The 72,089-nt window shown below is 41.5% G+C and overlaps 1 protein-coding gene across 6 annotated transcripts; it reads right to left on the minus strand.

Annotated features, from left to right (window-relative positions):
- Window positions 1-470: 470 nt before the first annotated feature.
- On the minus strand, window positions 471-59,799 carry Rai2 (retinoic acid induced 2). Of its 6 annotated transcripts, none has more exons than XM_076919105.1 (3): window positions 59,573-59,799; window positions 32,366-32,464; window positions 471-2,443 (listed from the first exon to the last, which is right to left on the minus strand). In XM_076919105.1, exon 3 carries the CDS (start codon window positions 2,417-2,419, stop codon window positions 818-820), a length of 1,602 nt encoding a protein of 533 aa, XP_076775220.1. In that variant the 5' UTR covers window positions 2,420-2,443; window positions 32,366-32,464; window positions 59,573-59,799; the 3' UTR covers window positions 471-817. The 6 variants fall into 6 exon arrangements, with proteins under 6 accessions (XP_076775220.1, XP_076775218.1, XP_034342139.1 ...); XM_076919103.1 differs by having other exon boundaries at window positions 59,553-59,799; XM_034486248.2 differs by lacking the exon at window positions 59,573-59,799 and adding an exon at window positions 59,004-59,374.
- Between the last annotated feature and the right edge of the window lie 12,290 nt (window positions 59,800-72,089).

The raw sequence follows: 72,089 nt of genomic DNA on the forward strand, positions 1-72,089 counted from the left end.
ACCACCCTTTAGCCTCAGCCTCCAGACTACAGGATCACTATGTCAAGCAAAAGCACTTTTTTGTTTCTTTTACCAGCATCTGTTTTTTTTAGCACTGAGAAGTCCAAGAAGAAAACGCAACACACTCAAGAACTGAGCAAACCAAGAGAGGCCTTGAGTACTTGCGACTCATCTCTCTGCCCCCTCCCTGGTCCTTTGCCGCATTAGAATAAAAGCAGCAGCAGCAGCAGCAGCAGCAGCAGCAGCAATGGCAAAAACCCAACCAAGGCCCAGAGGGAAAAGTGATTTGTTAGAGACCATACATACTCTGAATCCTCCTTCTCTGAGGCACAAGGCAGTATTTCCCAACATGCCTGAAGAGCTTAGGTCTCTAAATAGTAATAAATTAGAGCTCTTTACAAGCAAAAGTGTAGGCCAACCACGCCAGTTTAAAAATGTAAATTTTACAAATGACAGAATACTGCAACCAATTAGTGCAAACAAACATTTATTGTGAAATATTCATCCTACCCTTTATTAGGTATTACATCATCAAAGCACTTTGTGGCAATGAAAATAGCTCTTACCCCTCTGATTCACCCAATATTCCATTAAAGCTGCAAAAAAATGTGCAATCTGCTTGAAAAATAGGTCGCTCTTATTTACTCATTTGTGAAAAGTCAAAAATTAAAAAAGAAAATGATACTAATTGGCCTTTCTGCTTTCACCTATGCCCCAAAATAATTAACAAAGATAATTTGATTTAGATGCTTTAAAAAAAAAAAAACAATGCACCTTTCCCCACATCATAATCATAAAAATGTTTTAAAGCCCTTATTTACTTTCTTGGGAAAAAGGTGGCCAGCCGTTGCTTTTTAATTGGGAGCATGTGGATTTCCTGGGAGTTCACTTTCTTTAACTTTATGCTCCGGTTTTTGATGGGTTTCCTAAGGGGCTCGGCGTTTCCCAGGGACTCTTCTCCTTGGCTGTTGATGTCATAACCCTGAAGCACAGAGTCTTCTCTTTTGAAGGAGAAATTTTTTGTGGATACCCCTGAGAGGCCTTTAATCTTGCCACAGAAGATGGCAGGCACGGCGTCTTCAACTGACACAATGACCTTGGCTGCCTGAGACTCACTTACGATCTCAATGTTATTTTCAGCCATCAACTCACTGCCAGGATGGCTGGGCTGGCTGACCATCTCAGTGCCATTGTTGCTGCTGCTGCTGCTGCTGCTGTGGCTATCCATAATGGCTGAGGCCTCACGAGACTTGGCAGGGGCAAAGGGCATTTCCATGCCACTGGGAAGTTTCTCCAGCATGGTGTGGCCCTGGATGTCTGCTGACCCACGGCTGCTATACAATGTCTCTGGAGGAGCTTCCACTTTTCGGTGGGCTGCCAAAGACAGATCTAGGGCTGCATCCTCTTGGAAGGCTGGGGGGCTAGCTTCCCCAGCCTTGAGCCAGGGTACTGACTTCATGGACAGATCCAGGGCCTCATTCTCACTCCCCATCTTGATAACTGTGTGGCGGCTGAGCTGGAAATACTCCTTTGGCTGGAGGATGTTTAAGGGCTTCAGTTCATCCTTTTCCAGAGTGGTCTGGGTGCCTTTAAAGGAGTGCAGGCCGAAGGAAGATGGTGGCTTGGGGAAACTGGGGCTGAACTTGGATTCAGAACTCTGAGGCACTGGGACAGGGATGGGGATGGGCACTGGAACTGGCAAGGGGACAATCACAGGATAGGGCACCAAGAGGGTAGCTGGCGGGACTAGGGGGGACAGTGGAGAGTTAAAGGGCTGAGGAGGCACTGGAGCATAGCCAGGAGGAGGCTGGCAAGGTGGAGGGCCCAGAGAGCCTTGGGTGGGGAATAAATTCTGGAGCACAGCTTCAAAAGGCAATGTGGGCTCCTGTGGCTGACTTGGGAGCCTCAGGTCCAGGAGCTGAGGCTGGGCCTCAGAGTCCTCCGTCCCCTGGAAGAGGTTGTTGTGCATAGAATTGGAGGAGCATGGGGCCTCCTGTGGCAGGACTAGAGGGGAGTTGAGGTGCTGGAAAACATGCTGTTCCAACACCACCGGTAGCTGAACTGGCCCTTGTGTCGTCATAACGTAGGTAGCATTGCCGTTGGGGTTGAGCTCTGGTGCAGAGCTTCCCTCCAGCTGCATGTGAATGGGCATCACCACTGGGCTTTCCCCAAGGCACAGGGGCTGCAGCACGGTGGCTGCTACCTTCAGAGCCATGCCACTCTGGGACTCAGCTGGGGGGTTCAGAATTGATGGGGCCGGCACGGTCACCAAGGCCTTCTTTACCAGGTCAGTGGAGTTGATGTTCCAGGCCTCGGTAGTTATCAGCTGGGCCATGCCGTTCTCCAGTCTGTTATTAGCCAAAGTAGGAGGGGAGTCAGTCATGTCCATGGAAAGATTCTGGGACTGCAGGTCATCCATCACTTGGCTCCGGTGCCACGTGGCCTGCAACACAGAACACACGATATGAATCTTTCTTAAGAGACTATTTATAACTGCCTTACGAGATCTCTCCAGTCTCAAAATAGTTTCCATAACTTAGTTAACTGGGCAGCACAACCCAGCTCTCTATGTATACATACGCATTATAGATATTTCCTAATATACACGAACACACCCATATGATCAGCTGTGCTTATAAAGACCCAATTTAACAAGCGATTAAGCTATAAACACACATGATGTAATCTCTAAATAACCAAGTGATCTTAAACAGGCTATTTTGAAGCCTAATACTCAGCTTATATCTTCAGCCTTCAACAAAAACAAAGTTTCATTCCACATTGCTCTGTCGGACCGTTAAGAAATGCAGAGATTTAAACCAGTTCAAATTTGAAAACGCAATAAATGTACTTTCCCTTAAGGAAAAATAAAAACCTTGTCACATTGGAATAGTCTATGACTATGGAAAGGGACATTAAAAACTCTTTGTAGATGTAATTATGGAATTCTAAAAGGTTAGGAAATTTCAGAAAATAACTCAAAAACTCTGTAGCGATAATTCTCCTAAGAGGTTTGGAGATTCGAAGAGCAGTGTGTTTACCCAAGGCTCATTATAATTGCTGCACCAGCTTCTGCTAGCCAATCAAATTCCCTTTCCTCTAATAATAGGAAACTCTACTCCTCAGAGCAAAGGGAAGATGGAATAGTTTGCATGAATGATCTTTGAGCCCATCATCCTCACCTGTCTATCTTTCTGACCTGTGGCCTCTACCAACATGTAGTTACCAAGAGAAAGAAGCGCTAATGAATCTAGAACTAGGGGAAATAAAATATCTGTTGGAAACAAAAATTCCCAAAGGTGAAAGATGTCTCAATGTCTTAGATACCTCCTGAACACTGACAGCCACTTTGTAAGGGGCCAAATGAGCCTAGAGAGGATGCTTCCTGGAGGAAGCAGGGCTGCAGCTGCGGTACGGCTCTCCATGGAAACCCTTCCATATTTAGCCTCGTTGCCATGGAGAAAGCAGGCACCATGTCTAACTCAGGGATCTGTGAAGCTCTGGAGTGTGGTTGGGCTTGATAATAATTCAATAATCCTACATTTCACTAGAAAAGCCTGAGGCAAAACAGATTCTTGACCTCACCTGTCTTGCCTATGTAGACTTTAGTCATGTGGTCATCATGTCTTTATTCTCTCACCACCAAACTATCATCACAACCTCTCAAACAAAAGAGAGAGCTGACCCAGCACATCATAGTGTTAGAAATACAATCTTTCTACAGGAATTCAGCTTTAACAAGTGAACAATTCCATGACATTTTCAAGCCATCAAAATGTGTCAAGTGCACAAAATAAGGAATTGCTTTGAGGAAGGGGGTGGTGAGGAAAGTGGCAGATGCTTCGCAAACAGGTCTGCAGAGTATAACTGATGTGTCATGCTTTCAAAAGCATGACACATTGCAGTAATTCCAAGGGAGGACTCTAGAGCCTGTGTCCCTGTGGGCGACATGCCCTCTGGAAACTACAAGTTGACCTAGTATGTTGGCAAGTAATCTCTGTAGGACAGTTGGGAGGCAGCCTGCTTCTAGAAAGGCTGAGGGCACTTACCCTAGCCGAAGGCTTTATTCCTTCCTGAGAAGACTGGCCCTTAATTCATCCCCAGAAAACCTTATACATTCAAACTCACAGTCATTCTCACATGTATATATTCATTCACTCATGTGACCAATTTATCTTGTAAATGCTTACTATATTCCAAGGACTAGCGTTTAAGCCATGAGAAGGAGGCAAGGCTCCTATTTTCAGGGAGATTATTGTGTAGTGAAGTTGTATGTCCTCCATCAGACAAGACTGTAGCATCAGCAAGGGGAAAAACACAGCAGAAGAGGTAACAACAACAGAAGGAGAAATATTCGGGGCACAGGCACACAGTCTATGGAGGCTCCATGAATCTAAGAGTTTTTTTCCCACAAGGGTCCAACTTGTCCCTCACAGTGGCTGGAACTCCCATGAAAGAATGAGGAAAAGATGTAGAGAAGCCTTAGGTGGGACTGATAAGTACAAAGACAGCAACTATTAGAGAAGTCACCCATGGTCACCCACCTAAGACCAAACCTGATGACTAAGAAGAGGCAACTTAGCAGAAATCAAGTCATATCTCGGTACTATCTTTGATTGTTATGTACTTCCTCATGGAGACTACGTATGTTTACACCTTCAGAAGTGTAAACACACCTCCATGTGTTCTTCCCTTTTTCACTTTCCCTTCATCCACTCCCAAAGGAAAACAGATACCTTTCTAGATACCCCTTCACCTGTTACTTGCACACATCTTCAGCTCAATTGATAGCCCTCACTGTTTCCTGGAACCCTCCCTTGTTCCTACTACCTGGCCTTGATCTAGGCCTGCTAATTCTTCCAGAACCCTCCTGATCAAGGCATGAAGAGGGAATTTTGCCAGAGTAGGGTATTATCCCAACAGGCTTGCTATCTTCTCCAGCATCATCCTGATCAGGACGTGACAAGGGGAACTTTTGAGGACTGGGAGCCTCCATACAAGTTTCTGCTCCTCACACAGACAGCAAGATCTGGAGCAACTGCATATTTGCTTTGTTCCACCTAATATGTGACTGACTGTTCAGTCCTTGGAATGACCTTTTCAGAGGACTACAATTATGCCCATATTGTCAACAGGGAAATTAATTCCACCGTGAATACAGATAAATAGCTTAAGGGTACATTGGTACTAGAATTAGAATTCCAGGCCAGTCTAAGGTATCCTCCCTGTATTTGGATTTCTGGCAAGAATAATCTCTATAGCCTCTGCTTCAACATGGAGTACACAGTGTACCCGAGAAGGACTGCAGAAATTCAAAGTAGAGGCCAGATATTTCCCAACAAATTCATGAATGTCATCAGGCTAGTTTCTCCACTGGGGTGGTGCTTAGCTCCTCACTGGAGTTTCCCTTGCTCCTACTACCTGGCCTTGATCTAGGCCTGCTAACTCTGCCAGAACCCTTCTGATCAAGGTGTGAAGAAGGGATTTTGCCAGAGTAGGGTATTATCCCAACAGGCCTATCTTCTTGGGGAGTGAGCCTGAAGTGGCTTTGGTGCTGTTACTAGAGGATTGATAGCAGGGCATCTCTTAGCCTACTACCCAGTCCTACTACCTGTCCTCAGGTCATGAAAGTAACAGACTTGCTGGTCCATTTCTGGGGCTCGAATTTTTCTGGAAACAGATATGACAAGGTAAACAGCATGCAGGCTTTGCCACATTGCATGTAGAGGAAAGAAATATGCAGTATTTCAGGAGAAGAAAAGAAAGAAGGCTGCTGTCCACAGTCTTTCTTCCATTTCCAAAGATTGCCTGGTAACAACTCCATCTGCTTCTCTGGAGAGCCATTGGCCTGCCTAGACAGGCTGTTTCTTCCACTTCATCTCTATCAGGTATAATAAATACTGTTCTCAAGGATATCCAGGTTAAGGAAATACAAAGACCTTCCATCACATACCTTTCCACATTCTAGAAAGGCTCTTTATCTCTTCCACTTGTGCCTCCTCCCCCTATTCAACCTGCAGCTGACACATTCCTACAGCTCTGGGTCAGCAGGGACAAGGTGTGGGTGAGAAAGTGTGATGCCTCGGGCATTGCTGCTGCATGAGATGGTATTAGGAGCCCTGGCTACCCACAGAGAATAAAAATAGCAGCTCACAAACTGAAGGTTCAAAGGACAAGTACTTGTCCCTGAGGATGAGCCCAGAGGTAGTTAATGACACTGAAGAAGGTAGAGATCCATCCTCCCTACTCAGCCAAGCTGATGATTAGTGGGGCTCAGGGTGAGGTAGGGCTTCTTCAAATCAAAGACCTTCACAGTAGCCACCAACTTAAAATCAAGCAGAGCAGTCAAAGATTCCCTCCGAGGTAGCAGGGAATGTTTTCTTGTGTCTGGGTTTTGTAAAACTTCATTTTCAAATGGGTTTAAATGAAGTCACCAACCATTTTGCCTATGTCCATTATCACTGTGGGAGGTAGAAGAAGAGAAATAAAGAAGACACACACATGGGGCAGGGGAGTGGGGAGAGAGAGAAAGGGGTGGGGAGAGAAAAATACTAAGATGGTAAATGATGGTTGTGTGGCCTGGTAGAACATGGACAATCTGGACCTACCTATTGCTAAAGGCCTTCATTCTTGCCATCTTCAGCAAGCCTGACATTTGTGGAATTAGAGAACTGGGGCATTAAACCTATTAACCATTTTTCTAACCCAGTGAGTCTTATCCTTTCTAATGCTGTGACTCTTTAATACAGTTTCTCAATGTTGTGGTGACCCCCAACCATAACATTATTTTTATTACTACTTCATAACTGTAATTTTGCTAGTTGTGAATCATAATATAAACATTTTACATTCAAGATATCTCATATGTTACCTCTGTGAAAGGGTCATTTGACCTCAGGGGTGTTGTGACCCACAGGTTGAGAATCTCTACTTTAGCATATTCTAAACACTTCTGACAAGTGAGGAGACTGGGACCTAGAGTGGCCAATGCTCACCAAGACCAGTGCTCACCAAGACAGAGGTATAGGAATTTTGGGGGAGAGTACAGGGTAAGGCCATTAGTGTCATAGGATAGCATAATGGCGGTTACTGCCTCCACTGTGAGGGACTCCCATGAGACAGTGTATTTGTGAAAGTAGTTTGTGGAATAAAGATATGTGGTCACCCTGTATTTGCCTGTCATAACGAGAAAAAGAAACTGAAAATGAACACTTCCTTTATAAAGAACTACATATATGATGAAGGCAACCTCAGGCACATCTCCCAGGTGACCTGCATCACATGTGCACCCTGGTGGGTAGTCATACAAGTCATCCTTCTTCTCTAGCTGTCTCTTCCACAACTTTGCACAAGAATATACTTTAGGCTGACGTGCTTTTATACAAATGATACTTCTATAAGGAGGCTTCATTTATGGTCTAATTTAGAAAACAAACTACTTAATTACTGCTGCTCAGATAATTTAGATCTCCAGATGTTAAAATCTGTCTTTTTCCTTATTGTGGTTATTTAGCACTAACACACACACACACACACACACACACACACACACACACACACACACTCACTCACTCACATACAGAAGCTTGCAAATATCTCACTACTTTTACCCCTAATATCCTCAGCCACATCCCAACTCAAACCATTGAGAGAACCCCTGAAGATCCTGCCCCAATTCAAACTAAAGGAATCTCAGCAGGTGCTATGAATTCCAGTGACAAAGTCCCTGACTCTGGCCAAGCCTGATTTCTGAACCAAGAATTTACAGGGTGTACTAGCAGCCCTTTCAGAAGCCCAGCTCATCATCTAGCTAAGGGTTTGATTGTATTTTGTAAATTGAAAGCATCTTGACCACAGAAGCTAATCTGTGATTTCCATGGGTTGCATGGTGTGAGTAATTAAAGCACATCTAAGCAAAGACTATAGGAGTGACTACTTTAATGTGGAGGGCAAGTAGGGAGGGATTTATTTCATAGCAACTTTAGCCAAAACTAGTTCTTGCTTGAAGGTCCTGCAGAGCCCTTGAGATTACTGGACTGAGGTCACTCAGAAAGTACACTAAGCTTCAGGGAAAACAACTTTAATGATCAGAGCTAGTTTGTAGCGTATTCTGGACTCACGGGCTTTAGCAAGTTTTACAAGTCCCATCTTTGTGCCTCTGTCCCTGTTCTGGAGAAGCCAAAGTCTATCATTGCTCTCTTCATCATAAAGGGGCTGCAAATGTGATTCATTCTCCTGTCGCCAAAATAAGTCTCCTCGAGATCTTTTTCTCTAATCAACACAAGTTACTTCCCTAAAGCAATCATTCTTTAAATGATTGCCATGTGTCACTTAGTGGCAATAACATATGCTGAGATGATGTTGGTCAGTTTTGTCACTCGTAAACACAACAGAATGATTGTACAATAGAATATGGTTATGATATTACTTGATGATACAGTCTCATGGAATAACCATTGTATCGCAGTCCATCAATGATTGGAGCATAGTTACATGACATACAGCAACTGGCTGTTCATCCTGGAAGTTTCCTAAGAAATATTTTCCAAGTGGTAAAATAGCAACAGTCCTAGTTTTAAAGGAGCAAGTACCAGCTATCAATTATATCTGGTAGGCAGGACTGTCTACATCTTTGTTGAAAGTGAAATCTTTGGAACAACTACAACAGTGTCACTCACAAGCTTCTTTGAAATGCAGACTCTTAAGCCACAACCCATGAGCTCTGAAAATCATAATCTGCAAGTGAACAAGAGCCTTGGCAGGGAAGGGCTGGGGGAGGGGCAGGGGCTGGAGAGAGAGTTTAGTGGTTAAGAGCACTGACTGCTCTTTCTGAGGATCTGGATACAATTCCTAGCACCCACAGCTCACTGTCTGTAACTTCAGCTCCAGGGGATGTGACACACTCACACAGACATACATGCAGGCAGAACACTAATGCACATGAAATGAAGTTAAAATGAAGATCCTTGAACGATCTGTGTGTATATTAAGGTTTGAAAAGCACTGTCTTGTTATCGATTCTCAAACTGATCTGTGCATTGAAATTGCCTGGGATCTTTCAAAAAAAATGCAATGCCTGCTCCATTCCCAAGACAGATTCAACTGGTTTTGGGTTGCAGCTTGGGTCTGGAGTACATAAAGTTCACCAAGTGATTCTAATATGCAGTCAGATTTGTAACCCTTAACCTAAAGCTAGAACACAGGACAACTAGTGAGCTGCCTTTTGTAGTGGCTGATTTCCCTTTTTATGTCACAGAAAACACTGAGGCCATTATCATCCCAAGCTCTCTCAATTTTCACCTGGCCTTTGCATTGTGTCCCTGTGTATCCCAGTCCCATAAAGAGGTGAGACATTTCTCCCTCTTGGAAGACTAGTTTGCTAAAGACTTCTGATAAAATTTGTTTCCCTTCCAATCACTCCTTATTCTTAGTCTACTTTCCACTTTTGACTAAGACTTACAAGAAACCACCAACAAATGACCTAATTCTGTATAAAAATCACTAGCCATTAACTATGAGCCAGAAGAGAAGAGCATATTGTGTCCTTTAATATTGTACACACATATAGTTTCATCATTCAGGACCCAGGGTGCACTATCTAAGAAGCAACTCCAACCGGGTTCAAAATGGATTTTCTCTCTTCACAGGGTGTAGTAATTGTCAATTATTTGCCTCAGTGATTGAATTTTCTGAGCTTTAAACATCAGCACAAGGCCCTTTTACTTTAACAAAGCTGTGAGTATAATTACTACTTAAATGTATTCCCAAATTGGTTACAAAATGAAAAAAATAACAGATTATTCACCAACCTCACATTTGGTTGTATTTTACCTGCAGAGACTTATACAGTCTTCCAAAAGTAATGTGGCAATCCGAATTAACTTTGGATGCGAGTCACCCAATCTATTACTTAAGTTGTTAAAACTGTGGTACTCATCCAAATTTCAACTGAGATCAACCTTGGTAACAATAGGCACTGGCTATGGAAAGTCCCGTAGCCTTTCCAGAAACATAGTAAAATCATTAAATCTTCTCCTATACTGGTTTAAAAAATATAGAGGGGGTCAGATCCAGTGCCATTAACTGACCATTGATGTCAGCAGTTTGAAGATCATCTTGAAGGAGAGAAATGTATGCCCTGGGATGCTACGTAAGTTATATATGTTTAGCTTAAAATCTCATCCTTTGCATTATTTTCTTATTGTGTGCATGTAATACAAAAACATGCACACATGTGCATACAGACATGGTGAGTGTGTGTGTGTGTGTGTGTGTGTGTGTGTGTGTGTGTGTTTATTTTTACTACTCAGCACGAGCGATAAATCTTTCAGGCAGGGCCCAATTATATTTCTAGAGCTCTTCTAAGTTTAGACTGGTCACTAGCCCAATCCACCCTTCCTGTGTTACAGAGCTGAAAGCTAACACTCAGAAGCCAAGTGGCTTGTTCAGGATTGTACAACACAGTGTATGCTAACTCTTAAAACTGTGCTTTCTCCCCCCGCCCCCAAACATGTTATCTGATCCACTGCCTTCATTTTAAATGCTAAAGGACACAAAGGAACATGTGGGCCAAGCAGAATTGAAGGAAAGGAACCCCCAGGTATCAGGCCTGATTTTTCTGGTCTGTTATTGGATTCTAGAAGAGTTCAATAGGATTCTGAGAGCCTGGCTGGGGAGGTCATTCTGCCTCTTTTTTCTTTCTGGTAAATAATGTCATGTGCCTGTACATTTATTTTCTCATTTGCTGCCCCAACTGTCTTTAGCCTGCTTCCTGAGGATCAGTGGTGCTCCTTGAAACTATGCAGGTCTTAGCATAAGGAAGAATTAGAAAACCAGACTTGTGTTCATTCATTTATCCATTCTTTCAAAAATTATCTGGAGACCTACTGTGGGCTAGGCCTGCATTTTCTATTATTTTCTCTAAAGGATCATTGCCTTCTTTATTGGTGGAGTTCTTGAGATAGGAACCAAATCCACTGTCTCCCTGGGTTATGTGCCTTCTTCAGGGTTCTTTCAAGGCTGATATTTCTCACAGAGATAAAGGAATACATTTCTAAAAGATGAACACCAGTCTCTGGACAGCTGTGGGAAGTGTGTCATAAGATAGAGAACAGTGGTTATTTTCTATAGGAGGCTGCCCCTGACACTGAGAGGAAAGACATGTCCTCTCATCACAATGAACTTCAGTAGATAGTAAGAAGAATGCCTCGGCATCACAGGAGACAATGAGGAGGAACTGTTGGGGTGGCTTAGCAGGTTTAAGTGGACAGTGGACTGCATAAATTACCAATTGCTGATCCCTGCATTCAGCTGAGTCCCTGCAACTTTCCACCAGATACCCAACTTCTAAACAACCTCAGGTGCCTGAGCTTTAAGGGTAGGTTGCACAGAAGCACAAGTCATGTTTAAGGCTTTAGGCCATGTCTATCTATCGTCTTGAAGAGCAATGGTCTGAGGAAAATTTTCTGGCAACAAAGAAACCTCTTAAATCTGGAATGAAGAGGGGGAAAAACCTGCCTCCTGGAAGAAAAAATATTTCTAATTAGATTGAGATACAAAGGTTAAATTTTTATTCGGGGGAAAAAAGATTGTTTATAATCCTATGTCATTAGAAGGACATTTTCCAGAAGCCACTATGCCAGAAATAGACCCTCTGAGGGGTCACTAGAAGAAAGGGGGTACAGAATTCTAAGGTACTTGGGTTTAGAGTTTTCTCTTTTCTAAGGCCCATGAGCCCTTCTTCAACCACTGGTGAGAAGATAGTGTCAGCTCATTCTGGGCACTGTTCCCTCATGAGAATGAGGAAGAGGAAAAACATTGAATCCCAGGTTCGAACTTTACCTTTTACTAACTGCCAGTTGTATATGACTTTGGGTATATTAGCTCAAAGCCTCAGTTAACCTCTATGCACGATGAAAAGTAAAGAGCCCTCTCGTGGGATGGCTGTAATGAAGAGTGAGCTCATTTAAGTGAAGAGCTTACTACAAGGCCTGGCACATGGAAGGCTCAACCAACACCACAATAGTGGCCTTCATTGACCCCATCACTGTTTGCTCTCATTGTCATCTTCATCTTCATTACAATCATTACTGCAGTTGTCACTGTCTTCTTACTTGTCATTCTCATTGCTATTGCTATCAGCATCACCATTGCCATCATCTTTGTTGTCACCATGTCATGGCATCATTGTCTTATCAGACCTCTTAGCCACATTTTCTTCAAGCACCTGGAATAGCATTATCAAAGCTTTGCTAACATGTGGAGGGGTTTGCTCATCTGTAACCCTGTTTGGTCAAATCTTACCTTGAAAATTAGCTGCTAGGGACTGGGAAGGCATGTATCATAAAATGAGTATTACACCCAATGGTGAAGTTTCAGGCAAACTCCTTAACTCACTTAATCCCAACATCACTAGAACATCAAACATTTCCAGTAAAAAGAGAAGAGCATAGTGTCACAATATTATAAATCAAAGATGATAGGAAAAGGTATAAATATAAAAATCTGTTTCTCACCTGACAGGAAGAGTAGAGGAGAAAGAATAAGAGCAAAGCTTTATGCATCATGCACATGTGGATTCATGAGAACTTTCATGGATTCTGAAATGTCTACCATTTATGCAGAACATTACTTAGGATTCTTCAGTTTTCCTTCCTTGCACAAAGTCCTAAGGAGTTTTCTCCCCCCACTTATTAATGATAATAGGGGCATCTTCTCACTCACAAAAAAAACCAAAGGACTCCCAGAGAAGAGGGAGATAAAGATAAGGATAAATGGGAAACAGACAGTAAAGTGGAGAATCTGTGCTAACTAGGCCAAAGTAAAAGAAAGGAACATTCCAAAGTTTTTAGACCCAAATAAGAAAGAGTTTGCCCAGATAGAAGTGTTAAGACACTGAAACTGAGGAGTGCTTTAAGGGGGAAAAAAGGAATGAAAGTTCTTTAGTGGGCCACAGGGAGTGGTGTCAAGGAGCAAGGCTGCAGCAGCTTGGCTGCTTCCAGGGCTGGTCCACAACACTCCCCCCCCCCCCCCATCTCCCTGACTTTGGCACATCAAGTCCCATCAAGGTTAGGCACATCCTTTTTCACTAAGGCCAGACAAGGCAGCCCTGTTGGGGAACAGATCAAGACATGTGCTCAACTATGTTCATAGCAGCTGTATCCAGAATAGCCTGAAACTGGAAACAACCCAGATGTCCTTCAGATGAAGAATGAATACAGAAAATGTGGTTCATTTACACAATGGAATATTATTCAGCTATTAAAAACCAAGACATCATGAATTTTGCAGGCAAATAGATGGAACTAGAAAATAACATCTTAAGTGAGGCAACCTAGACCCAAAAGGGCATGACAAGAACCTAGCATAACTGTCCTCTTAGAGGCTCTACCAAGCAGCTGACTGAAACAGATGCAGACACCCACAGTCAAACATTGGATGGAAGTTGGGAACTCTCCTGATTTTAAAACAACCACTGAGGACTTGCTGTGCTCACAGTCCTAGAAAAAACTACATATATACGCCTTCTTATCATATCTGGTCTTATTTATATTTATCCATACCTCTGGCATCTCCTGTTCCACATTGGGCAGTAAGAATTGAGTTTCTCCCATCAAAATTTGATTTTCTATATAGAAGCTGATAAACTAATCCTCACTGCAGTGTTTGGCTATCTTGATTAGGTGTATGATTAATAAAGCTAAAGTATTTTGTTTTCCTTACTAGCATAATAAATATAACCTGGGAATAATAAAGCCACGGACAAAGAACTGAAACTCTGAGGAACTTCAAGACACTAATCATCAGGAACAACCTTCTGTCTATCTTGACATCTTTCTCTAGAGACGAGATCTTACAACTACTGACCAAGTTAGATGGCAGTATTAAAAGGTACCTGATTTCAACATGACCTCCACCTTTAGGCACTCAGAGCTAAGGTAAGATATAAAGGTGACCCAGTTATCCATCTCTTTATAGATTCAATAAGCAAACACTTATTTTTCATCTAAGAGGAAATTGCTAATATTTTGCTTTCCAGTACTGAGATGATTTTCTCAGTATCCAGGCATGCCTTTTCCTCATAGGATTGTGTAACTGGACTGTTTGCCTCCTGAAATTTTTATTTCTGCCTTACCATGCAAGAAGTACAGGACTGTATCCCACATGTAACCTACAAGGCTACAGGCACAATGGAAACTCATTTGCCAATGGTGATGAATGGAAGATGTTGTGTTTGAGTGAGCCCAGCTAGTTAGTTATCTTGAGTTCTCCTGTAGAATGACCTTAAGACAAAGATTTGGTTGAAGCTGGTGTATAAAAGAGAAGGCTCACAAGGAGGGCAGAGAAGACTAGCTATCAAAAGCAAAAATTTCAAGAGATGGTTAATTTAGCTGATGTGCTCTTTTACTGAAATATATCTGGAGCCCTGTAGAAAGTACTTTTCTATTTTGATAGGTTTTTGATATTATTTGTGTCAGCTGGAATGCAAGATGTTCCTGGGATAAATCACAGAGCAAATCTCTTCTCTAGTAATCCTGTGTTCCAATGCAGGAGGGACCAAACACAAATAAATAAACACTACTTCACTTCGTAGTGCACCTGATGATGATGATGATGATGATGTGCTCATCTTTTAAACAGTCAACTTCTTTCTGGAACTTTGTTTTCTCAGAAGCATCCTTTTGCCTGAGAGCAACTTTCTTAAGAACAAAATGCTTGGCAGAATCTTGGGGAGGTTGAGTTGTTTCAAGTCATCAAAGTTTCATTATATTTATCTTAAAGCCAGTATCATGGTTGAAGCTAACAACACAGAGTTGAAGTGGGGAAGGAAAAAGATCAGCTCTACAACATCCGGCTAGTTAATGGAGAGTATAGGTGTTGGTTCCTATTTTATTTAGGGGAGGAATTCTTTTTGAATGTATGTGATCTCTCTCTCTCTCTCTCTCTCTCTCTCTCTCTCTCTCTCTCACACACACACACACACACACACACACACAGACACACACACACACACACAGACACACACACACACACACACACACACACACACACACAGAGACGGTGGTCAATTAGGAATGAAACAAGCCTTCAAGATTTATGTTGATCCCTCTTCTTTCCCATCTGCTTCATCCACAGTGTTTTCACACAAGATATGAGGGACCACACAAGAGGTACAAGGCGTGCTGAATCTTTCCACGTTGTCAGCATTTCAGCAGAAGGAATAGGAGGATGGGGGGGGGGGTTCTACAGGAACATGATTGGAAGTAAGGCACAAGAGGACAGGTTTGTCCAGGAGATCCAGCTGGCTAGGCATCTGGAACCTAGGACTTCTGAGAACTTGGGAAAGAAACAAGGATGCCTGAAACATTAGACAAGTCCAGCTCTTCCAGGGGCTTTCAGTGTCACCCCAAAACTTAACCTCATGTCCTAAAGGATCACCCACTCTGCCAGTAAGATTTTTGTGTCTTCACAGTTTTAAAAGAGTAGGAGGCCTCCGTGAAATAATGAGACCCCTAGGTGGGGGAGAATAGGAAGAAGCAATTCAATTCCCAGGACTTTGTTAGCTCCACAATACCTGCATCTTTGCAGCCTTTCTTTCATACATTCACAAGAAGATAATGATAAACTATTACTGAGCTCTGAGTTATCATGTGCCAGGCACCCTGCAAGGTACTCTATATTCATTTTCTCATCTGTTTCTCAGCAACCCCAGCAGATTGGTACCACCTTGGTGGGATTTGATTTGTTGAATTGTTGTTTCCTACCCTCTTCCACCCCTGTGAATCCCCAGGAAATGGTTGTTTTGATGGGAGAGAGGACAAAGCTTTCCAGAACTGGAACAACATTCACTGCAGGGAAGGCAGATCTGGGGGAGGGGAGGGGAAGGCAAAGCAGAGATTCTTGGTAGCATGCAAGGGGACAGAGAGAGTAGAGTAGGGCACAAAGTAGGAGATAGCTCCTGGTTTTGAACTTGGAATTGTTTGGCTTTCTCCTGACCTCAGACAGGCCTGCATAGATAGCTTTGGTCTTCTGAACACTCCCTGCCTTAGTTTCCTTCTCTCCCATTGCTGCCACTAGTGTTTCCTGGGCCCAGAAGGGCACAGCTTGAATCTGCTGTTCCCTTACATTTTTAGAGCTCAATTATTGTTTACTATGTAACATAGTTTGGATAATTGTACCTCAGAGGCCTGTGTGTTAAAAAGCTTAATTTTTGGTCTAGTGAAAACTCTAAGAGGCAAGGCCTTATAGAAGATCTTCAGACCATTGAAAATATAGTCTTAAAGGGAATAATAGGACCCCGGGCCTTCCTCTCTTTTTCACTTACTGGCTCTAAGGGGACTGCTTTTTGCTTGTCTGTGCACTCCACAACCCAGAGTACTACTTTGGCATGGGCAATAAAGTAACAGGAACAACCAAATATGTTGTTCGAAGTTTCCAAAGCTGAGTGCCAAAATAAACCATTTTTTTAAAATAAGATGATTGTCCCAGATATATGTGACAGTAATGGAAAGCTGACTTTGCCTCAGAACTAGCCTACATCCCAAGCAGGGGCTATCATCAGCCCATCCAAGAACATTTCATCTATGGTTGGCTGACTGGCTGTTCATTAAATTTATACCCCCCCCTTTTCCTGAACTACAGTTTCCTATCTCCCTTGTAGTTAGTTGTGGTCATATGTCTGAGTGTTGGCCAGTCAACTGGGAATAAAAGCAGTGTGACACACTTCCATACCTGGTTCCTGTAAACCTTACTTCCATGTGTGATGCTCCAATCCCTTTTCATAGAAGGGCCTTTGGGAAATTGCCTAAGAAAGATAGTTGAGCAGAAGATGTGAAAAGACTATATGCCTTTTCTTGGAGGTAGGGTATCCTTAATCAGCATCTGTTGGGGGCTTTACGTGATTGAGAAAAAAATTTTAATTAAGTTTAAACCTTAGTATGTTTTTAATTTGTTGTTGCAACTCGTTGTAATAATTGGCAGTTCCATACAGTACTTCCTGGGACCCACTGTCATGTGCTCACCAAAGTAAATAGGGGACAGATAGACTGTTTTCACCATCTGGACAGTCTACTCAGTTTCTTCCTCTAGGTTCAGAGCTCTCCAAAACCCACTGTCGGAAAGAGAGAACTGTAAGCATAGCCCAAATGCCTCTAGGCAGACCCCAGGCTCTTTCATCATACTAACTTTCTTGCTGTCAAAGTACCAAGCACCCCTGACTGCTCTTCCTGACTTGAGTTGATGTGTTAATGTGGGTTCTAAACTATTCTCTGTGTGGTTACTACAAAAATGATCTGCCTAAATTGTGTGTTTCATCAGCATTTACAGAGACAAGGGAGTTGCCTCCAGGGATCAGTGACAGGCAGAGCTGAGAGCAGTTTTGTTTCCTGAGCCCTGAAGCTTCTGGGGTGGCCAGGCCCATGCCAATCAGTGTGGTAGAGGACTAAGCAGGAGGATCGTGTTATAAGGCATGCATACATACCTGGAATGAGTACTCCTGGCTTCTCATTAGAGGAAACCAGAAGGACAATAGTTCCTTCTTTCCTTTGACCATTTGTTGGTCTATATAGCACAGGAAAGCCTGGATCCACTGTCCCCCAACCCCTGCACCAAACCCTTTTTAGTAAGGTTTTGGTGCGCTATTCTTTGAAGGAGTTAACTATAATCCAAGGCCTTTTCCCTTTGGTATCTATATATAGATTTTACAAGCAAAAATCACCATTCAATACTCTTCCCTCTGACCACTGCCCAGAGGAGTGTCATCATTAGCAAACCTTTGCCTTGTCTTGTTTTTAGCATTATTATATTCTTTCTGGGTTCCAAAAAATAAAAACAAAAAACAAACAAACAAACCTGGTTATCTAAGGACACAAGGAGTCTTTGCCACTTTGGAATGACCAAGCTGATTTGCTACACAAGTGGGCCTTACACGTGCTAAGGGTACATCCAAATATGGTCTGTAACTTTAAATATCACCTCAAAAAGTATGTAGGGGTCTTTCCTACATTATAGATGGGACCCTCCACTCATTTTTGCCCCCTTCCCCCCCAATCCAAGGTTGGTAAAATTCTCAGTAGACATGAGCTCTCTGAGTTTCTAGGCACTTGAAAGGAAGCTATGATATGTGTTCTTCTGGAAGGACATAGCTGAAGCCTCAACTTTGCTACCTACAGCTCTCATATCAGGAGCACAACAGCTGCTGTCTTAAGGCTGCCATAGAAGTTCCATTCATATCTTCATCCCCATTGATAGTTGAGACGTAGGCAGTTCACTTGGTAAAGTGTTTGTTTACTATGCACAAAGTCCTGGGTTCAATGCCCAGCACTGCATAGACAGGGCGTGGTAGTGTGCATCTATAATCCCAGAACTCCGGAAGTGGAGACAAGGAGGATTAGGATAAGGCCATTAGTTACAGAGCAAGTACAGGGCTTGCCTGGGCTCCATGATACCTTATATCAAAATCATAATAATTATTATTAATTGTAATAATACAAAATGACAGCTGGGTGGTTCTCCCTGAAAGGCCTTATGAACTGTGCTGTTCCTGCTAGCTACTTACTTGTTAGACTCTGCGTGTGTGTGTGTGTGTGTGTGTGTGTGTGTGTGTGTGTGTGTGATACCATTTTCTCTTGAGACTTGTTCTGTGGCTGCTGTCTTGTAAGTCTGTGCTTCCTGTACATGAGCCTTCTTTATCCTGATTTTTTCTGCCTCCTTCCTCTTTCCTACCCCTATGCCTTGATTTGGCCTTCAGCTGGCCCTGAGGCAGCCCAAAGATACCTCCTTAGGACTAAAAGACTGCTTCAGCAATAGAGATTATGACTAGAAACCTCATGTCCATAAAAATTTAATACCCAGTTTCCCTCCCACAGGACCTTCTCTCAGCATCTGAGGTGGCAGTGATAGACACTTGAAAATGTTCAAAGCTGTCCTTAAAGCAAGCAAGCAAACAAACCCAATAAAACACCAAGTAGGCTGGGAAGATAGATGAGTTAATGTGTGTTTGCTGTACAAGCCTGACAATCTAAATTCGGATTGCCAAAAATCATGTAAAAAACCAGACACAGTAAAACAGTAACCCCAGCAGGCCCTATGAGGAGAGGGGGACAGAGATACAAGGAACTTCAGAAGTTCACAGCTATGAAGAGACCTTGCCTCACAGGAAGGTGAACTGCTGAGGACTAACACCAGAAGCCCGTCTTCTCTGCTTTGCACACATTTGCCATTGGTGTGCACCTTCAACTACACTTCCCCCCGCCATAAACACACACAGAGACACACACTCCCAAGTGATCATGTAACTGAAAATATGGAAAAATTAAAACACTTGCACACTGTTGGTACAGGCCTGACAGCTTCCAGTAAAGTTCAGTGCCAGCCGCCTCTATCCCTGTGATCCCATTCATGTATGTCCTTTTCCTCCAAATGCAAGTACAGAATCACACAACTATTTGTAACAGACACCCATAGCAATTCTATTCGCAGGTTCCACCCACTGGGAACAGCCAGCCCACATGTTTGTCAACAGATGAAATAACTAGGCTACGCCATGCTTGTACAACAGAACAATGCTCAGCGATTTAAAGCAATGAACCTCTGCTACCTGCAATGATAGAGCTGCAGCTCAAAAGACTGTTTTGAACGAAAGCCTGATACAGATGAGAAAAACAATCCAAAATATTTGTACTGAGATGTTAGAACTCAGAGAGTGGTTGTTATGGGAAGGAAGGAGGGGGAATGCGCTAGAAACGGTCCTAAAGTGCTTTTCTGTGCGTGTGGGTATGATTTGTTTTTTTTTTTTTTTTTAGGTGGTAGTCCACAGGTGCTTGCCAATTGCCAACAGAGCATCTGACCACTTATAAATTATTGTATTTCATGCTATCTTTCCCCTAATTTAAGGACAAAGACATTTCAGATCTTTCGGAATTATCCCAGAAAGAGAAAAGTCCCTCCTCCCTCAGTGGCTCTCTGTACATGCACGGTGGGTTCTGTTCACTCCTAGCTCAGCGTGAAGAGGATATATACAGGGCAGAGGTTCCTAGTGGCAAATAGGAAAGGACATAGCACCTGCCAGGAACCCTTTATCACAGGCACAAACAAAGCAGCAACACAAAGCCCCAAATAAAAGCATTCAATGAAATAAAATAACGGGCCCCAAGCAAAACTGGCCTCAGACTGTGGGCTACATAGCAATTTCTGAGCCAAAACAGCTTTCCAGGAAATGCCAATATTTCACCTAGAAAAGAAGAGATCTGGAGAGAGAGAGAGAGACACAGAGACAGACAGAGAGACAGCGAGACAGACTCAGAGTCAGCTAGGGATAAAATATGTTGTCAGTTTGACAGTGGATACCGTCCCACCAAAAAGGTACTGTTCCAGGGACATCAAAGTACTGAGCCTCTTGAATGGGTCTCAAGATGTGCAGTAGAAAGGCAGGCAGGGGTTCCTTCAAGGCAAAGGTCTCCGCATGTAATTTATATGGTGGAGAGGAATTCTATATCCCTACTAAAAGGCTAGGCATAATCACTTGTAGCCAACATGTTCAGACCTGTAATAGGAAACATAAAAGAAGTTTTGTGATCTATTAGCACAGATGTGAGCTTGTAAGTTGAGTCTGCCCAGAGACCCTGGTTCTACCTGGTGGAATCTGTGTAGCTTTAGGAACACGACTTAGCTCTTCTGAGCTACAGTTTTCCTAGTCTATAAGTTTGTTATAATGATACCTACTAGTGAAGTGGATATTTCCTAATGCCTAACAAATGTTCAATGTAGAATCATCTCTGGGTGCCAAGGAACTTTCTAGATGTCTGTACCAACCTCTCAGTAGCAGCATCATTTAACCAGATTAAGTTTCTTTTTATTCTTTTGATTTTTTTTGAGCCTCGGGTACACAAAATTTGCATAATTATAATCCAAGTGTCATGACATTGTTCCATGAATAGCTCACCTTATTTCCTTATTTGTTGCTTTATTTTTTGAAGTTTTACTTTTGATGTTATAAATCCTAAAATAAATATGTGAATATTAGTGGACTCATTTACCAACTGAACAATCTTTGCGTCTGTCTCTGGACTTTCTATTCTGTGCCCTCAGCTCCTTCATCTTTGCCTTATTATACTTTCTGATGTTGCTAAGCACCAGGAAGAAAGGCAATCAGCGAAAGTAGATTGAGAGTGGCCGGAGGCTGGGGGGTGTGAGACTGACTATTTCAGGGAGGGTGGCCAGGGACTACCTCTATGAGGGAAGACCTAAAAGAAAAGGAAACACCATACCACAATAACATTCCTGACTTCAAGAAGTTGAGGAGAGAAATATGCTAGGTCATGAGTATGACTCTGTGTCTGTGCATTCGTGTGTGGAGGGGAGGGATGTGTACACATGCATAATGTATACTATGTCTGAAAGAAGGGAACCATCAAAAGAAAAGAAGAGGTGATCGAATTCAGTCTTCTGAGTTTTATTTTACCAGTTAGTACAATCAATTTCACAGACAAGGAAAAAAGGCCCAGGAGAGCTGGCCTGTCTCAAGCTATGTTAAGTACTTAGCAATAGGGTTGGAGTTACAAATCAAAGTTCTGTACATCTTTTGTAACATCGCACAGCCCCCTCATGCCTTCAAATGATTTGAATTCCACAAAATGCCTCCAAGCAGCCTTTAGGTAATGAAGTGACAAATAGTATATTGAAATTATGTTCTTCCAAGCAGAAGTGCTTTACCATGAAAAAGATTACTTGAAGGCTAATTAGGATTCTGACATTCTTTAATGACTAACTCCTTAGGGCTATGTTAAAAGCCATGTGAATACAACTAACTTATTGTCTTATCATAGGTGCTATTTATTCTCGGGAGTGGGGAGGAAACAAAGATATGTTAGTGACATTCTTTGAAATTTGAGGTGAGTACTAGGATCACAAAGGCAGAAGCAGAAATCTGTCTTGATAAGCTGAAAATAGTTGAGAAATATACAAGTAGAATAATGACTTTGCATGTATTTTAATAATAACCCGTCAGTTGAGAAGCTGAAAAGATCACATTCTACTGATGTGGATGGAACTATTAAAGGCACGGGTGTAAAGATTCACCTTTGCCCTCTCTTTTGAAACTCTGAGCTGGGTGTGAGATAAAGACAGAGGAGAGAAGCGTGACTAAAGACATTTGGGTAAATGTGACCTGCATTCCCTATTGAACCTTCAGGCTAAATGCATTTCTCAAATCTGTTTTCTTCTTGGGCTGGTTAATTCCTTCCTTTCAAGAGGTAGTTCCAGCCCCTCCACTCGCTGATTTGTCCATGTCAACAGACTCATGTGCTGTCTCCATCTTACAAGCCACACCAGGCTCCGATACAACTGCAGAAATCATGACTCAAGAGATCACAATTACTGACTTCCAAGAGCCTCCGATTCCTCCCAGGAGAATAAATAGACAAAAAGCCCTTCTTTGTATTTTCAAAGACAGACAAATCCAACCTGTTTCGGAATCAAGCCCAGTCTTTTCTTTGCTTCTTATTTTTTTCCTGAGGACTATTCAAAAAGTATGCAGATATGACAGTGCAAATGGCAGAAGAGCCTGACAGCCATTGGCATTGGTAAGAGCCATCTGGTTTTAATTTTAATTTGTCAAGCGTTTTTTCACAAGATCAAGACAACTCAGTCTGATGGATACAACAAAAGTGACTCAAATTATTTATTAACTTCTAAGCAGTACAATGACTGATTCTCTTCCCAAGCTCTATTTTGAGCCCCATGTCATAGTGTTAGCCTACGGGCACCCTCAGAGCTCGCAGGCGCATGCTCACTCATTTCACTATAGTTCTAATTGAAGGAGACAATGTAAGAAGTCAGAGAGAAAACCTGATTTGTACAACAAAGACTGCACTTGGTTAAATGAGATGGAGGCAGGCATCCAGCTGCCTATGTGAGTATGAGCAAATCCCATAACCTCTGGATATCTCAGTTTCCTGACAGGTACAAGGAGTAATAATGCTATGTGGATGGCCCAGGGCTGTTAATGGGAAGGAAGCAACATATTCAAACTACTTAAAATTAATTATTCCTGGCACATGGTAAGTAAGCATGTAATGGGGTTGTGTGTTATTATTGTAATAAAAGATAGGATGTCAAAGGACCATATTTGTGGAGTGCTAAGTAAAGTGAGCTTACATTTGAAACTATAGATAAGCAATAAATATGATGAGAAGGAGATGTTTTTCAACAGTTTTCCATGACAATGGTTAACCTACTCAAATGTAAGCCTGGCATAGGCTGGTTTCTCAAGGTCCATCATGAGCAAGATGGTGAGAAAACAACAAATAGCATCAAATCTAAAGTAAAAAAGTTGTAAGGTCAAGAACAGGGTTAGTAGATGAAGGCCCAGTGCAGAGTGCTCACTAAGTCAGAGTCCTCTAAGAAAAGATTGTGAAGGGAATGTCAACCCTGGTAATTATACAACAGACTAGATAACAGAATTTTGAAGGATCAGGATGCCTAAGTCACAGACCAGATCAGTTAAATCTTTCACAATAGAACTAGAAATCAGGATATAGGAAAGCTCTACAGGTCATTCCTAGGAGCAGACAGGGTTGAGGCATCCTTCTCTGTGTTCTGGACACCCCGCAATCCCCTACTCATAAACTAGGGCTTATCTTGCCTAGCCAGTTCCTGGGCAACCCAGACAAAGTCCCAATGCTTGTAAGAGAGGCTAATAGAAAACCCAAGCCCCAGCCTAGGTAGAAAATGATTAATGCATCTGTTTCTGGGTTGCCATTACCTGATACACAGCCTTGGTGTTGAATCAACAGGGGAATGGATAGAAACATGAGTAAACAAATGAGGAACACACTAGAACAAATGCGTGTTGATAAGGAAGTAAAGTGGGCAAGGACTTTCTAGAGGGCAGTTTGAAAGTGGTCATACCTACTGACCCAGAAAATCTGCTTTCTTGATTCATCCCAAGAAAATGCAGTCCATAGCTGCCCCTCCTCCTAAGTATCTGAAATGCTGGTTACAGAGCAATACATGGACTCTGGATTGGGGGAAGTCAAACGGTTATAATGGTTCTATGATCTCACTTCCCTTGGATTACAGTAAAGGGGTACTACTTCAAGCATGGCCCACAGTTGCTTTTCTTCCTTCAGGACATTACAGTTTGAGATTTACAGACTTTCAGAGAAGAACTCAGTGTAATGAAAATAGAATTTGTAGGGAAGAAGAGATCTGGAGTAGGAGAAGGATTAGAGAGTGTCATTCAAGGGCATGATTAAAATACACCATATACGTGCAGGAAATGTCAAAGACTAAATAAGAAACATTAAAAGAAAAACCCCACATGTAGTTGGATGGCCCAAGACAAGAGATCCCTCTAGCTGGAAGAAAGCTTACAGGAGAGCCCTGCCAGTTAACCACTCAGACGTTACAAGAAGCCACAGGGAAGGCTTCATGTCTGATTTTTAGCAGAACAGCTATCAGTTCCACAGAGTGAGTTAACTGCAAAAAGAAGGTGCCTCTCTGTGGTTAATGACATGACTCAAGCCTGCCAGCTGAGAGGAACAAAAGCATCAGCTTTTTGAGGTCTTAGTGAGTGCATTGAAGATGGGTATTTAACTGGAAGGTGCTGACAAGCTTTGCTTTTTGAAATGGGATGTATTCACCTTTGAGTATACCTTGAAGGTACAATGAATGCATTAGTGTGATGTTCTCAGGACCAGAGCATGCAGGTTGATGAGGGCTCTTCTTCATTGTGTATGCAACAATATTAAAATAATAGGACTTTAAATTTGGAGCTAGAATCAAGAAGAAGAAAATTTGAAGCTGTGTCTTTAAAAAAACAAAAGCTAGCTAACTCATCTGAACCAATTAGATATTTATGTACTTTCTTCTCAGTGCTTATGAGAAAATAGAATCATCTTTAAAGTTAAAAACATCTCCTGGGTAAGGCTACTTATAAGAAGTTTAATCCAGAAAAATATTATTCTTGTATTACAAAATCAAAGCAGTGGAAGAAAAAAAATCAAAGGGAATGATCAGTCAGGAAAAATGTCTGGGTTCCAAAATGCTGTGGAAGACCGCATAAAAAGCAGGCTAATATTTAAACTTGTACTAAACATGTTTTTCTCTCCAGTTACTTTCTGCCAAGAATGAGTGTCTATATGTTTTGTCAAATGCCCCTTCAAGGATTTATGCTGAGGGATTTCCTACCATTCTTGGACTTAAAAGTTCACCCAAGGTTATGAAGCTGGGTGAACTTTGGAAATAAAAAAACAGAGAAGACAAGCATCAAAGCACTGAGAAGACTGAGGTAGCCCTTCTGTGTTTGCGTTTATAAGGGGTGTTAGTAGGTAAGTCACAGGCATCTCTTAGTACCAGGTAGCCATTCTATAACATGGATCATTGCTGGTATGGAGGTCCAGTGTGTGCATTCGTGTGTGTGTGTGTGTGTGTGTGTGTGTGTGTGTAAATGATCTAGAGCTGACACACTGGCAAGCTATCAAATGGCAAATAGTCGCACCATGTTGGATACTAAGGATGGCATTGCCACTATCATTGTGAGCATATTTTTTTTCTGGAGAGAATAAAAACAAAATCATCCTTTTAAAGCTGACCAAATTAGTATTAAGAAATAGTGTTGACATCTCAATCACATTAAATGCAAATGCCTGCAGCTTGATAGTACTTTTGTGTTCTGAAACTGAAAGGCAGAGAGGAGCTGCTCTCCACTTTTACTTTGCAATTGCTCTTGCTAAGGTCAAGTTGACCTCCATGTGGACTGAGGATAATCTCTTCTCCCTCATCTTAGGTCAGCAGTGTTCAACATACTTTCCTACTCCCTCCCTTTTGTAAAACATAAATCAGGGTTTGAAGAGATGGCTCAGCATTTAAGAACACTTTCTGCTCTTACAGAAGACCTGAGTCTGATTCCCAGCACCCGTGTCAGGTAGCTCACAACTGCCTATAACTCTAGCTGCAGATGATCTGTGCCACCTTCTGGTCTCCTTGGATACACACACACTCACTCACACACACACACACACACACACACAGAGAGAGAGAGAGAGAGAGAGAGAGAGAGAGAGAGAGAGAGAGAGAACATACATTCACATACACACATACAAATACAAAAAATAAATCTTTAAAAATATTAAAAACATAAATTAGATAGTTTCTTCATGTACATAAAGCTCTCTGATGGCATCTTATTTTACTTTAGGAAAAATGCCCAGCCCTACAGAGCCTAGTCTGATCTGGATTCACTTTAACTCTTTCTCTCTCATTCCCAAGACTTTCCTTTCTTGCGCAGAATATTTCTCTCCATCTAAGATAACCAAGATTTTCCTGTGTTGGGGCTTGTCCACAGACTGTATATTGAACTTGTAATGCCCTCACCATGTCTGGATCTCCCTCAGACATTACAGCTGAAATCCAAACAGCCCCTACTTCGATAAAGTTCTATAACCATCTCCATTCTGTCTCACATCATTCTCTGCATGGCTTCTCTCCAGGGCCTATCACATTGAGAAACTATTTTTTTCCTTTGATTTCTGTTTGTGCTCCATCTTTACTGCCTTATTTGGAATGAGAGCTCTATTGCCGTGTTCCTTACTGTCTCTCCAGCATCTAGAATAGTAGCTGGTACATAGATGGTACTCGATGAATACTTGTTTGGAGAAGGGACAGATGTAGGAAGGGAGTGAGAGAACATACTATTTCCAATGAATATACTTAAATTATGCTTCGAATTTCTCACAGAGATGGCATGAAATGAATAATGGGTTTGATATACCTTAAATATAACTGAATAGCTCCAGAGTTGAGTCATTGTTGTGTGGGAGGTTGAACTCATGCAGTGTAAATTAAGACTCATCTTTGGATGAGTAAGAAGCACTGCACATGGCCCTAAAGCCATATGGCATGTCCACTGGAATAGGGAGTATTTGATATTGACACAGTTTAGGAGATAGTAGCCCCACCCTGGGCACTACTCCCACAGTGGCTCCTAGACCAGAGAGGGAGACAGTAAACTCTGTGATCCCCTTTAAAATACAAAACAATGACTCAGAGCTCTACTTCAGTTACTGTGAGACTGTGGCCAAACTCCTCAGACCAACTATAAGATAAGGGTGGAGCCTTGATCAGCACCCAATAAACAATTGTTGAATGACTGCATTTATCAGATCTTTTCCATCAAGATTCTTTGTTTTATTTACAAAACACTTAAACAAAATGCCCATTGCATGCCAAGAACTCTATTAAATGTTTAAAATAATCGCCCCACATAAACAACAACCCAACAAAGAGGTAAAGACATTGAGTCATGAAAATAATAAGGAACTTGCTCTCTAGTGGCAGAGACTTGAACTTATTGAAACCTCAGCTCCAAAGTCCATTATTGTAACCACTGGCTTAGGCTACATAGGGTGTTGAGAGCCACAAAACTGGGTACGAAGGCTAGACAAGGAAGAGAACGACATGGAAAAGTGTAAATAGAGAAACTGTGGTATCACACTGGGGAGTAAAGTTCCATAAATTTTTACATACTACTTTCTGGTGGTATCTCTGCTGGCTGAAGAAAAGGAGCTGAGAACTTTGGGGTGTCCTGTCTATACTCCCAACCTAGTGTTACTGCTTCCTAGCATATCTCTCCCCCTTCCTATTTCTATTATAATTCTAAGCTAGTGATATGCAGTCTGATGCAACACTGTCTGATCCAACACCAAGGTGACATTTTTTCAGTATCATAGCTGGGGGTAGAGGAGTTCTACTGGCATCTGGTGGGTAGAGGACACCAGAGAAGATCTTATAGATGGAGCACCCAACCTTATGCCACCTACAGCAACATTTCAAATGTCAATAGTATGAAGAGGAGTACCCTGGTTCTGTAGGGACCATCTTTCAGAAAAGAAATGAAAAAGGTGGTGAAGTCATCCAAGAGCCTCTGAGAACTGCCAGACTGGAACTTTATGTTGCTCTATAGAATCTTTGCAGAAGAGGCAAGGACTAGTTACTTGCTGCCTTCTTGCCTCTTTTCTAATACTCAGAATCATAGCTAGTCCCTCCTGCCCAGAGGCAGTCTCAAGTTGACAAAACAAAACTTCTAAACAGGACAAGCAATGTTGTCATGGAAATGCAAAAGTAGACCTAATCCATATAGATTGGGTTCAGGAATATGCACGTCCAAACCCCCTTAAATGTGATTCTAAGATTAAATGGATCTAGGGATCTTTATACAAGGTTTCCAAATTGTGAAGGACAGCCTATAAAGTGCTAGCTACTAACCCATGCTCCTATCCTTAATTGCCTTTCAAAATCTTTAACCAAGATGTTTTATACACATTGTTTGAAGCTCCATTTTCTGTTATATCCAAGAGAATAGTTTTAGATTTGAGATTTGTTTTCCTTCCAGCAAGATGCTCTATATCATTAGTACCGATTAGGCAAGTTCATTTTAAAGCTTTGAATTCATACTTGTAAAATTCCCTTTTGCTCACCCAACCTTATATCTAAACAGCGCAACTAATGGCTGTACAATTCCATTTATGAATTCCACTCTTGGAAATGCATTTCCAAAATTGTCTCAGAATTTCTTTGTCTTGGAAAGCCAGGCCTGATGGTTTTCATAAGAACATGGTTTATACATAGTTATCTAGATCACTAGTATTTTATTACTTTCCAGAACACAGATGACACCCAGTGCCCAAAGAGTCACTTCTCCTTCAAACAACCCACCATTTCTTCCTCTAAAAGAACCCACACCTCGTCTTATTCTTGCCTCATTTTGCTTTTACACAGAATGACATGACTTTCTTTATGGGCTAAAACCTGAGCCCAGACCAAGTGAAAAGAAAAAATCTTGGCCTGGCTGAAACTCAGAAATATCACAAAGTACCTAGCAGCATTCCTTGCACCCACTGGGTGCTCAACCACTAACTGAGTGAAATCAGTTATTCACAGAACTACTGGAGCTCCCTTGAAGAAAGCCCAGGCAAGAATTCTCTCAGCAACAACTGCTACATTCCACTGCACTAACATGTGAGACTGTGTTCTATTGCATAATCAGCCAAGTAAAAGGAACTTTATTTTTAGCTACTGGACTCCACAGGGATGATCAGAGTCCTATTTAAACTTCTCTTTCATCCCTAACCTTCAGATGACACTCCTATGATTTGCTTTTGTTAATTCGTATTTTTTTTTTTAAAAAAGACCTAGTTAAAGATGGCCTTGAGTAGATTTAAAACAATACAAAACAACAAGAGAAATAAACCAGATGGCAAGAAATCATAAATCAGGCCAAGCCGTGCTGAACAAGCTACAAAGAAAGGCATCATGAAACTGTAAAGGGAAGAGGCACTTCGTTCCTCATGGATAAGCCTCCATTATTGCTTCTTTGCAGAGGAAAGCTGGGAGGTCATCCAGGGGAGGCTGGTGTTCTTCCTCCTCCACCTGTCACAGATGCTAAGAGCTGCATGAGAGTTGCAATTCCGGAAGGATCAGTCTTCAGAGACTAGTGTGATACTGCTTTCCCAGACGACTCCCAGTCAAAGGAAAAGAATGTTTGGGAGGATCTCTGTTTTTCTTGTATGGCGATCAAGGTAGAAAAAGAAGAAGAAATTGACCCAACGTATCTACAGTGTTTCTAACACTTAATGGAAACAACAAAACTTTCTTATTGGGGGAAAAAACACACCCACTCATCTCTATCCTTATATGTTCAACAGATCTCAATAAAAGGACACATCCTTCCAGGGAAACATTAGTAGTACCCCCTGGGCTGAAGAAGAAAAGAAAGAGAGACTGAGATAGAAGACTTGCCCTGCTTGGCTGTGCCTTTGGCACTGAACTAAAAGTCTGGGCCTTCTCATCCATATCCAGAAAAGGGCTTTATGTTTTGTTGTGTAATTACTGAATGGAAAGTAAACTATTCTAAAATTACACTCTCTCTCTCTCTCTCTCTCTCTCTCTCTCTCTCTCTCTCTCTCTCTCTCTTTGTGTGTGTGTGTGTGTGTGTATCTGCCGGCTTGCATTACATTGGCCTTGTAGCCTTTATAACAGCTGCCATATATTTCAAGTGCATTAAAAAGGGTTATTGGTTCTTTAAATCAACAATAACAGGAACTCTTAAGCAAGAGTACATCTCCATTAATTTAAGATATCTAGAAGTACATGATGTTCTGTTGTAACACAGCATGTAGAAAATCTGGCACTAGCTTTGCAACCCTGGAGCCCTGTTTACAAACATACTGAATTATTAAATCTAGTACATCATTCTTGCCCCATCCACTTCATCTGTATGACCTGAAAAGACGTGGAAGGTTTGCCAGGGCATGCTTGTCAATCTGTATTTATAGGTATGGACAATGCCAAAGACTCCTGTTCACTACATACTGACTGCTTTGCAGAACTCAACAGGGATTCTCAAAGCAGGAAAAGAAACTGTGCTGCATACCTGGAGACCTAAGCAGCACAAAGGGATTGCATCCACAGGACCAAATCTGTGAACTTCATTATCTTCCCATCCTCTTCTACAGTCACAGTGAGAGTGCCTATGTTTGCAGTGAGTTGCTTTTACTCTCAGCTCTAGCATTCTGTGGGTATGCTTAGGAGAGAAAGGACTTGTTGTGTTGATTACCTATGTACACAGACTTTGGTAGTTTTTTCTTTAATTAAAGCCTTCCTTGCCTTATTATCCCTATTAAGGCAAGCTTTGCACTATGTTAGAATGATTTCTTTAAGTTCCACCTTTTTCTTTCTAGAGAAAATCTTCTGGAAGGAAGATGAGAATCACTGTGCCCTTGTCAAGTACTATTCTATCCCCCAAAACTGGCAAAGTTCATGGTCTGTAAGAGAAGCACAGTAGCATTTATTCTACTGAATACACAAATAAATGCATAATGGCTTCCTATCTAAAGTGATCAGTCATCTTGTTTTGTCTTGGAATGAGGACTTTCCCCATGGAAGGCTCTGGGCTTTGCTGTATGTGAACCAGGACAATCCCAGACAAAGTGGCACAGTTAAACACTTCACCTTCTTATAGCATCATAACACCAGATCCAACTTGCATACCTGGTCTTCCCCTTTCAGGAGCTTCTAGATCTGACACATCTGCATACTCTCAGCTGCTGTCCTCATCTGATAGCTAGAAGGAAGGGGTAGTCCTCTGTGCCAGATTCTGCCAGATGGCTAATGACTACTCTAGCCATACCACATGACCAGATTGTTTTCTTGTGAGATTCAGGAAGAATTTATTTCCAGGATTCAGAAACTGTAAAGTGTCAGAATGGTCAGCAAAGATAACCAAAATGAAGCTGTGTCCTTGGATCTGCCCAAAGGCAGGCATGGTGCCAGATACCTGAGCATTCCAGATAAAATACTGTTTCTCTCTCTCTCTCTCTCTCTCTCTCTCTCTCTCTCTCTCTCTCTCTCTCTCTCTCTCTTTTCCTGGGTGCCTGCAGACCCACCCTCCACATATCAGCTGCCATCTGTTCTTTAAGCTCACCTGTCTTGTCACATATCAGGGTTAGAAGAGACAAAGTACTGAAGTATGTGGTCCTCACCACTTCTTTCAGATTTGTAACAACACATCCTGGAGCTGGCTTGAAGTCTTAGGAAAAAAACCTAATTCAGTCCCACCACTCCAGCTCTAGCACACATGTTTATTCAGTGGTGAGCAGTTTCCCATTAGTCTAGAGCAAGCAGGCTCACAGTCATATCATACTTGCTTATTTCTAAGAGTCCTTCTACATAGACTGTCTAGAAAATGTAGAGAGAATAAAAAAGGGTGGAGGGACCAATGTGACCGGATGTATTATATACATGTATGAAATTGTCAAAGAACCAGTTAATAAAAAGAAAACATGGAGGCAAGAGCCAACTTAGTTGCCCACTGGTAAGTGCTATGTCATATAGCAAGATGCAATGACTGAGAATAAATTACTGATACACTCAATAGCATGGATAAGCCTAGAATACATTGTCCAGAGTGAAATAAACCAAACAAAAAGCAAATATTGTTCAATGCAATTTACATGAAGTCCAAATTCAGACAAAAATAAGTATTTTCTATTACAAGTCAATATAATGGCTACCTTGAGGATGGGACAACAGAGGTATATTGGTTAGGAAGTGAACTTTTACATTTTGGTGGACAGGAATGTTGTATGTTTTGATTTGGAGGATACTTTTACAAATGTACATATTAGCAAACTATTATTAACCTGTACACTTAAGACTGGCTCACTTTACAGACTTTATACTTTAAAATTAAACAAAAGAACAGAAGCAACAGAGGAGATGCTTGCTATAACCCTGATCCAGGAAGTTATGTCACTTAACCCCAAAGAAAGCATTCTTACCTCCTCTGGAAATACATTATTCCACCTACCTGCTTTGGCTGTCAAATTGAGTTAGATGAAACGGAGAGGGATAGTTGTTTAATCTCATTTGTAAAATGCATGCTCGACAAAGGCAATGCTGTCAATCCCTATGAAATTAGTTTGTCAAATGAAGGAAATGGAGAGAGAGAAAGAGAGAGAGAGAGAGAGAGAGAGAGAGTGAGTTTATAAAAGTCAAATTTCAAATATCTTTCTAGCAGCTGCATCTTTCAGCCTATTAGTCAAGGGCAGGCACTCAGCCAGCTATTTGCTGGATTCAACTTCCCTGTACATGCTCATTTCAAAGGTCATGTATATGTTAATTTACTACCTGGTTGTTATTTAAGAATATTTTATTACAACATTTTATGTTGATTTATTCCTTTCCTTCATTTAGGATCCTAGTACACCCAATGGCAGAGTAGCTCTGAGTAAGAGAGTACAGTAATTACTGTTGACAGGTTTCAAATTAAACATGAGCACACATAAGCAATAGGCTTGGGTCAGACATGATTATGATCACCATTTGTAGAGCTAAAAGAAAGAAGTGGTTTAAGCAAAATTGTATTTTTTTACAAAAACGAGGAGACAGCAAGTAAGAGAGCTACCCACAGCTACTCTATATAAATAGTCACTGGCAAAACCAATACCTATATGGTGACTTTGACAATGTCTAGGACTTTATCACCTGACTCAACTTCCTTTTTGCCCTGGGGGAAATCTCAAGGTTCAATTATTTCATTATAAAAAACCTGTTCTATGCAGTGTGCGAGGACAACGGTATTCTAAAACTAGAACAATGAGGGAAGAGAGTAAGATGCAAAGAAGAGCAAGGAAGAGGTTCAGGAGAAGACAAAGCAGGAGATGCACTGCACCGTGCAATGGGGGAAATAACAGATCCTACGTGATGGCCTAAGAGGTGGGGGGATGAGATGTGAAAGGAGATGATGTGCCCTGCCAGTTCATTGGGCACTTAACCTGGAAAAAGTGTTTGTGGTGGAAGAAGCCCAGGGAAGACAGCAATATGAAAAGGTGAGTGGCAGAATTGTGTACACCACAGGAAGAGGGTGCTAGACAGATTAAAGCCCCAGAAAAGCACTCACTTGCTTTCAGATGAACATCTCAAAACCTCATTCATTTTTTCCCCAGCCCCTGTAATCTGTGAGTCCTCCCCCACACATGTGAAAGTTGCAGAAAAGGATGACTCAAGTACAAAATCATCAGTGAGCAATCACCATTGTTCATCTGCTCAAATGTCACATTCAGGCACCCCTGTACTGCCATTCAGAAATCTATTAGCAGCATAGCAGAGTCAGGAACTCCCGTGACCTACTTTTATCAGACAGTGGATGCTTCTAATTCTGCAATCAGTGAAACAGAAAAAAAAAGATTAGAACATGTGTATGGTGTTGTGCTGGATCAGACCAGGCAATTACAGCCGCTGGGGAAAGGTTAATAGAATATCATTTAAACAGCTTGTGTGTTTCCAAGTTTGCCCCAGATGATGAGGACACCAGGCAAAAGAGAGCCTTTGAACATTCTATAGCCTGGGTTTATCTTTGCTCTCAGATCCATCCTCTATAGGTCTCTTGATCCAGCTGTGCCCTGAGTGTGTACAAAACTCCATATCTGCAGTTTGACATCTTTCACTCTCCAAATGCTGTAGGCCTCCACTGCCCCAGTTCCACACGGACATAGGTCCCTGTGCTTTACTTTGTAGAACCATAGACTCAGACTCCAATCATTGAAACATTGTGGCAAATTACATCCCTAGTTCCTGAGCCTTACTATTCTCCTCGGGCCCCTTTCTTAAATTATATGAAAAAAAAAAATCCTCCTTCAAGGAAAGATTTAAAAGGAACCAGACAAATTGCTTTAGGCATTGTGATTTTTCACAGTGTTCATATCTGCATTATAGTTGCATCTTGGAAAAATGAAAGAGAAAAAAATCATTCTAGAGTCTTCTGTCCTAATGTTGGGTATGGTAGTGCATGCTCTCAATCCCAGAACTTGGGAAAAGGAGAAAGGAAACATTAGAAGTTTGAGGGCAGCCTTGGCTCCATAGAACAGAGTGAGTTACAGGCCATTCTGGATTATATTATAACCTGTCTCACAAAAGAAACTAGAGAAAGACAGAAGTTGGGATGAAAGAAAAGAAGGGAGGAAAGGAAGGGCAGAGGAATGGAGAGAGGAAAAGAGGAAGAGAGGGAAGGGACAAAGATGTCTGCCTTCAACAAATCAGAACTATTTATTTGGTTGTGTTTGCTCATTTTTTTCTAAGGAAATGCTTCTCATGGTAGAGATACAGTTTTTGTCCTTGCTTTATAAGGTATTTTTGCTAGGTTTAGAATCCTATTAAGTAGCAATGCCTATGCCTAATCCCCCACTCCTCCCATCCCTTTCTAATCCCCCATGTCTTAAGTGATTCCATTTCCTTACACTTTTCTGTGGTCATGCATCCATTTTGCACAGTATTGGTAGTGACAGTGACAAGGAGCAGTGGGACCAAACCTGTCTGCCTTCATTGTAGCTTGAAAATTAAATACTATTTATTATTGGCCTCCCCAGGCAGGACACTAACTACAAACGTCTCTACAGCAAAGATACCTGGAGGTAACTTAACCCCAGAGCAGATGATGCAAAGGATACCATGGAATTTTCAATCTTCCCAAGCCAAACTAATACACATACCATGCCAGAGAACATTTCTCCTTGGATGGAGTATAGTTGTTCTTGGGAGGAATCCCCTGGGATCCCCCAAATGAAATGCTGACTCTAAGATCCAAGTGTATCTAGTGTAGACTTTCCAGAAGTGCCTGCAGAAGAGTAGGGACCCAAGCCAGAAAAGGAAGATAGCCTAGCCTGGTTGTGTCAATGAGTAGCTAACTGTTATAGGCAGTGAGGCTCCTGGTCACTGGAGCCCAGGCTTCTCTAATCTGAGGAGTAAGAATCTGGAACATTTGTCTTACATTCCATTACAACATTGGGTGAGGGATGCACCTGGGGTCAAAAGCTACCAGACATCTTGCTTGTCCTATACATGGACCAAACATGCCTCAGGGCCATTCCTGAAGTCTTAGAGTAGAGCTGCAAAAGCATCCAACATCTAATCAGCAAACACTGGCATCAGTGCTCAAATCACAATCCATGGAATCTGAAGCAACTACTGGCTCTTTCGAAGACCCCAGTGTACACTCAAGGAGTAATTAATCACCGTATATAGTGGTTCCATAAATACTGAAACCCCAAGAGATGATGTCTGTTTTTCAGAAGAGCTCTATATCCCAAAGAGGCTGTCATTGTTCCCCATGCAATGTTTTGTCTCCCAAGGGAGATAAGTTGTCACTTTCAAGACTTTCTTTCTGGGAAGCCTGCTTGGGTATTCAGGGGTTTTGTTGTTGTTACTGTTTGATTTTTGGCAAGGGGTTATTTTTTGCAAGCTCTATATTTGTCAAATGATATCACAGGCAACATTAAGACAGCTCTACATATGGCCACCAAAAGACATGTTCAAGAATAATCATAGCAGCTTTATTCCCAATCGCCCCAAACTGGAAAGCACCCAGATGTCCATCAGCAGGAGAATGGATAAACAAACTGTGATACATCCATATAATAAGACATTATGCAGTAATAAAGAGGAAGAAACTCTGAACACAAGCAACACACACTTACATGCATTATCTAAGTGAAAACAGCTAGCTACAAAGGCTGCATATTTCATGCTTCCATTTATATAAAAATATAGAAGAGGCAAAACTAATCCAGGGAGACAGAAGTCAGAATAGCATTTGCTTTCACAAGATCTTGTCTACAGTGAGGTTCAGGAATGCTTTGGGGTGTTCTGGAACGAGACTCTTTTCTGATTTGGGAATGGTTAGATAGGAGAAAATGCATGCACTCACAACCCTCAGTTTTTAATGTTTGTATATTCAAGTTGTAGAATACTTGCTTAGCATGAACAAGAGCCTGGGTTAGATTACCACCAAACCCCACCTCATTATATTAGTTAAGTATATTAGTTAAAACATCTCATAAGAAAATAAAATGGGATCATATGTTAAAAGAATGATCAAGTAAAAATCAGGCCACTCTGGAGGATGCTCTGATCTCCTGTCTAACTGTGGCCAATGGAAAATTAAGCCCTTCCCTAGACCCCAGCCTTCTGAGGAAGAACCTAGCTCAAAGAGTTCTTTAGGGTAAAGGTGGCATTTTTTTTTTTTTTTTTTTTGCAACAGGCAACAATGAAAGCAGAAGAAAAAATTTTCAAAATGAATATGTATTTGATAGGTACTACAAGTGGTATGCGAGATTTAATCTACTTCCCTTTAAACACACACATACAGTCACACATCATTCTATCCACAGTCTACTCCATGTCACACAAACTCACTCTTCATTCTACCACAGCAGCACACTTTAAATGGGCAATACAGCACTGTACACATTACATTTACAGAACATAGAACATTTGGATGTATAGCCCTTGCACATGGCCTTACACACACACACACACACACACACACACACACACATACACACACACATTTACACATAGCAGAGGCAAGCCCTGCTCATCCCAGGGTCCACTTTGAGCTGTCATGGCATTGTCTGGGTAATCATCTCCTTCCTCTCTCTGCAACCATGACTCCTGTCATCATCATTATCATCACCATCATCATAGTTCCTGGAATAATCCTTGTGGACAGAGACACCTCAGAGTACACACAGCTGGGCACATACAGCCATCTGCCTGGAGCTACCTACTAACGATGAAATCTGTCCAGACATATCAGGTTTAGGCCTCCTTCTGAGGAATGAGTATCCTGCAGCCCTCTGCTTCAGCTTCAACAGGAATCTTGCAGTGACAGCTAGCCTAGACATCCCCCCTTCCTTCCTACAGGCTAGTGCTAGTAAAAGCTTTGTTTCACATCCATGTACCCAGATCAGCCCTGACCTTCCAGAAAATGGTGACTGATTTCTAGAAGTGTGCAGTGAAGCCAACCTATACCTGGAAGGTGCCATTTTTCTCCCTTTGGGATGTCAATGCCTCCACAGCACAGCTCCAGCCTTCAAATATTCTAGACACCCTTTCTGCCAGTGTCCTTAGTTACTGTGTCACAGAGAACTAAATCCATTGATTCAATGTCCACAACTGTTGACTCTTTAGTTCTCCTTCCACACATAGAGGGTAGTGAAACATATCCTCAGAGTACCTACAATGTCCTAATTAGTTTTACCATTAACTTGACACATTTGAGAACAGGAAGCCTCAACTGAAGAATTGACTTGATTAGAAAAGCCCACGAGCATGTCTATAGGACATTTTCTTAATTGGTAATTGTTGTAGGAGGGTTCAGACTACTATGTGTAGTTCCATTGGGGCTATATAAGAAAAGTAGCTGGGTAAGCTTTGGGGATCAAGCCAATAAGCATGCCTCCATGGTTACTGCTTTAAACTCCTGTCCTGAGTCCCTACCTCGGCTGTCTTCTATGATGGACTGAAACCTGTAAGCCAAATAAACCCTTTCCTCCTCCAACTTGGCTTTGGTCAGAATGATTTGTCACAGCAACAGAAACCAAACTAGAACACACATAAATCTCGCATACCACTTGTGGTACATATCTCTTTTAAAGAATCTACCCCAAAGATATAAATACAAATGTGATTGTCACAGCTTCTTTTTTTTTAAGTTAGGAGAATTGGAAACAACCTAAATGGCAATCAAGATATACTCATCTTCACAGTTACCACAGAGACCACTACTCAGTCATAGCAAACATGACACAACTTAGTCCTAACATAGAAAAGTGTCCAAGGAGATTATGTAAAACAAAAAAGGTTACCTTCTCCAATCAGAAATGTAAGATAAATGCCAAGGTTGCTGGCCTATGTCTGTAGTTACAGCACTCAAATGGTCAAGGCAGGATGACCGCTGAGTTCCAGGCTAGCCTGGAAAATGTGGTGAGATTCTCTTTCAAAAGAATGAAAGAAAAGACCTTATTATGATGTCATACACATACAATTCTCATCACTTGGGAGGTGGAGGCAAGAGGTTTTGGAGCATAAAACTCAGTCTTGGTTACATAGTGAATTTGAGGATATCTTAGGCTACATAAGATTCCCATCTCAATGAAGCAAAAAAGGAAAGGAGTGAGTGAGGGAAGAATAGAGGAAGGAAGGAAAGAAAGAAGGAAGGAGGGGAAGAGGGAGGGAAAGAGGAAGGGAGAGACTAAGGCATTTATCCTAAGGCTCCTCAACCCATTTTTAAATGTCTGATTGTTGATTCTCATAGGCAACTGTCCTCTAAAGCCAGGAAGAAAATTCAACTATGAGTGCCACTGTTGAATAGCTGTGCTCCATACTAATGTGGCAAAGTGTTTTTCTTTCTCCCATTGTTAACATGCCTCATCTAAGAGTCATTTCTCTGTGCCAACTCTGGTGGGCAAGACTCAACACTTTCCTACTCAGAAAATGCTATAAAATGAGGGAAGTCACCTTTGCAGAACTTATGAAAGGATTATTATTGCTATAACAGTTCTTAATCTATGCATACATACAACAATTCCTGATAAAAGGCCTTTGCCTTTAAAACAGACTGTCACTTTAAAACAAAACCTAAAAAAGAATTAGTTTAAGACAGGGCAAGCTATCTCAAAAATAGATCCAAACTGGTAATGGAAATTAGATCCAAACATTTATGGAAGCTTATTTCGTGTTTAGTAATAGTGCAGGGTGGCCACTCCACATCATACCGTTATGTCATCAAATGATACTCTCTAGGCAGAGAAGACACTACGATCTTTGAAAATAGCTTCTAAGATGTCCATGAGACTTTTTTTCTTCCATCTCTGACAATCAGCAGATAAAAAAATGCTTGGAAGAAAAGCTAGGAATCATTTATGGTTGAACCAGAGGTGACATATTATCCCCATTTCCATTCTTTTGATCAGAACTCAGGCATACATTATACACGGGAGGCTGGGAAATGTAGTCTAACTGGGTGTCAAGGGAGATGTACAAAATACGCTTTGGCACCTAATCAGCAATCATTGTTAGGGTGAATTAGGGAAGGAAACCTATCTCAGTGATTGTGTGTTTATTTGTGGCCAGCCTCAGAAAAGCTGATACTATTAAGGAGGCCATTGCTCTGAGAAGCTTAGCTCTTTTCTTTACTGATTTTTTTCTTTGTAAATTATTATTCTGGAAGAACTCTAAGAAAACATCCTTTAAAGACTCTTCGTTATCAAGGTTGTCCTGCCACTATCTGAGATGAACCTAAAAAATATTGGGAGCCCCCAGCTCTGATTTTCACAAGATTTGAGATACTGTCAAAAATAAATGCCAGCTCATCAGATTTTGTATGAAAGAGATGTCAGCATGCATATAACTCAAGCTAAAAGTCCAGACAAGAAACTACTGTACACATGTTACCACCTCTCCCTCAAACAAACTCTACATGCTATCCATCAAATCCATAGACTTAATCATCAAAACTAAGAGGGAGTACTTTTCCCCTTAAGCCAGCACTTGGCAGGAACAATCCTTCTGTGTCTGTATGTCACGGGCTTACATTGTAGATTCAAGTGCTCAAGATATGATTCTAAACTTTGGTTTCATTTTTTGTCTCTTTTTTGAGGGGAAATCCCACAAAGTCCATATGGGTAATTGATATCAGGGAAAGACGTGTACAATATGATATATTTCATTCATTCATTCATTCCCACTGAATCATTATACATTGAGTAATTCTTTAGAAATAGGCACTGTGAGTCCCAGCCTGAGGACACCATGATGGAACACACATTCTCTAACTGGTGAGAGAATTACCTATAGGAGCGCACAGGTGCAATGTCTTGCTGTGGAAGAAGCATGTGCAATCACAGCAGGAGACCAATAAACAGATAATTAGAAAGACCTCTCAGTTATTTGCTATTTCTTTGATTTATTTGTCATGGAGATGCAAAGTTAGTCACCAGAAATCTTCATATGTTTGTTAGAATAAATGAGTTGGCATGTTGAGAGAAAGGCAATGATCCAGGATCTCTGGCATGCTTTATTTGTTGGATCCCTCCTGTAAACCAGGCATTGTGCATACTTGTAAGTCATCCTGCCAGGCAGGCATTGCCACTGCCTGTTGGATAGAGGCATCATTGAGGAACAGAGAAAGACACTTGTTCCCTTACATACTGATCTGAGAATTCCATCTGTCTAACTCCAAAGACCGGGCCTTGCCTCCTTTTACTACTTTCTGACATAGAAAATAAGAAGAGTAAGTAGACCCAGTCTGTCAAGAGATAGCTACAGCTCAATCTGACTACTATGGAGAAGTAGTAAGGGATGGTGAGAAGATGCCAGCCTCAGGAGACAAAGCATACACCCCAAGAGTAATGTGAGGATAAACTGGCATTATCCATTCATTAATTCAGCACTATTTTCTAAGATACTGCTAGGTGCCAGGCACTGTTCAAGGTGCTGAGGGAGTTGATAGTCTACAGGCAATAGAAGAGGGGGAATACATTTGCTAAATATTTTAGTTATACAGAGGAAGCAATAGGCCAGGCACTGCTTCATTCTTCATGCTGATGATTACAAAAATGTGTGTTAGCAGAGTTCTGAAGTATATTAATTTAATTACAAAGAGACTTTGAGCTGTAGGATATACTTCTCAAACTTTTGGGGAAGGTAAAGTGTATGTGTGTGTGGGGAGGAGGGAAGACTAAGGGCATAAAACAAAAATACTGACTGAGACAATCTTTTGGTGGCAGGACTATGAATTGTATTCTCATCCTATCATTTTTCTATATTTAATTTTAAGTATATCTTACTATTATAATCATAAAAAATTACTGAGCGTTTAAAGAGACTAGAACTGCAAAGAACAAAGGTAACTTCCTTGTGCTCCATCCTTTCTTTTCCTGGTACTTAGGCAGTCATTGGCAAGTCAGCCTGTAAACATGGTGATGTGTCTCTTCTGTAGTCACACTGAGTGATATCTTATTCGAACATGCTGCCCGATCACTTCAGAATTCACTCACATGGGTAGCCGCAGGAGGACATACGAGGAACTGAATCCCAAGCCTGGCTTTTCATTAGAGCGCTCTGCCATTTTTCAATTAAGACCAGGTCACTTATTTGTTTTTGAAGTACTGATGTGTAAAACCTCATTTTCCTTCCTTAGCACACCCACCCGTGCATTTTATTCTAATTTATTTCCACAGCCTTGGTAGAGTAGCATAGAAACAGAGCTGGTGAGCTGCGTTGCCACAGCGTTCTGGTGCTGGAATGGAAGCCGCCACTCTCTGAGGACAATGCTGTGGAAAGGCTCTGAAACCCAGTTGAACACACTGAGGGCTTGGATGAAAGGGCAGGCATTACTCATGGTGGCTTTGACAAAGTGAGAAAGGAGACAGAAAAGCCATGCAGCCCTTCAGCAATGAACAAGCCTGGATGAATCAGTCAGGTTTAATCTCAAAGGCCATGGAAGAACTGTGTAGTGTTTCCCCATACCACATTGCTTGCACTTGATTTTTATTAAAGTGTCTTCTATGCTCTTAAATAAATGAAGATTCCCCACCCTATTTCCTTAAGTATTATACCTAGAAATGAAAATATTCTCACTCAAACTAACAGGGTCTATGAGGGGCCTAGGTTCTTAACATAAGATTCTGTTTCCTGCTCAAAATATTGTTTTAGAAGAAATAGCAGCTATGATAGAGAGACCACAGGAAACATCTGTGTATACAAACAGGCCAGCTCACTAGGAATAAAAATGCATTATGCATCACAAAAGTCTAAATATTTTTATTAACAGTGTATTAACCAAGAACTGAAAAAATAAGGTTCCCTAATAGCCTGTCCCCCTTCTCTGCCATCAAATGCTTGCTGAGATATTTCATTTTATTCTTAGGAGGGAAGTAGCTCTCAAATCTTATCTTAGATTTTAGCAATGAGTTTTCTATTAAAAGTTATTTCTTTTCCATCTCAGACTGAGTAAAGCTCTGGGCCAAGGGGGTTAGGGAATTCGTTTCATAAAACTGACAGTTTGGCGAGCATTCAATCACTCGGCACTCCACAGCCCAGGAGAACAAATAAGTCCTTTTCTGATGCTGCTCCAGACACATTACGATGTATGTTCCATTGCTTTATTCCTGCCTCCGTGCTGTTTGCCTCCTGCAGCAAAGAGAAAAAGGAGCAGAAAGCACATCGAGAAATATGACGAGACCTGTGAGGATGTGAAATTAATCAATCATAATCTCATTTGGAAGTTGGCGAAAAATGTGCACATCAGATATGAAATTTCAGTGGCTGGGCCTGGCCTTGTTTGTGAAAAGACCAATACATTTGGGCTACCATCGGCCATTTTGTTGTCCTGTGCTCAATGCTTCTGGCCATGTGGCTTTGAAAGGTTTGACAGTGGCTTTGATAAGGCAGATAAAGAAAGCCTTTGACAGAGGTGCTGCCAAGAGCAGGTGACTAGCTTACAGCCTGGCTGTAATCCCAGGCATTCAAGACCAGTCACCATCAAATGTTATACCAGCAAGAGCCCAGTTTGGAAACTTCTAGCTTAATAGCCTTAATTCAGAGCAGCCCCAGAAAATAAAGCATTGCAAAATGTCTTTCCTCTCCACCTCTTTTAAGAAATCATAAGGCCTTTGCTTTCCATTAGTACTCCTGCCCCAAATTACAATTTGAAACTTCTTAGCTGGGTGTGGTTGTTCATGCTGGTAAATCCAGCACCAAAGACACCAAGGCAAGAGAACTGCATAAATCTGAGACTGGCCTGAGCCACACTGTGAGTTCCAGGAAAGCCAGGTCTATGGTGCGAGACACTGCCACAAAACACAACATATCACAACAATCAAAAAAAATTCTTGTGTTCAACATAGCTAATCTAAGCTATTGTTGACAAGGGCAATGAAGATGGTACAAGGGAATGCTGGAGGCTAGAGTAGCCTTTGTCTCCATTGGGGTGCTGGTGACACTGGCGTGCTATGTGCGGAACTTCTTCAAGCTGTAGACTTGGTAATGCATGGCTTTTCCTCCTGTATGTATCTCTCATTATTTTAGACAAAAAAAATCTGAAAATAAATATCACGGATGGATCATTTTGAGGGCTTTTCTCATCTCTATAGCCAATCTTTTCAAAACGAAGCATTACCCAGAGAGGAGTGAGCTGTGTTGTCCTACCACTTAAAATTTTTGACCTCTTTAAATCATATCTGAACTTAGAAAACCTTTGTAAAATGCTGACGCTATTATTTAAGGTTTCACTCACTGTGCCCTTTATGCCTGGGGAAGAATATACTGTAGAAGATTTTCCCTGACTAATGTCCATTCCTCACAGAGTGATCCAGAAGGAAGGACACAGATAAATGAAAAAGCTCACGGTCACCCACAAGATCACATTAGGACATTGTAGTGCCCTTAAAGGATTGTGTCTTTCCACAGACTCAATTCCCACTGGGGCTTTTTGTTACCCTTTGCTCCCTGAGGCATGTGGGAGGATCTCATTCTTCCATTTTTCTGCACCTAGTCCTATTTTCTCCTCTGTACTACTTCTCTGAACTGAATTGCTCCTGGAGTGCCTGCCCCATTCATTCCTACTGTGGATTGTTCCGAGGCCACCAGAAGAATGAGCTCGTATTTTAAGATGAGTAGAGTGCCTCCCTCTGATGTATTTTTTTAAATTTTACTTTCCTTTTTCTGATGTTTAACTGATACACACACACACACACACACACACACACACACACACACACACACACACTTTTACTCATGTATTGGAGTATACGACACTACTTTTTCCCCATATTTTTCCCTGTGTTCTGAATGTAGTTGAAGGCTTATATCGGGCCTCAAAGGGGAAAAAATATCCCTTCCATTAACTCCCCGTTTCAAGTGTTCTCCTCACCATGCCATTTACAACATGGTTTCTGTTTATTCCCCAAGGTTCATTTTGTAAGAGAAATAGTTGTGATGGAGGTGGATGAGGGAAGCTTCTGAAAACTTCAAAACTGTAATTTGGTTTCAGAAGAGTGATGAATAATGGAGAGCTACGGTCACTTTAGAAATAAAGGTCTGAGTAGTTGAATGCTGGTGGATGATCCAATGTTTTTGGTGCTCTTATAAAAATAAGTCTTTTCTATGAATGATGAGCCACTCATCCTAGTTTGTTTAGGACTGTCTGGATTTTGAAACTGAAAGTCTCATGTCCTAGGAACCTTTCTTAATCAGAGGAAACAAAATTGGACAGATGGCCACTCATGCTAGTGGTAGGCCACCAGCCAACTCTCTTTTATTAGCCAGCCCTGTTCAGAGCCTGAACCAGCAAGATCATTTACATGCCTGCACTTTTAAAAGCAGCTGACCTACTGAAAAATGTATGTATTTGTAAAGTCTTATTGAAGCTGCCAAGGACTGGTGCTCTTGGGTGTATGCCTGTGTCTGTCTAATTTTGGTTATGACCCAGAGTATTTTTAATTTTCTCATCCATTCATTTTTTATGATAGTTTATTCAGAACTAGGATCTCAAAAGACAACATAAGTCACCCCAAGATTTTATGACCAATGACCTAGGTTACTCCTAACTGCAAAGAGGCTTCCATTACTCCTGATTGCAAAGAGGAGGTGGTGCTGCAAAGGTGCGCACTCACACCTTCTCCCTTCCAAGTTCTCTAGCCCATCAAAGGGCCTGCAAGATAGAAGCCATGATGTTGTGAGTTTACTCTAGCTGCCAGCCACTCCCAAGTCACAAACTAGCTTATTAATTTTTTTCTGAATTCAGTGCTCACCTCATCATCTTGGGTTATTATATTGCTTCCATTATTTCTTGTCTCCCTTCTTAGATCACAGAAATTGGGCCTGCTTGTCACTCACACACACACACACACACACACACACACACACACACACACATTCCTCCTTCCCTAACCTTCACCATAGTTCATTCCCTACCACAAGAAAGAGCAAATACATAAGTTAGATAGTGTCATTGGCCTCCTTGAAACTGCTCAGAATTAAGCCTAAGTTCTTGATAAATACTAACAACAACCATTATGATCTGTGTGTGGCCGCCTTTTCTTTGCTCTAAACCTACCCTTTGGCCACCTTGGTTCTCTTATCCACAAAAGAAAATATATATTTCTAACAGATACTATGCTATTTAAGTAGAAACATATATATTAGATTCTGGTCAGGAGCTTTCAGTTCACCTTAGATTTAGAGAATGTGGTATCAGTCCTTTCCCTCTAGCATCAGAAGTGTTGGAAAGGGGTAAAGGAGAGGGTAAAGCATTAGCCTGGTCTACCATAGAAAGAAAGAGGTAAGTAATGCATATGAAACAAGCACAGAAACGTCTCATGTGGATGAAAGGTGAAGAGCTTCAAGCTGCAAATCCTATGACGGAGCTGAAAGCAAATGGAGGTCAGTAAAGGGAAGTGGGCTTAGTCTTGGTGAACAGCAGTGACAAAGGTTAGAGAGATCCAGGGCTGTGGATTCATAAGACTGTCCTCATTGGCTAGGCCCATTTATGGCTAGGTAGCGTGGAATTAAATGGTGGAAAGATGGAAGTACAAAAAAGCACATGACTTTCACATTTTCCCTTCAATTAACAGGGGCAGACACCCTATGATAATGGAAAGGAGGTCTTGAGGACTTACTGTCTGCATCTAAATGCTATGGGTGCACTGTCAGGAGCCAGGAAACATGATATTGCCAGAGATCATGATTCAAATGGGCTTTAGGAAGTGCTGCCTGGCTCGAGAGAATGAACACTGGTATGAGACCAAGCCACAGGAATGACACGTGATTTCTGCTCTCAAAACACAACCAAAATCAAAAAAAGGAAAGGAAAAAACAGAGGGCAAGACACAGAGAGGAAAGAAACCAAGCATAGATTCTCTTGGAAAAAATGAAAACAAAAGCAGATTTGTACATACTTAAGAAGATGATTCCACATGTCCACATCATTCCAAAGAAAAATGCCTTCACCCTTACTTTTATAAGAAACTGTAGCTTTCTTTCCACCTGTTGTTTCTTAAACAAGAGAAGCCTTAATATTGTTCAAACCAACACTATTCAAAATGTTGTTGATTGAGAATCAACACAGGCCACATCTGCCTTGTCAGCCCCGGGGCTTGTAGCTTTTGCCCTCCAAAATGAACAGACTGTCACTGGGGAAGTACTAAGGGAGAAGGGAGGAGAACCCAGTTTTGTTATCTGTCTTACTGGCTTCACTCATCTCCTTTCCTAGCTAAGTATTCTGTCCCCATTTGATCACAGACAGCAGCAGATGGGACAGCAAATGGGCCACTCTGGCAGGGTGTGCTCTCACTCACCAGGGTGCTCAGACCATTCCTAGAGACCTTGTCTCTTCCTCCATCCTGTGCCTGACTTTCCACAACATGCACCCCCAACCCCAACTGCCCACAGTAAAAACCAATACTTTCTAGAACAGTTGTCAAAGTCCACATTAAATCCAGCTGCTCCCCAAACAAAGGTGGGACTAGATGAAGGATCAGCTCCCGAGCACTAACAGCAGAAAGGAAGCTTCTCTCAGCTGCTCTGAGCCAGGGACTAGGGCCATCTGCAGCATGGGGTGGGGGTGGGGTTGGAGGTGGGATAGGGGCGATTCAAATGCACACTAGAACACATTAGACTCCCACAAAAGGATGAACTTTTCTGAATCAGGAGGGAAGAAGACTCAAGATGTTACATAAAGCAGAGAGCAGAGAGGTAGCATATGACCATGAAATCAGTACCTTGCAGTACTGCAATATCCAGTGTCTAGCCACATGAGGTGAGGAGAATTAACACTTGTTCACATTGGTCACCTTTCTAGTGCTCGTGGGTAACAGCTACGAGAACAACACCGTGAATCATCCTTCTGTCACTGAAGAGAGTTCTACTGAGCATATGTCTAAGATCCAAGCTTTCAAGGTGTGTGAAGTAGTATGATCTTGTACCAATTACTAATCCTCTCTGAACCCCTGAGCATTCCTCTGTGAAATGGGGCTTCAGATATCCACCTTGCAGAAATGATATAACATGGAACTCACCGGGTAGGGAGCAGGAATTTGGTAGGTGACAGGGAGCACTGCTGTTCTTATGATTTTCTGAGTAATCATTGGAGTTATTTCCTAATGAAACTGGCAAGCTACACTGCTTAAGATGGGCTTTAGCTTCTGCGTTTCTATCAGAGATGTCAGAGCTTGTGTAAGCATCTGTTTTTGACAGGACATGGAAGAGTGCTATGCTAAAGCAGTACTTATTTCTTGCTAGCAGGTCTAAGAGGCGGCATCCTGACTGAGAGGAATGGGGGATGTGCAGTTAGTCATTCTTGAAGCCAGAAAGCCTCATTTGATGAGGGGCTTTTCTTTTTCCTTCCTTCTCTTTCTCCTCCTCTCCAACTCTCCCTCGCCTTTCTCTGTGTCTGTCAATTTTTTTTGTCTTTCTTTGTCACTAAACCCCACAATGCCTGGAACAGCCAATATAATAACATTAGACTTAATACTTCATGAGTTTTCCGCCTAGAAATGCCCAAGAATTCTTGAGACGTTCTTGTTGATCATTTCCATCCTGACTTGCATATTGCTAAATATAACCCAGCCCAGGCCGGTTGTACAACATAGAGATAACCTCTCAGGACACCTGATTGCAGGCCAGTCAGGAATCTATGAGGAGAAGAGGTTAGAAAAAATGATGTGAGAGCTTCATGCATGATGCCTTATTTTAACTCCCGGGAACATGTCCTGCTAGGATGAGGTTACCTGAGAAGCCCTTTAGCAAAAGGAAGCTGGCACAGCTCCATGGAACAGCAGTTAAGACAGTAAGCACGAATCAGTCAGAGTAGGACAGAGGATAGGGACTGGCGTGGGGGGACCATGCTTTTGAAGTTTTTATTCATAGCAGTGGTAGGCAGAGCTGAAGAGAAGATGAAGGACATTTAAGCCCATGGGAACTGGCAGCAATTCTGGCATTTAGAAACCAAAGATAAAGGTGAAAGGTGAATGCTCAAATGTCCGTGTACGATGGGTCAAGTTTGACTTGAGGGCATTCTTCTGAAGAAGTAACTCTCCTTCTTTCACATGGATTTTAGGCAGAACTATCTCTCTATGGTCAGAGAGCAGGAGAGCTGAGAAATGGACTTGCAGTAGCAGCCCCAGGACCCTTGCTCATGTTATATTTGACTTTCTTTTCCCTTCCCTGTTCAGGAAGTTTAACAAAGGCTACCCTTCCTGATATACTGGCTCCTTGGGGACAAGCACAGATTCCTTAATATTATGGATAAGCAACATGTTCTTATAAGGAGGAGAGGGGCTTGAGAAATTCGGTGGTCAGGAGTGTACTGCACTTGCAGAGGACCAGAACTCGGTTCCCAGCACCCATATTAGGCAGCTCACTCTGCCTGTAATTCCGGATCCAGGGGCATCTGATGCCTCTAGTTTTTGTGGGCACACTCACTTACATGCACATATCCATACATGTACGTATAATTAAAAATAAAATATGACTAATTTTAAATGCAGAATCCATGCTGGAGAGAGAGCTCAGTCAGTAAAGTACCTGTGCACAAGGACTTCAGTGTGACCCCCAGAAGCCACATTCTAAAGAATCAGAGCATGGTCAGGTGTACTTGTAATGCCAGTGCTGGGTAGGTGAAGATGATGGCACGAGTGTGGAGGAGGTGTCCGTTAAGGCTCACTGTCCAGCTAGCCTAGCTCACTTGGTTAATGCAAGTCAATAAGAGAGTATATCTTTAAAACCAAGGAGGATGGTACCTGGGGAACAACAGCCCAGGTGTCTTCTGGCCTCCATATACACACATGGAAGAACAGTAACACACATGCATGTGTGCATTCAAGTGGCCACTCCTACACACACACACACACACACTCACACACACACACACACACACACACACACACACACAGAGAGAGAGAGAGAGAGAGAGAGAGAGAGAGAGAGAGAGAGAGAGAGAGAGAGAGACAGAGAGAGACAGAGACAGAGACAGAGATTAAAACCTAAATGTCATTGGCTATCTTGATCCATTATAAGAGATTTTAACACTAAGAAAAAATGGACAGACTCTGAGGACAGCTCTGTTTGCCTCAGGTTCAGCTACTCAGCTATAAAAAGTGTATACCAAGCTGAAAGACCTGGAGTGGGTTTGTCCCATCTGGAAGAACAGAGAAGACTCTTCTTTCTTTTCTTAAAAACAAAACAACAAACAACAAAACAAAACATACAAAACCTTGCAAGTGATACGCCACAAAACATCTTAAGACAAATGATCTCTCACTGGTATTTTCACATTTAATAATTTCATATTCAGTGTGAAGGGTTAGTGGAGTTTGTTTTTCACAAAGAGAAATTGCAGCCAGAGCTAATTGCTCAATCTGAAATGTATCCATGCAGTTTTTTAGGTGTTGGAAAGGAAACAGTAATGTTGCTGAGTTTTAGCAAAGAGGAGAGCATTGTATTAGAAAAAATAAATACAAAATGTATAGGAAACATAGCTCTGTATGATCTTCAAAGCCCTGATATATATATAGTTTAAAAAGCACCCACACTTTGTGCTTCCTTGACATTTGTCTTATTTATAACCTACAAAGGAAATTTATCAGCACATGTTCAACCATTTCCTATCCATTGATTTGTTAGCCAATCAATGGCTTCTGAGATCTGAAAAAAATAATAACACAGGTTTCTATGACCCTTCACAAGTGAGGCATGTTCAGATAAGCTTAATAAAGAAAAAAAAACATCAAGGACCATCTGGAAAACACTCTTCCGGAGTCACAAAAGATAGTGACAGCCTTTGCCCAACCTGCTATAAATAAGTGTCTCAGAAAAAAGAAAAAAAAACCATGCTATTTTCAAATCTGTTTCTGCTTAATACGGCTGCAATAGAGTGTATTTACCCCTTTCCTATAGCAGGAAGACTGTTTGCATTTTTATGAGAAGGGTCTAAATGTTTTTCACAGCCATTTCCATTGCCATTATTTTGAGGAACAACATACCACTCAGATCTGTCTGTTTGTTTCTGCAGCACACACCAGTGGCCCCAGTGGCCTCTGCACTACACCACCGGCCTCTAAAGCCCAGATTTATGATCCTGCTTCCTCTCTCCGACCATCATCCTGATCTGTAAGGTACTGGTAACTCGGAATGATCAAGTGTCTCTTGCTGCAAATCAATGATTTATCTGCCTGGGTCCAGCATATTGTGGATTTGTGCAAGCTTATTGCTTTTCCCTTTTCAACAATAGGAAATACTCAAACACTCTTTAATTGAGGCTAGAACTCACCAAGGAAGGTGGCGTTGGCAAGTCACTGAACGCCCATCTTTCTATCCTCATGCACCAGCTAAGCCTACCTGGGAGTTCTTCTGTATATGAGTTTATGAATACCATAGATGATACTCTGTGGAAAAAAATAAGCCTAATAGGAATGGCTACAAAATGCACCATCTCCAACTGATTTCCTGCCTGAATGCCTGCCTCTCTATAAGCATTTTTGCACACCCATTCCACTCTGAGAGACTGGTATAGCCAGGGTAGGCTGGGAAAATTTTCCTTATATACCCAAGGATCCACAATTTCGTCTTTCCCTTTCCATATATAGGCAAGACATGAGTTACCCCCACAATACTTTTCCGGAACATGCATGACTCTTATATCTAGTCTTTTAAAAATATGGCTCAGAGTTTGTCCTGATGATAATTTGTCATGTTTTCCTGCTATCAAAAGGACCTCTGCTGGCATATTTTTCCTGGAAGGGTTTCCTAACTAGCGGCATTGCTGACCAGAAATAAACATGTGAGGGGTGGGAGAACCTACACAGTAATTGCTGAATATGCTTCACTTTCCCGCCACTGGCTTTTGTTCTCAAGAGTGCCAGAAGCACAGACTGTAGTGCTGAGCAAAAGGGATGTAGCAGTCGGAGATGAGCCTGTTAAGAGCAGAGTGCTCCTAAATCCTCTAAAGGGCTAAAACCATTGGCTCTAAAATTAAGCTGCACAGGAAAAAGAACAGTGGAGGAAATGGCAGTACAATAAAATGTCTAGTGGCTTTGATGTCATACCTGGAATTAGGTGTGTATAAAAAAAAAGAAATTGGGGAGAATAAGCCTGTTCTCTTAGTCAGAGAAGCTGCAAGTTCCTACAACATGTCCTCTACTTACCTATGACTTATTCACTTGCCTGCCTAAAAAAATTAGAAAAAAATTCCTCAATACTTAGAAATCAGACAGATCCTTCCACAATTAAAATCAAGCACATGGCCCACTTCCAACTGCTAATTAACCACCCCCCCCCATGAACTGTATATATAGAATTCAGAGGAGGGACATTGCAAATTGAAATTTTTGCAAAAGAAAAATTCAAATTAAATTTTCTGAAAACCAAAAATTACTTATTAAATTTTGCTCTAGACCAGTGTTTCTCAACTGTGGTGATTTTGTCACAAATGGGCCTTTTTGTGGGGGTTCAGGATAGGGAAAGGAGTGATGCTACTGGTCTTCGGTGAATAGATACCAGGAAGATGTTTGAACATCCTACAGTACACAGAACAGTCTCCCACAACAAATACTGGCTTTCACCCAAATGTCAAGAGGACCAATATGGAGAGAATACTACTCCAGATAAAGCCAAAGATACATAGCCTTTAACACACATAATCTTGGCAGTCAACAAAAGGGAAATAATTTTCTTTCTTCAAAATATAAGGTTAGTTTATACATGGGTTCACTAAGGACATATGCACTGTTTTTCCACAGACATGAAAAGGATTCTCAGTCAGTATCTTGGAACGGTAAAGAAATACCAGGACAATGGGGTATTTAAAATGTCTATTTCACCAGTTTAAACAGATGGAAATTAATATCTCATAAAATAAAATGATTGTCTAGTTATGTTCCATGTAAAACCAAAATCAATATATTGTGTCTCACTTAAACTGCAATTAGGGCTGTTTCATTTAAAACAACTAAAACAAGAAAATGCCTTTCTTTCTTATATTTTTGCTAGCTGGGTATAGCCTCTGAGCATGAGCATCCAAAACAAACAAATAAACAAAACCCTCTCTTAAAAGCAAATTTTTTTGCAGAGCATAATAAGCTTCCAGAATCATTTCATTTTATTTATGTAGATTCGGTCATTCTTTAGTGAACAAAACATGCAGCCCATTCTTATGGTTATGCTTGCCTGGCTGTCCAAATGCCCTCAAAGCTAGGATGATGAATAACATACTTTGGCCAACTGTACCAATTAATAGTAAGCAAAATAATTCCATAGAGCCAAGATAGGAAGTTCTGCCTCGTGTATGTGGTGGTGGGAAGGTGGGAAGAGGCTCTTTCAGTGAATTTGTTTTTAAAGAATTGTAAGAGCAGGTACTGTAATCCCTGGGATTTTTTTTTTCTTTTTCTTTTTCGTTTTCTTTCCTTTTCACTTCTTTTCTTTTCTCTCTTTCTTTCTTTCTCTTTCTTTCTTTCTTTTAGTTCTGGAACATTCTATGTGGATCTGCAGTGACCTCAGCTTGGGAGGTGGGAATAATTGCGGGGGAGAGGGCGAACCTAAGCTCTTCAAGTCAGCTTAGATTTGCTGGATTGAATCTGTAAAGATAGGCAGCCTGACGGATACGTCGTTTGGACTCTCCCAGGCCTCTGTTTCTTTCTCGGAATTAGAAAGCAAAAGTGGCCATACATACAAAGGCAAAAATAATATTCACAACAAAAAAACGCCCCCAACACACCCAGTCTTGGCTGCCAGCAAGGCTTACTCTGTTGCTGAAAAAGAACAGTTGCTCTAGTGCAGCTGGAGAAGCTTTTCCAGGGAACTGGTAATACCCTGGCTGTTAATGAATTATTTTTCGCCAGAATGTCGGATTCTTCCTGCGCTCCAGTAAACAGTCTGCTTCTGCCATGGGAAACAAAAGCAGCTCCTTCCGAGGAGCCTGAGGAGGTCAGCCAAGGGTTCCCTGCGGGGGCAGCGCCCTCAGGAGCCAGAGCCACAGGCGCCCGACCTATAAATCACCACAGCCCCAAGTTCATTATTCCATCCCTCTTCCATCTATTCATGCCTTGCCTAGCACCCAGGGAAGGGCCCAGGAATGCATGGCCATGGCTGAGATGATCTCACAGTGCCAGCTGAAACCCTTCTCCCACTCCTGGGGTTTCCTCAGGTAGCCTTATCTGTGGTATTATTGGGTTGTGTGATATTGGGTTTCTTTGAAATCATTCTGTGTTCCTTAAAGAAACTGTATCTTTGTTGTTGCTCACATGAAGCTGTCAGAAAATGACTAAGTGTGGATCTTCTTTACTTCTTTAGGGATGGTCCCAGCTCGAAACAACCCACTCTTAGCATGAGGGTATCTACTTGGCACATTATTCTCCAAGCACAAATCCCTGAGAAAGATATCACTTCAGGCTGTTACTAGGGCAGGTGTGAAAGAAGTCAATGGTCTAGGCAGGAGCTAATTCTCCAAAGAATGAGAGCATGGGCTGGGTGTTCCGGAGAAGCCAGAGCAAAAGAAAAGGAAGAAGCCATTTTGTTCAAGCTAGTCTAACCTTTAGGCTGCCTTGAATTCTGCAGTGGGTTTTTGCAGCCCACGACTCTCAGAACAGAATCACAGGCGTGCCTGGTGGGGAACTCTCCAAATGGTTCCTTAGTTACTGAAAATCACGATCGTCTAATGTCAGCCATTGTGCATACTGAGTCAGCACACGGCCTCCCATCTGTCATGGAGACAGTGGTATTTAATTCCCCACTCCCCAGCATATTTGCAGGTGCTATGACATCACAACATTGGTGGGTAGAATGCTCCGGGGCACTGGTGTCTGATGGAAATAGATAAGCAATCTAGCATGTACTAGTAGTTACATTAAAAATTAAAATAAACAAGCAATATTAATTTTAATTCTGTATCACTTGACCAATATATCCAAAATATAATTTCACTGCATCGCAATATAATTTCAAATGCTGAATGAGCCATTTTGCATTACTTTTTGTACTCTTAGAAATCTAGTGAAATATTACACTTAAAGCATACCTAATTTGGGACAATTTGCCTGTTAAGCATTCCATAGCCATGTGCACCAATGGCTTTTGCATGCTACAGTACTCATAGAGAATATGACAATTAAGAATTCTATTAGTGTTGAGCTGAAAGGCTAAAAAGCTGTGGGAAGGGGGAGTGACAGGCATGAAAAGGGTGTGCTCCAAAATTCTCATATGTATGGAATTGGTAAAGCTGATGATAACAATAGAAATTGATGCTACGAAGATTGGGATGTTCTGGGAGCTCAGTGGAGATTCAAATGAGCATTTAAGAAATGTACAGAAAAGATGCATGATCTGAAGATTTGTGTGCTACCCCTGAAATTCATTTGTTAAAATCTTAATCCACAAGGTAATGGGATTAAGGGGTGGGGGCATCCAAGAAATGATTAGATCTTGAGAGCGGAACCCTCCCCAAAAGGATTAGTGCCTTTATAAAAGGGACCTCAGAGGCTAGGAGAAGTAAATCAGTGGTAGAACAGTTCCCTAACATGCACAAGGCCCTGATTATTCAGTCTCTAGCCCCAGAGAGGAGAGAGAGAGAAAGAGAGAGAGAGAGAGAGAGAGAGAGAGAGAGAGAGAGAGAGAGATCCAGAGAATTTACTTGTGCCTTTTACCATGGAAGAACACAATGAGAAGTCACCGCCTATGAACTTTAAAAGGCCTTTGCCAGACGCTGAGTTTGATAGCAAACTGATCCTGGATCTTCCAGTCTCTGGAACTGTGATAAATTTCCATTGCTTAAAGGCGTGTAGTGTAGCCAGTTTGGTTACAGTAGCCCAAACAAACAAAAACAGATCAAGCATATATTTCAGGGGCAGTCTCACAGATGTGGGGAAACCATTAAGTACAACCAGCGTTGCTGTAAGCAGATGCTGGTTGAGCTACCTCCACCTTAACTGTTCTGGTTTGTTCAAGGCAGGGGCTGTGATAGAAAATCACCAAAGCCAAGTACATCGTCCAATAATAATTGTGTGTTAGCAATCTAATTTGGTGAATCAGATACAGAAACAGAAACATGATCAAATTACATGTGCCTGTGTCTATGCCTGTGCCTGTGCATGCATATGTGTGTTTGTGTGTTCTTGGCAAGAAAGAGAAGGGTCATGTGTGACATCCAGAAGGACTAATGTGGCTGCCAAAATGGCCTTCTCACCAGCTGCCATCAGAAGACAGAGGAGAGCAGTAGACTCAAGAGGCTCATCAAAAATTGTGAGTCACAAAGGAGAGGGCATGAATGCAGAAAGAATGGAATGCTGGGTACCCAGGCAGATGATCAGGTGGGAGGGAGAAGTGGCAATCAGAGGCATTCTCCAAAGACAAAGAGCTTCCAACTCTACAGCAAGGATGTCACTCTGATCCCCAAATCAAGCTTAATTCAGAAGCCCACACAGGCTTTTGTGCATGGGAAAAGTGCAATTAGCCATCTTTCCCCTCATAGAAAGCCTCATTCTCTGAGGTACTCCTCATATTCTGATCAGAGAGGCAGCAGTCCAAAGCCCCTCATTTTATGAATTCAAATCCTGACTCTTTGGTGGTTCTGGAATTGCAAAGGTCTAAAGCCTGTCGTCTAGTTGGAAGGAGGTTCAGGGACTTCCATAGCAAACCCCCTTCTCATATTTATTTAGTATTTGAGAAATAATAAAGCATCAAAACTCCCACTTGGCCCCACCTTGGCCATCTTAGGTCCCTCATCTGCATAATGAAATCAATAATCTGGCCACACACTCTTATATAGGTGTTGTAAGGATTAAACCTGGGCTTGTCACAGTGGGGGTCAAACAGGAGCATGACAACAAAAACTACGAGTCCCCATCAAACATACAAACCTCTGGATCTCTCTTGCTCTGTCTCCCTTGACAATGATTTATGGCTCCCTCTTTGCCACTGTTCACTCCATCGACTCCATCATTTGGTCACTCAACTTTCATTTAGCGAATAATAGTAGGTTTTGGGGGTTCTTAAATGAAATGGCACTACCTAAATTAGGAACTTGTTTGGCTCTACTGAGCACATGTGTACAACAGAGGTGAAAAGGTTGAAGGGTCACCCACATACATACTCACAGACACCACACTAATTTAGGTACCATATTTATGAAGGAGGTATGGGTTGAGGACTCTGACCTTTGGGAGAAATAAATAAGGGGCTTTGAGCAGGGGCAGAGAGACATATTGCTGTTTAAATCATAACCACCAAGACTGGAATCAGATCAGGACTGACAGTTTCTCTGAAAATTATCTGTTAAATAATGCTTCACTGGGGTCACAGGGTCACTGAGAAGGTTTGCCACATATTCAGTGCCTGGGCAAGAACAAATGTTAGCTTCCTTTCCAATTTATTTCCCTCTACTTCCCTCCTCCCCACTTAATCTAAGGTCAGAGGAGGAGCCAGAGAACAAATACTTGCTATTTGCTTCCTATGGCTTCTGAGCACACCCTGTGTGTGTCTGTCTGCATATACAGAATAGCTCCATTCTGGGTCAAGAGTCTCCCCAGTTCCTGGGTCTTTGGAATTAGACTCTTCTGGCTGCTGGCACTGGAGCGCTCAGGCCCCACACTTGCTCACATACCTCTAAACTTATGGTTTTGTTTTTTAGTTTTGTTTTTATTTGTTTTCTTTCTCTTTTTTCGTGCTTTTTTTTTTTTTTTTTGTCTGCTTTCTGGATAAAAGCTGTTGTAGTTGGCATTATACTTCTTGCCTAAAGGGCCACCCATTATTAACCTGCTCTCAAGCAAGCAACCTGGGAAACAGTTTTCTCATTTGCTCCTGGGATGAGCAGGTTTTCCTGAGCCAAAGCTCCCTGCATGTGGTCTTGGATTCTTTGAATAATAAAAGAGCCCCCTTGGATAGGCTGAATGATCCCCCTGAGTTGGTGCCAAAACAGTCAGCAGCTCTCTGCTCCACAAGTTTCAGTGTGACTTGGCTCAAAGTGCCATGGCCACCTTGGGCATGCACCCAGTGGGCATCTGTCAGGCTGAGAAGGGAATAGCCATTTGCAGAATACACTGTGTCTGTGGGGAGGGGATGGCGTTGTTTAAAATTGGGGTATAGCTTCTCGGAGCTCCTAAAGGCCAGAGAAATTGGGATGCTACCAAGCTAATGGCTTATGATTCTGTGCCTTTGGACTTATCCTTGCTTCTGAAAGTAGCACAGCTCCCCACGTTTCCCTTCTGGGAGAAAATACGAAGAAAAATCAGGGTATGGGTGCATAGTGCTACACTAGGGTGGTGCTCCCTCCCCACTAGCCTCTCTACTGTCCTCCTGGTACACCACTGTAACAAAGGCTCTGCCACAACACGTTTTCAAACTTAGCTGAAGTCTCTTGGTCTACCAGCACTCAATTATGATGACTCTAAAGGAGAGAAGGGAAGACAGCTAGAAAACGGTGAGCTAGAAAGAGACCCTGGGAAAGCAAAGAAAAATATGCCCGGTGCAGGAGAGGCTAAGAATTGTTTTCTCCCTGCTGGCTGCTTTTCTCTGTGTTCTAAGGAGAAGCTTCCAAGAGTTGGCTAAATAAAGGGATCACACCAGAGGATGCGAGATAATGCTAAACCAACAAAAACAAAGACCAAATGAAACAGAGTGAGCCATGAGAATATGCGGTTATCAAAACTTTGTTTGGCTGTATCTATTTATCATCGCTGCACACCCGGGCTCTGTGGAATATCATTCTGTTGATGTCACTTATCCTCAGCAAAATATTTACACATCCTTAAAAAACGCCAGATGAGGGAGGCTGGCCCTCTCGCTGCTGCAAGCCGCCTCTAAAGCCCTTTGCCAGGACCGGGCTGCCCAGAGGTGAGGGCACAAGGGTGGATGGTATCGGCGGATACAGGTAAGAACAACTGATAGTTTTAGGAATGTGGCCACCCAGGCGCTGTACCCTGCCCAGCCCTGCCCACTTCTCTACCTGACTCTGTAAGAAGCAGCCACATCCCCGCTATGGTGCCAGCGCCTTCTCTTCCTCCCCTCCCTTTCTCATTGATTAAGTTCCCAAACCATTGTTAAAGCTGGATTGCCGCCTTTAAAGAACAGCTAAATTCTTAGTCTTCTCTCTTCCAAAAGAGAAATATTCATAAAAGTTTGGCAGTCAGAAGGGAGGCTGACTGAGTACCATGGGGTGGGTGACAAGTCACTCTTCGCTAAGCCACGGTCTTCCTTCATGCCCTATCTGTCTCTCCACCCATCCGTCGTGCCCCAAACCCACTCCGCGGACTTCGGATAGGGAAACACAAAGCAGCAGCTGTTTGGCAACATTTCGACCCCTCGCCAACAACTGTGGTGGGATGCCATTTCCCCACCCAGGCGGAGCTTATCCTGAACAATAGTAGGGGTTTAAATGGCAAACAACAAACACACAGAGCAAGTCCCAACCCCGGGGGTGGGGGGACGCCAACACGTAGGAAGGCAATAACTCCCTTCGCAGCAAAAGGCGCCACCGAAATGCACGCATACAAAAAGAAAAAAAAAATGCATTCAGAATGCTGCTTGGTGTCTAACATGGCAGAAAGCCGGGGCTGGTGTGGCCACCCCCGGTCTGGGCACTGTGGGGCACTGGGGCTCCCAGGGTGCTGACAGGCACTCACCCTGCTCCAGCGGGATGCGGGACTTGCTGAGCGGCACAAAGAAGATCCCAGCACGATCTGGCAAAACCCAACTTTCCACCCTGCTCGCCAGGGCCGCCAGATACGTCAACAGAATCCATCTTTCGAAGGGCCTGGAAGGCGCCTGGTTTTCCTGGCTGGGGCAGAATGGCAGATACCGAGACAAGCCCGGTGCCGTGCCCGGGCACAGAGCGCACTGTGTGCCGCCCTCTAAGCCCAGTGCCAGAGCGGGTGGCGGCCCCAAACCTACTTCGGGGCCCTCGCCCCACCAGCTGGCGCCGCCTTCCCGACTGTCCCTGGCCGGGCCGGCCAGTGCATAGCGCTGGCCAGCAGGAGCCTGGCCTGGGCGAGCCGCACAAGTGGTAGCCTCGGCCCGCGTCCCCGCCCCCGCCCGGCCCTCCCCGCTGGCCCCGGCCTCTGGGCGCCGTCCTGCCCCCGGGAGTAGGCAGGCCCCTCCCCGGGCCCCCGGCGCGCCCCTTGCGTCCCGGTGGCAGGTCCGCCTGGGGAGGGCGGGGTGACCCCGACCCGTACCAGGGTGCTGCAGCCGCTACCTCGGGATCCGGGCCGCTTCCTCCAGGAAGCCACGGGATGGACGCTGGTGTAGGAACTCTCTTGGTCTGGCCTCGCCGCTGGGCGCCTGAAGGGGGTGCACAACGATGGGAGCCTCTGTCGCCGATGTCACGGAGCCGCTGTCGCTGCCGCCACTGCAGGTCTTGCGTGTGCGTATGTGCCTGTGTCCGGGAGAGTGTGTGCCTGCGTGCAGCGCCTGGCCTTTACTATATACACCAAGGGGTGGGAGGAGGCGGGGAAGGGGAGGGCTTGAGGGAGGTGGCGGAGGAAGGGGAGCAGGAGGGGGGGCGAAAGGGTACCCGAGGAGGCGGTGGCAGAGGAGGGACAGGTGATCTCGCCCACGGGGAGGGCGTGGTTGTGGGCGGTGCGGAGTGACAGAAGGCTGGGGAGCTGGAGGCGAGCTGTGTGTGTGTGTGTGTGTGTGTGTGTGTGTGTGTGTGTGTGTGTGTGTGTACACGCGTGTGCGTGCATGCTTGTGTGTCTGTGTCTGTGTGTCTGTCCGTGTGTTCTCAGGTTGGGAAGGCCGGGAGGAGTGAGAACCTTGCTGCTTCCAGGAGATCTGGAGACCATTCTAAACCTTAGGATGAAAAGCAAAAAAAGAACAGAGCCCTGAAAGGGAACGTGTTTGGTTGATGGAAATGAGAGCAGTTCAGAAGGAACAGCTACCACCCTCCCTAATAAGCCTCAGGAGATGGTCTAGGTCAGAGATGGCACTCCCAAGGCAGGACATTAGCAAAGACAAAACTAGTCCAGAAACAGAATATCATTTCTAACCAAGATGTGAGTTACATATTAATTTAATATTTATTATGCACCCAATGTTTGCCAGATACTGAGTTATGTAAGAACCGGAGTTACAGACAGGATGAATATGTGGTTGGTGACCCATACATAAACAGTATGAATCAATAGTATTACTGGTCATCAAAAGTGTTTTAAGTCCAAATCCTTTTAAAAATGATCAAGGAAGGCAAAGGAAGCAACTGCATTGGTTTAATGGATCCTCAGTGATACTGAGGGTTCTTTTTTCTGTTAAAACAGGATGATGAGATTTGCGAGTGAATGGTATAGCAGGAATTACTTTACCAGGTCAGCAAACAGTGTGAATCTTACAGTCCTTTGTACAGTCAAAACCCTCCAAGCCTCAGCATCGTGGCTATTAATTGTGGCTTTTCTCTAGTCGAATTTGGGGTGACCACAAGAACACAAAATACTTAGAGAGCTCCCACCTTAACTCACCTGTCCATAAGTAACTAATATGGGAACGTGCACTTGTATTTATAAGGGTTCCTTCTAACCATGATGTTATTATGCAAACCTAATGCGGTAGCATCCAGGGCCAAATTATGACCTCTGTGGTCATAACTTGGTGGATGTCCTCCATAAAAAAGATATTAAAAATTACATCGCAGTTTCATTTGTGTTAAAGATGAATATTGTGTATTCAGTTTCAACTAAAGTATCTCTTTTTTTTTGTACAGGTTTTAAATCCTTAGGCTATTTCTATATGTACCTCCAGAATACTGTGCCCCCACTAACACTGTAGTACTAGTGGAAGTCACCCAGCTAATACCCATCCTTCATACTATATTTTCCTTTTTTGAAAAAGAGCTTGTTTAATGACAAATCAGTTGATACAGGGATAGAAAGATAGAAATCAAATCTTGAGAGCTAGTAATACTGATTATCAGCTGAATATACATCTTCCTGCTTTTTTTTTTTCAGATGGGATTTGGGAGTTTCAATCACCCTAGAGTACACAGTACCTGTGGAAATATTTACCTGTGAACATGTCTTCAGTCATTTAGTTGACTTTCTTTGTTCAGGGTTTTTGTATCAGATATGTAATGTGTCAGTTTCCAGAACCTCGATGGAATACAGCTGAGGACACAGCTGGGCAATTATAATTGAGAAAGTTCATGGATGAAAGATCTGTAAAGTTTTTTTTTTTTTTTTTTTGGTGTATTGTGGGGAATGTGTGTATAAGGTAGAGACTTGATATATATCCTGCAAGGCAATTACTAGCCTGTTTCTTTTGTTGGCTTCATCACAATGCTGGTTAATGTTTGATCCTCGCTGGCAGTTGTGATTCATATAGCTGCCCTTTGAGGTACCTATACTTTCAAGAATGATGATATTGATTCAGACCAACGCATGACAAGCAGGCATCTTGACTCCCATTCCCTCCAAAATGTACAGTGGCATCTTTCTACATTTCCACTGAGGTTGTTCTTAAAGAGAGAGGGGGCGGAGGGAGAGAGAAATCCATAAAGGGCTAGTCTGGTGTGGAGGTTAGAGGGTGCTTTGGGGAAGAAATGGGGCATGGATATGGAAGAAGTGCTTAAGAAAGTGGAGGAAAGCAAGGACATGCAAAACAGCAGAAAAAAATAACAACAAGCTTCCAGGGTAGGTCAAGCTTGTTTTTAGAGATGTGTAATTTTATTATTTGGTGACTCTAAACAACAACTATAAATGGATATAAATATAGTATAAATTAATTATGTAAATATATATAATTAAAACTTAAATAATGAATGTAAATCAATATTTATTTAAACATCTGCACATACTCATTACCCAGTCACTGAGTTGAAAATGTCAGTTAGGAAGACGGTTAATGCATGGTTGTTGATCCCAGTTTGCACACAGATATATAACATTTAACACAGCATGATAGAATATGTTACACAATAAGCTGTGAAATAGGCTAGGCAAACATCTACCAGGAAAAGTGGAGAATGATGTAGGGCAGGGAACTCAAGAAAGGCTCAACAGACATGTTGACAGCTGTTGAACACAAGATGTTGACAGAGATGAACAGAAGTTCTCTGAAATAAGGGGAAGGCATTATAAATGGAAGGAACAAGAGGTATTAATGCTTGGATATAAGCATGATCTAAACAATAAATATTTTGTGAACTTTGGAATGGTGGCTGTGTAGAATAGCAAAGGAGAAGGCTAGGTGTCACTTGAAATGCCAGGGAAATCTTGATAACTTGGTTTGAGTCATGGGTCTGCTGGGTAGCTATATTAGGCAGGTCTAGAGTTCAAAATCTAAGCAGGAGACAGTGGGAATTGGTGAACTAGCTATAGGCATATAGTCACATAAACCTGTAGATGATATATCTGAATTGATTTGGTAACTGAGCTCATTACCCCATGGCACACTCACATAAACTGTATGAGTCAGTACACATGAAGTTCTCAATGGGTTAATAAAAGTCCTTGAAGTTACAGATGACAGACTGTGAGTGGACAGGAGTACAGTACAAATTCTTACTTACTGACACCAAATAATGTCCCTAAAGATGAAATTTTTGTTGTCAAATGATTTGGGGGTGGCAAATAATGTTTACTGGCACATGAATGAGGTAGCCATTTGACAGCATAATCACAATGCAAAATGATAAATGATGAAAAATACAAGAATCAGTTGAAGCATGAGGGTAAAACTCAAATACAGGCATAAGGAAAGCAGATAGAAAGTATTCAAAGAAACAGTAGGGCAAATGACAATTTTACCTGAGGAATAGATGGAGCTCATGGGGAAAAGGGAAAGGTTTTTACATTTGCTAGAATGGCAATGCTGATGTAATGGTGATTTCTAAGCTGGTTTGTATGGGTAGAAATGAGGGATTCGATATTCATCTATATTATGTACTTTGGATACACTTATCAAAGACTACATCAAAGTATTTGTGAGTTTGTAAGCATACAATGAACAACAATGACTTTGTAACACTAAGCTATATGTGGGAACAAGAATAATAATGTAACATTATCTTCCTGTGTTGAAATCTCTCAGAGTCCAGGAGGAGCTCTGTCTAATCTCACAATGAGTATAGCATCTCTTTCCATTTTGAGGAGATTTTTGAGAAAGTATCATGATTAAGAAACAAGCTCATTGTAGATGGCTTTGCTTATGGAAGTGTCATTCCATTGTCTCTATTTCTATTGACTAACAAAACATTGATGTCCAAATGCCCGTCTCTTTCCTGTAAAACTTAGGCACTGTTTAATTTGATCCTAGCTTTAGGGTGGTTCTGTTTGATCTCTATCCTTCATGTTATAGGATGGACCAAGTAGATAAAAGGAGAAAATTTTCTGGGGTCTCATGGATAAGTTCTTCTTCTCCAGGAAATTATCTCTCCCTCTCCCAAAGGACATGAGGATAGTGAAACTCCATTTGCAGCTGAAATGTAACCCAATCATATACTTGAACATCTAGGCCATGTTCTTACTCACTGTGAAAAAAGCTACTATTATGCTTGGGTCTTGAGAAATAGGTCCAGGAGGAAGTATTGCAGAAGGCAATATACGCAAGATAGAGAAAGAACTGAAGGCCATGTTTATTACTAAACTAGAACAGCCAACTCTAGAGTAGGGGCCTATATATCCTTGTATGTAAATGTGTCCATGGCTTTTTCAATTAAGTTTTTATGGGGTCAGATCTCTATTGCTGGCAGACTAAAGATCTACACACCATACTAGAATTATCTTTGCTTTGTTTTAGTCCTATTTTAAAAATAAGGGCTATTCTTGAGATAGTACTAATAAAAAGAAATAGATTAGGAATGGCTTATATAATCTGAACCTTAAAGACATTCATAAACAAACACATGGTTATGATCCATGGCTGTGCTGAATTTGGCAGGCCATCTGTATATCCTATCAACACCTTCAAAGCCTGATTTTGCACCTGACAAAGCAGAGAGACCCCTGTGCCAGGGGCTAGAAGAGAATTTCTGTCTGATGTTGTCACTGCTTCTTGTGGCTTTGAACAGCTTCTCAGTTGAAGTTGTCTTCTCTCTTGAGGTTGTTAATTCCTTATAGCAATGATAGCCATCACTCCCCTCATGTCTTGTCTTTCTCACTTCATTTTAAACATCAAGAGGATGGAGTACTTACATCTTCCTTTAACTCCACTTTAGCTCTCTTGTGTGTAAGGCCTTCAGTATGTGATTGTCAAACTCATCATTATCCTCTTGCACATTTGTGCTTGCACTCCTGTTCCCAAGGAGCCTTGATATCCATATCCTCCTACAAGTATTACAATCAAATGCACTTTCCTTTTCTGAGTGAAGATGAGGTATGAACGGAGAAGTTTTGGGGCTGGAATTATATGGCTATTATCTGAGGCTACGAGGGCTTGCCACTTTACCAGAGAGCTCTGCACAAGCCAAGTGAGTTGGCAGATTGTGTGAGACATAGAAGATCCTATATAAAGTCACCAACAAATGATCAGAAAATTACAGCCAGGGTGGAAATTTGGATTCGGATGCATGAACTAATGAGACAGTGGATTTGAGTGGAAAATGGACCCAGATTTGTTTGTAAGAAGTTTTTTCCTTAATTGTGGCATGGGTGTGGCACACAAATGAGCAAAGACATATGTGTGTACATGTATGTGCATGTGTGCATATGCATTGTACAAGTGTGTGTTTATGTGCTTTTCCTCTGAACCTCATTTCCCTCACACATATGTGTATAAACATGTATGTACATACACATGCACACACTTGCCCTCATACATATCTTTACATGTGCAAAATTCTATTATTTTTACAACTGTTTATCTTTTCTTTCTTAAAAATTTATTCACAGATGAGCCAGATTTATCTCTAAGAAAAGAAAAATTAGGGAAAGTACCCTTAGTAATGAGTATTAGAATATCCAATCAGAATATCTCAAACTGATCATTAAAAACTAACTGCTGAGAGCCTTCAATGCAACAGTGTTATCTAAAGGAGGTAACAAGCTGTGACCCATAAATAGCCTCAATTACCCCCGAAACACAGAACTGTAAGGCCTAGCACAAGAGTCTACCTTTGCAGTAGTCTTTTGAAAGTGTTACTGAGTGCTGAGGATTTTCTCAGCCACCAACCAAATTGACTATTGGAAGTACTTAGTTATCCTACAGATATGCCCTGGCTGATCTTCCTAGCATGTATATCAGGAAGAGAATGTGATAATCAGTTTCCCAGATGGTCCCTGCCACAACATGCATGTCATTTGTCATTCTACTATGCCCTGTGTGTGTCCAAGGTTAGTGAGATTTGTCCAGCTTCACTCATTAAAAATCTCTCCAATGTAATCAGTAGTGTTTCTGTGTCAGTAACTTTAAGAGATGGAAGGAATTGCAAAGTTTTACTGTTCAATGTTTAAATATATTTATTTATTTTTATGTGTTATGTGTACAAGTATTTATCTGCATGTGTGGAAGGACACTGCAGAAGCTAGAAGAGGGCATTTGATCTAATGGACATAGAATTGATGACCATTGTCAGCTCCCTGATGTAGATGTTGGGAACTGAATCTGGGTCCTTTATAAGTCTCTCTAGCTTTGTCATTCATTTTTGAACAATATAGCAATGCTAATACAAAAGAGTTTAATCATTTTTTTCACCCTCTCAATTTATAAACTTTTGCATATACAACCATTTGGAAGGGTGGTGCTAGAGACTGAACTGGTGCCCGAGGTGTCCTAAGATTGGGCTGTATCATTGACCTGTACTCTAGCCCCTATGAGTTGAATAATTTTAATAGGAAAAGAGCACAAGTGTAAGACATATCTTGTCCATCCTGGTTGGCATTTTTAATGGTGATGCCTCCTCACCTTTGTGCCTTTATGACAGATCAACGTCTAGTTGCTCTCACAAGGGTACTCACCTTGGCTCCTCTCAGGCAAAATCTCTGATATTCTTCACCATTAAGGTTATCCTGACTTGATTCATGAGCCAAACTGTCTTCGTTAGGGTTTATATTGCTGCAACCATGACCAAAAAACAAGTTGGGGAGGAGTTAATTCAGCTTACACCCCCACCACTCTGTTCATCATTGAAGGAAGCCAGGGCAGGGACTCAAACAGGGAAAGAACCTGGGCTACAGGAGCTGATGGAATGGCCGAGGAGAAGTGTTGCTTGATCATCATGCCTTGCTCAGCTTGCTTTCTTATAGAACCCGGAACCACCAGCCCAGGGATGGTACCATCCACAATAGGTTAGGCCCTCCCCCACTGATCACTAATTGAGAAAATACCTTACAGAAGCTTGCCTACAACCCCATCATATGGAGACATTTTTTCAGTTGAGGTTCCCTACTTTAAGATAGTTCTAGTTTGTGTGTCAAGTTGACATAAGACTAGCTAGCATAGTACCAGAGAGTTGGGGCTGAGCTGAAGCTGGCTTCTCTAACACAGGCTTCTCTTGTTCTTGGGGGAAGTACCCTAGAAATCACTCAGGCACAAAGCTACAGCCTTTTGTCAATGATCACCTCTGTAACGTCTTCCCACATTGGCCCAAGACATAGAACTAGGCTCCTAGGGTTGAATATTCGCAGCATTCTCAGGCTTTCCATCAGCTATGTAGAGCCATAAAGTGTCCCCACCTGTCTTTGATGTCCCCATGGTTGCACACATGGTATACAGTTGCTTCTCATTTAAGTGATATCCTTCCTTAAATGCAGGCCCCAAACTTAGTGGACATGTTGTAGAAATTGTGGACCATCATCATCTGACTTCATTCATTCATTCGTTCATTCATGCATTCTATCTCTCCCATGCCTTCTATTAGATAGATCCTTGTTTTTATGAAGACAAACATTTTTAAACAGAGATGACTTTTGGAAAAATACTTTGCTGCTTTAAAAATTCACAATTAATGTAACGGTACTGGGGAATATGTAAATGTGTTCTTTAATTGGATTGCTTATTATAATTCTTATTTTAAAAATTGCATGTAAGTGTAAAAGGCTATCCTAGCTTCAGTATAAACATTCAATCACAAGAACCTCCAATGACCTGTATGTTTTGTTCAAGTGTTCCTGTTTATAGTACTTCTCAACTGAAATAACATTCCAAATAATTTTATTCCTGTTCAGGTCCCTTAATACAGTCAAATAATAAGCATTTTAATAATATTACCTAATCATAACAAACATTTTCAATGGTCATATTAGATTTTCTTAAGTGAATTCATTAGCATATACTTATCCCCCCCCTACTGAGAGGAGGTACTTGCAAATTCTGCTGTTATAAAGAACATTTTTATCTCTGTGTAGATAAATGTTCCCTCATTAAAAGGTAGTCCTTAGAAACAGGGCACTGCTAAAATGTTCTGGGGACAGACACAGAAACATTTATATGTTGCCAAGCTGATTTTAAAAAGGAGATTGTACTTCCTTTGAAACATGAGATCTGGAGAGCACTGCATCATGAATACTTCATTACTAGTGCTCTCTCTGAATACTAGAGATCAGGGCTTATTTGCTTGGTTATGAACTTGTTACTTACCCATTTGCTGGCACTATTTTCTGATTTTCCTTGTTTCATTCTTTGTGAGACCATAGTGCCTGCATCTTATTAGCACGTATATGACCTTTACTGAAGACAAATAAATGTCATAGAAACAACAAATAAAAATCCTGTTTTTTTTTTTTTTTTGTTGTTCTATGAGTTTGGGCTATTACTTTAAACAGACAAAATTTAAGGTTTTTTTTGTAAAATTATATATATTCATCATCTGTGTTGTAGTTCTTTGTTATTTGGGTAAAGTCTAATATACTTTAAATAATTCCACTTATATTCATTTAGGAGATTTGGGTTGTTTACAAAGTGGGATTTTAGACACCCTATGCTTATGGATTGGTAGAATTAATCCTGTGAAAATGACAAACTTACAAATGCTAATTATAGATTTGGTGTAATCCCAGTCAAAACCCCCCTCATATTCTTCACAGAAATAGGAAAAAACTCTCATAAAATATATGTAGAATCAAAAAAAGGAGCAGGATATCTAAAACAACCCTGAACAAAAAGAACAATTTTGGGAGGAATTACCATTCTAGATCTTAAGACACACCACAGAACCATAGAAATGAAAACAGTATGGTACTGGCGCACAGTCAGACATGTAAACCAATTGAACAAAATCAAAGACCAGAACATGAGTACCCATAATTTCATCCACTTAATATTTGACAAATATGCCAAAAATATGCTGAAGTAAAGAAAAAACTGTCAAGAAACTATGTTGGGAAAACTGGATGTCCACATGCAGAATGAAATTGGACCTGTCTCTATGACCCTGCACCAAAAAATCTAAATGGATCAAAGATCTAGACTGAAACCTGAAACCCTGGAACTGCTAGAAGCAGAGGCAGTGTCCTACATGATATAGGTGTAGGAAGAGACTTCTTGAATAGGACTCTATTTGTCCAAGAATTAAGGTCAACAACAAAGAAATAGGACTACATGACACTAAAGAGCTTCTGTACAACAAAAGAAAGAGGAAGCCCACAGAATGGGAAAGACTCTTTGACAGCTATGCATCTGGAAGTGGATAAATATCCAGAATATATAAAGAACTTAAAACACAAAGAGTTAAAAAAAATCTGAACCTATTAAATAATGTGCCAGCGACCCGAACATAGCGTTCTCAGTAGAAGAAAAAACTGGCTAAGAACTATCTCACAAAGTGTTTATTATGCCTAGCAATTAGAGAAACACAAATCAAAACAATTTTGGGATTTTCATCATGTACTTTTGTTCAACCAGTTGTCCAAATGTCTCTACATTTTTAATACAAATCCCTTCTTCACTTACTGTACTTTATTTTTAAGCAAATACTTAGTTGATATTTAATAGATTTTATTTCTGGGCTGTCAGTTATGTTTTGTGGCTCCATTTCTCTTATTAAAAATATTTTATTTTGATATATGTACAGATACAGATGAAGCTCTAAGAAATAATGTAGTGATGTTTCTGTACCTTTTCTACAGTTTCATTAAATTGTAGCATCTTACAAAATTACAGTGTGGTATCATAACCAGAATGTATGTGTGTGTACGCGTGTGCATGCACGTGCGTGTGTGTGTGCATGTGTGTGTGTGTGTGTGTGTGTGTGTGTGTTTGGCTTTATGCATTTGTCCACACAACAATCAAGGTAAGTAACATTTCTATGACTGTAAGGACCCCTCTTACTGTCTTTTCATAACCACACCTACTTCTGTACCACCCTGTTCTTAACAACTGACAAACACCATATTTTCCCATCTCTGCAAGGTTGTCATTTCAAAAAGTATTATATACATGGTATCATACAGTGTGTAATCTTGGTGTGGGAGTGCTTTTTTCTTAGCATAATTCACTACAGATTCATCATGTTGCTGTGTTTATCAATAGTTCTTTTTTTTTCTGGAGAGCATTCTATGCAATGTACACAGGCCATAGTTTCTCTCTTCATGTTTGTGTACATCTGGAGTGTATTTCTCCAGGATAAATTCTGAGAAGTTCAACTGGTGAGTCATAAGGTAATTGGATGCTTGCTGTTTTTATATATTGTTTTAAAGAGTGGCCATAGCAACATATATTGCTCCTAGAAATAGATGAGGGATCCCATTTCTCCGAACACTTGTTACTGTTGGTATCAGTCTTTTTTTTTCCTTTAGCCATTCTAATTTGTGTAGTGCAGTTAGTTGTGTTTTTAATTCTATCTCCTTAATGAACAATAATTTGGAGCAATCTTTCATGTGTTTACTTGCCTCTGTGTCCTTCTCTGTGAAATATATATTTATAGCTCCCACTTTATAATTACATTATTTGTTTTCTTATTGTTAAATTAAAAAAATCCTTTATATAACGTACCTATTAATCCTTTGCTGGTTTTGTAAATGGTTTCTCTGTATCTTGTCTTTTTACTTTCTTAATGTGATCTTTTACAGAGCAAAGGATTTAATTTAGATTTATTTTCGTTTACCTATGGGAGTCTGTTTGTTTGCTTGAGCACTATTTAATAAAGTATCTTTTTAGTTACTAATGAAAGTATCTTTTCAGTTAATCTTGTATTTTTTCAAAACTTATTTGGCCATGTGTCTGTGGATCTAGTCAGGGATTCTTCACTGGATCTATGTGTCTATTCGTCTTCCCACACAGAGTCATAGCTACTGTGTTTGTGTAGCAAATGTTAATACCAGGTAGAGTGATTTCTCTAACTTCTTTATCCAGATATAGTTATTTGGTTCTCCTTTCCTTCCTTCCTTCCTCACTAATTCCCTCCCTCCCTCCCTCCCTTCCTCCCTCCCTCCCTCCCTCTCTCTCTCTCTCTCTCTCTCTCTCTCTTTCTTTCTTTCTTTCTTTCTTCTCTCTTTCCATCTTCCTTCTTTTCTCTCTCTCCCTCTCTCCCTCTCCCTCTCCCTCTCTCTCTCTCTCTCTCTCTCTCTCTCTCTCTCTCTCTCTCTCTCTCTGAGATAGAGACTTGGCTACAAGATAGAGTCTTGTAAAATAGGCTGGCCTCAAACTCATGGAGATTATCCTGCCTCTGCCTTCTGAGTGTGGAGATTAAAGGCATGCACCACCAATGCCTGACTTCTTTGTCTTTTCATATAAAATTTTAGGATAATATTTCTATGTCTACAGAAAAATTTGCAGAAATTTTGGTAAGACTTGCTTTAAGTATTTAAGTTAATTTGGTCAAAACTAAAATCTTTGCTAAGCTAAATTTCTGATTCATAATTTTGAATACATCATCATTTAGTATGTTCTTGCATTTCTTTCATTCACATATAGAAATTTTCAATTTTCAGATCCTGTAAATAACTTGTTAAGGTTTGGCTTGTGTCTTAGGGTTTCATTGCTATGAAGAGACACCATGATCAAGACAAGTCTTATAAAGGCAAACATTTAATTAGGGCTTGCTTAGAGGTTCAAGGGTTTCATTATCATCAAGGTAGGAGCATGGCAGGCATGCTACAGGAGGAGCTGAGAATTTTACATCTTCATCTGAAGGCTGCTAGGAGAAGACTGGCTTCCAGGCAGCTAGGATGAGGGTTTTAAAGCCCATGCCAACAGTGACACACCTACTCCAACAAGGCCACACCTCCTAATAGTGCCATTCCCTGGGCCAAGCATATAGAAACCACCACAGCTTGTTTTATTTTTTTTTTAAAGAAAATAAGGGTAAACAGTATTGTGTTTTAAATTTCTACTTATATATGTTCATTTTTGGTAAATAGAAATAAGATTGATGTTCTATGTTGTTATTATTGTTAGTTACAGAGGTATTTTAAAAAATAATGATTCCATGAGATTTTCTATACAGACAGTGATATAATCTGCAAATATGGGCAGTTTCAGTTCTGTCTTTGCAAAATGTATGTCTTTCTTTCTATTGCTTTATTGCAGTAAGAGCTAAAATTTCTAGTACTATGCCGAGCATGAATGCTTTCAGTAGGCATCCTTACCTTATTCCTAATTTTAGGTTGAAAGCAGTCTTTAAGTAGGAAGCATGATATTATCTACAGATTAAATGTCCATAGTATTTTTCAATTGAAGATGATAATTTCTTTATATCCACCTTAATGTGGGTTCTACTTTTAAATCAAGAATGAATGAATATTAAATTCAGTCAAATGGATTTTCCAAGTCAGTTTATCCTTGCTGATATAAAAGATTATAATTCAATTAATGTTGAACTTTCATGTCTTAAATTAGACTTAATTCTG

This window comes from Arvicanthis niloticus, chromosome X (assembly GCF_011762505.2).
Source record: "Arvicanthis niloticus isolate mArvNil1 chromosome X, mArvNil1.pat.X, whole genome shotgun sequence".
Taxonomy (NCBI): domain Eukaryota; kingdom Metazoa; phylum Chordata; class Mammalia; order Rodentia; family Muridae; genus Arvicanthis; species Arvicanthis niloticus.

Coding starts and splice junctions, on each gene's coding strand:
- Rai2 (XM_034486249.2), bottom strand. CDS start 2,419: ATGGATGACCTGCAGTCCCAGAATCTTTCCATGGACATGACTGACTCC.